This window comes from Gorilla gorilla, chromosome 6 (assembly GCF_029281585.2).
Source record: "Gorilla gorilla gorilla isolate KB3781 chromosome 6, NHGRI_mGorGor1-v2.1_pri, whole genome shotgun sequence".
Lineage (NCBI taxonomy): Eukaryota > Metazoa > Chordata > Mammalia > Primates > Hominidae > Gorilla > Gorilla gorilla.
This window is the reverse complement of record NC_073230.2, coordinates 143461601-143533299: the sequence shown is the minus strand read 5'-3', so window position 1 is coordinate 143533299 and position 71699 is coordinate 143461601. Positions and strand designations below refer to the sequence as shown.

General features: G+C 46.1%; 1 protein-coding gene and 1 long non-coding RNA gene across 3 annotated transcripts; both read left to right on the top strand.

Moving 5' to 3' along the window:
• The first annotated feature begins 4489 nt into the window (after positions 1-4489).
• On the top strand, positions 4490-21419 carry AKR1B1 (aldo-keto reductase family 1 member B). 2 transcript variants are annotated; one of them, XM_019030675.3, is made up of 10 exons: positions 4490-4617; positions 12019-12186; positions 12870-12986; positions 13978-14055; positions 14659-14781; positions 15281-15387; positions 15713-15794; positions 16391-16474; positions 18451-18533; positions 21005-21419. In XM_019030675.3, the coding sequence occupies exons 5-10, from the start codon at positions 14662-14664 to the stop codon at positions 21045-21047; spliced, it is 519 nt and encodes a 172-aa protein (XP_018886220.1). In that variant the 5' UTR covers positions 4490-4617; positions 12019-12186; positions 12870-12986; positions 13978-14055; positions 14659-14661; the 3' UTR covers positions 21048-21419. The 2 variants fall into 2 exon arrangements, with proteins under 2 accessions (XP_018886220.1, XP_004046303.1); XM_004046255.4 differs by having other exon boundaries at positions 4560-4742.
• A 9938-nt stretch (positions 21420-31357) lies between these two features.
• LOC129523707 (uncharacterized) lies at positions 31358-50105 on the top strand. Its single transcript, XR_008667285.1, has 3 exons — positions 31358-31471; positions 46545-47555; positions 49258-50105. It is a non-coding gene; the product is annotated as an uncharacterized lncRNA (long non-coding RNA).
• The last annotated feature ends 21594 nt before the right edge of the window (positions 50106-71699 follow it).

Sequence of the window (71699 nt, the reverse complement as noted above, 5' to 3'; positions counted from 1 at the left end):
GCCCTGGGCATGGGCACACAGCTGCTCTGTGGGCCCAGTGGCATGTCAGCTGTTAGGTGGATCAAAGACCTCTCTCACTTGGGAGAGGGTGTGCAGCAGTTTAGCTGGCTTAAGGGTAGGCTCTCCTCAGACAAGACTTCCAGAGTCTTCCTCCAACTGTAAAACCAGACAGTGTAGGTTGGTTTCACTGCTGTGCAGGACCAGAGTCACAGGCAATTCTGGGCCCAGAATCCGTGCAGCTGGAGTTGTGGGATTCAGCCACCTATGTGGGCTTCACACAGCTACTCAGTCAGCTTCTCAAGTTTCTCCAAGCCCTGGTTGTGAATGCGAGGCAATCCAAGGGTATGTTCATGGAGGGAGTAGGTGCTACAGGCCTGTTTTTCAGGCCCTGTACATCTGCATATGGCCACTCTGCTGGCCTGGGGGCAGGCATGTCAGCTGTCTGATGGGCTAGGGACCTCTCCTGCTTGAGGGAGGACACACAGCCATTTGGCTGGCTTAAAGGAAGGTTCACCCTGGGTGAGACTGTCAGACTGTTCCTCCAGCTGTATTGCAGATGACAGGGGTTGGTTTCACTGTGGTGCAGGACCAGAGTCATAGCCAATCCTGGGCCCAGTCTTTGTGCAGTTGGCCCACATGTGGGCTTGGTGGAATGAAGATGGAGCCCCAGTGCTGGAGAAGTGCAATGGCTATGGCCCCCAGAGCAAGGCACAGTCCAGAAATGGCTCTAATCTCAAGATGGCGCCATGCTGCAGCAGCTTGGCTCACTAAGGGAAGGGTGTGTACACACCCTGTGCTCCTAATCCGGAGTGATACAGCTATATGGATTCCCAGAAGCTCTTCAAACTGGGCACAGGGCTTGCAAGGACTGTGGGATTATTTTGTAATGAGGACTGGAGTCATTTACAGTGGCAATGGAGACTGGTAAGGTTCTTTTACCTTCTCCCTAAAAGGGGACTTCCCTCCTGTCTCTGGGATGATGCAATTGTGGCAGGCAAGATGGGGCTACAGAGGCCATGTGCCTCCATGGTACTCTCTTGGGCTTCCAATCACTACAAGTTCCCCTTTACTCCCCCATTGCACTTTAATGCTCTTTTTTCATAATTCCAGTTAAATATTAGCGGTTTATTCATTCCCTTGGTCCTTTCTTATGGTGGGGACAAGAACTAGGCATTTCTAGTCAGCCTTCTTCCTGACGTCACTCATTCCAAAATTCTTAGTGTGAGTCACAGTTTAAAAATTTGAAAGCTACTGGTAGTGGTTAAGAGTTTGAGTGCTATAGTCAAATTCCTAGGTTTAAATATTGACCCTAACATTTACTTAATGTGAGATCTTAGCAATTTTTCTCACTTCTCTGCATCTCAGTTTCTTCACGTGTAACATGGATTGATCATAGTATCCATGAAAGGGGTGGTTATGGAGATTAAATGATTTAATGTACATAACTCAATAGATATATAAGCAGCAGCAGCAGCACCTTCATATAACATATGCCAAATGCTGAACCATAATACAGTGTCCAAACCATAATAAAGACTCAGTAGTGGTTTGTCGTTGTGGAAGAGACTTCTGTTGCTCACCATACCCATTCACTTCTGTTTTCTGGCACACAGGAGGATGACACTTCCCCATCCCATTGAAGATAGGCCTGGCTGGGCTCTACCACCAGATCTGGTCAAAGGATTATAGGTAGAAGTGATGTGTGCCACTTCCAGGACTGAGCAATTGATTGCTCATTTGAGACTCCTAGGTTCTCTTTTGCCTTCCTAAGCCAAACCCTGAAACCTTGGGTTGGGACAGCAGGGAAACAATGTGGTGGGACCTCCATAGCTTGAGTCCCTGAGTGACAATGTGAACAGAGCCTACTGTCACCCTCAGCTCCACCAGCTTGTGTTGGACATGTAGCATATAACCTTTGTTTGTTTATAGAAGCTTTATTGATGTATAATTTACATACCATATGATTTACCTTTTTAAATATGCAATTGGGTGGTTTTTTTGTATATTCAAACTTGTACCAGATCTCGCAGGGCCTTGAATGCCAGGCTCAAGAGTTTAAGTTTTATCCTATGGGAATTGGACAGTTCATAAGAAGTTGTCTTTTAATTCAAAATGTGTTCATTAAGGAAATAATCTGACAAAGAGTATTCCCCATTTCCTTCTGGCTTCTTCCTAAATTTCCTAAATGTTATAGGTCGTATTTTCCTTCTTAGCATCATTCCATAGCTATATGACTTTGTTTTCTACTTTCACCTTAACATTACCTCATATACATTTTTCTCTGTGTCTTTATCATCTTTACTTTTGATGGCTACACCTTATCTCTTGCTATTGTTGGATATTTACAGTTTTATTTTATGTATACAGCATTTTAAAAATACATACGCATATGTGTATATCTGTGTGCAGGCCTGGGACTAAGGGGAGGCAAGTGCCAAGGACATAAATGTAAAAAAGCTCCTACCTTCTGGCATGAAAATTTGTACCTGTGTACCTCATTTGTCTTACCTTGGTCCCAGCCCAGCCCTATACCTAGTGTGTGTGTGTGTGTGTGTGTGTGTGTGTGTGTGTGTGTGTGTGTGTGTGTGTGTTTTCCTTTTAAATTATTTCCTTAGGAAAAATTCCCATGATGGGAGATTACTGGTTCAGAGCATGTTAAGATTCCAATTACTAGAGTGTTTCTCAGGAGGATTCCATTGAAGGTTTTTTTTCCCTTTTTCAAACAAAATTTTGATATGTATACTTATCAAAAGATGGGAGATCAAAAATCTTGAGATCAAAAATTTTGGTATGTGTACATTTTACAAAGATTACAGAGGCAATGGGGGATGTTAGGGGGCTATCACAATAGCATGTCCCAACTAGAGTGCTATTGTTGCTATAGAAATTCCACTGATACAACTTTTCATGTCTGCATGGCCCAGCCAAAATATTCTGGGTTTATTTATTTATTTTGCAGACAGGGTCTTGCTATGTTGTCCAGGCTGGTCTCTAACTCCTGGGCTCAAGCAGTCATCCCACCTCAGCCTCCTGAGAAGCTGAGACTACAGGTATCACTCCAGCTTTAGACACAGTTATAACTTCATGCAATCAAGCTGTATACTCAATTATTATCAAAACAACAACAAAGCCTCTGATATTGAGTCCATGTCCCTAACAGACGACCCTTCTGTGTGTACCAACCTGGCCACTCAAGGTGTATCATTTTCACAAGAGATTAGCTCTTTGGATTTGGACCCAGGAGGTTCAATTGGCAGAGCAACCTCCAAGTCAAGAGGACTCTCATGGAGGAAGGAACTTGCTGTTTTACACAAAGCAAGTTCCCAGCTTTAGGCTCAAGTTCAAATTCTATTACTTGGGGACAAATGAATTTGCCCAATAGCAACAATTTTTACAAAAGTTACATGGAAAAATATCTGGGCTAGTCTGTTTTGTATAAATTTTTCCAGGAGGGAGCACTTTTAAAGAAAGCACCAAATGGAAAATCACCGGCATGGAGTTTAGAGAGACCTGGTGCTTGAGTCACTACCAGGCAGATGGAGTTCCCAATCTTGCATAATTAGGGGAAAGATCGGAGGGTGATGGAGCAGAAAGAGCAGTTGGGGTGAGGTGGAGTATCATGAAGAGAGGTTGTTGGAAAGAAACCACAATTGTCTTCAAGGATCTTCTAGTAACTTTTCTTAGGCTATCTTGGAAAAATGTGTGTTTCTACCTGCCAATTAGGGTGATCAGTTTACTATTTTGTACCTTCTAATTTGAAATACTGGAAGCTACAATATTAGAGTCAACTTTTTCTTCTGTGGTTTTCTGTCTGTTCACTTTTCTTCCTCTAGAGAGTTTTGATAAGTTACTGTACTGGAACTTACTGCTTTGAGAGAGTCTCACTTTCCAAAGACTGATGAAATTTGTCTTACTGATTCTGAATGGACAGCCTTACTTTCCAAATTCTTCTGAGAGTTCTGGATCAAGCCCATCAAGGCTTTCTAACCTCAAGAACATCAAAGGATGCTGGCTTTTGGTGGAAGGCTTGCTGAACCACACCTAGTATGCACAGACACAGCTAACACCTAGAGTGGGGTGCAAAGAGAGATCTAGAAGGCTACAAAAAGTCTGGGCAAACCCATATTTTGTGAAGGTGCTTTGCAAAAGGATTGCAAGCCATTTTTCTGGCATGCACCTTTGTCTAAGAACAAAGTGCGGTAAACTATATGTGTAGTCAGTATGATTCACATAGATTAAGGACAAGGTATTCGTCAGATTCCCAAAGAGCATCAAACTGGGGTTGGACAACAGACAAAGGCATTCTTCTGGGCTCTTAATGAAACCAAAACTTATTTCTAGTCTATGTATTTATGGGATGCCTGTTATTTTCGCTAAAGCATTCGCTTTCCCACCAGATACAGCAGCTGAGGAACTCCTTTCTGCCACGCGGGGCGCGGGCGAGCGTTGGGGGCGGAAAGAATCCGCTGCCACTAGGACCAGACGGAAGAAGCATCCCCGCCGACCCCTGGGGAAGGCCGCCGCGGCACCCCCGGCGCAACCAATCAGAAGGCTCCTTCGCGCAGCGGCGCGCCAACCGCAGGCGCCCTTTCTGCCGACCTCACGGGCTATTTAAAGGTACGCGCCGCGGCCAAGGACGCACCGTACTGGGTGGGGGTCTGGGGAGCGCAGCGGCCATGGCAAGCCGTCTCCTGCTCAACAACGGCGCCAAGATGCCCATCCTGGGGTTGGGTACCTGGAAGGTAGGTGCTTGTGGGGGCGCGGGCCCGGGGCTCGCCTCACACTCTCCGCGCGGCCTGTGTTGGCGAGGGACCCCGAGTGACCCTGAGCAGCTCGCCTCGCGGATGCCCGGCGTGCTGGGAGCCACGCGCGGGCTTGCAGGGTCCCCAGCGGGCTGGGGTCGGCCTTGCAGAGACCGGGGGCCTTGGCTCCCCGGGTTGGCCCCTGGGCGTCAGGGCAGCATCCTGCGAGTGGGGTTTGGGAGCAGCTCACGGGAGCCCCCGCCCCACCGCGGGCAACCCTTGATGGGCGGCCCACCAGTCCGCATTTGGGGTCCTAGCGGGGCGCCCCAAGCGGCACAACGCGAGAGGGAGGCGGGGAAAGTGGGCTTCACAGACCGGTGGACCTCGGGCGCAGACAGGGACGTGGAGCCGTCGGCAAGGTGTGGAAGCGCAGCCCCAGCCTCCTTTCACTCGAGGCACCTGTAGCCCGGTTGCCTTACTTGTAAAGAGTTGGTCTCAATCGTTTCGGTTCTTGCCCTCCCTGAGGAATAAGCATCTCAAGCCGGTAGAGGGCAGAGAATTAAATTAGGTGGCGCGAGTTTGCCCGGACCCAGCTGTTAACAAGGCGCAGTGCGGAGCTCCTCGGCCAGGCGCCGCCTCGGGGTGCCCTGGGTCTGGAACTCGGGAGAAAATCTGGGCACCCCGTAGCCAGTTGATAATTCAGGAGGCGCCAAGGTTAGCATTTTCCCTGTAAAACCTCAACGCCACACAGCGTCCCCGAGAAGTGTCTAGCCGGATGAGAATGACAATAGGACATGAAACATCATAGGATATGAAAAATGATAATATGATATGAAAAACCAAAAATAATAGCCTGAGCCTGATTATCTGAAAATTGAGCAACAAAGGTGGTGGTATGGGAGCTGAGGCAAAACCTAGAATTTTTAACCTTCTAAGTATTGCATATTATATTCCACAGCCATAACCTGGGTTTCTCTGTTTCTGTTTTTGTTGTTTGCTTGTTTGTTTGTGACAGGGTCTCGTTGCCCAAGCTGGGGTGCAGTGGCACAATCATGGTTCATTGCAGGCTGGAACTCCTGGGCTCAAGTGATCCTCCTGCCTCAGCACTGCGGGTAGCTGGGACTACAGGCGCTCACCACCACACCTGGCTAATCTTTTTCTTCCCCCCAGAGACAGTCTCCGCTTGTTGCTTAGGGTGATCTCCAATTCCTGGGCTCAAAGCCCTCCTCCCACCTCGCCTCCCAAAGCTACAGGTGTGAACCATCTGGCACGCCCACGTCCCAGGTTTTTCTCTTAAAATTTGAATATGGGCCTGGGCGTTGGGATATTTACACACAGACAAGGGAAGAAAACAACAGAAAGAACTGAGTGAACTGTGAGATGTTTGAAATAGGACAGAAGAGTTTACATGTACCCTAAAACCTGCTGTTGAAAATTAGTAAATATAAGGTAAGAAAAAGGTCATTTGCATCAGGGAGAGTGTTTCTTGGCCAGAATGATCAGGGTACGTGACTTGTTTCCTCCAAAAACTCCAGTGGTGTCTCTAAGGTTGTAATTGAATTACAACCATGACACCAAGCTAATTTCCATCTGTTGCATGTTATGCTCTTGGAATGGATGCAGAAGGATGCTTTCTTGGCAATAGCAAATACTTTCTAAGCATGATGCAACGCACAGATATATACATGTATCTGGAATAAAAATTACTTAACAGTACTTAACCTATGTGGGCTGCATTTCAATATTTTTTTCTATTCCATTTTTCCAAAAATTATTGTCATACCTCCAGAAGCTAGTTTTGTGACCCATCATTTGAAAATCACTACTGTAGGGTAAATAAGGAGTAAAAGTTTATTTTTTTTTTTGAGACGGGCTCAGCGTCACCCAGGCTGGAGTGCAGTGGCATGATCATGGTTCACTGTAGCCTTAACCTCTTGGGCTCAAGTGGTCCTTATACCTCAGCCTCCCAAGTAGCTGGGACCACAGGTGTGTGCCACCACACTCGGGTAGTTTGTATTTTAATTTTTTGTAGAGACAGGTTTCCCTATGTTGTCCAGGCTGAGGAGTATAAGTTTATGAAAGAGGGTTTCAGATTATTCACTTGAGCACTCAACGCCCCAAAAAGCTATGTATTTGTTTAAGATAACATCACATCATAACATCTGTACATTTAGGTTATGCATTCCAGTAGACAGAGTTCATTGAGAAATTGGATAATGTCTGCTTCATTCATTACTATTTCTAGCACTTCTCACAGTGCCTGGCAAATATAGGAGTAGGTATCCAAAAGTTATGTGTTGAATTCATATGAAGAAGTAAAACGACTTTAGAGATAGCTGTATGGTGAAAATGCCCACTTGTATTTCTGTGGATGAGGAGATCAGGTTGGTGTAGAATTGTACGGTGGGGGCAGCGGCGAATGGTGGGTCAAAGTAATGGTATAAGGATGGACTTGGAATCAACTTCCTTTTTTTTTTTTTTAATGACTTAAAACCTTTCCCTGGGGCCGGGCGCGGTGGCTCACACCTGTAACCCCAGCACTTTGGGAGGCAGAGGCGGGCAGATCATGAGGTCAGAAGATAGAGACCGTCCTGGCTAACATGGTGAAACCCCGTCTCTACTAAAAATACAAAAAGTTAGTCCGGCATCGTGGCACGCACCTGTAGTCCCAGCTACTCGGGAGGCTGAGGCAGGAAAATCGCTTGAACCCCAGATGTGGAGGTTGAACTGAGCCGAGGTCCCGCCACTGCACTCCAGCCTGGGCGATGGAGCTCGCTCCATCTAAAAAACAACAAAACAAAAAAACCTTTCGCTTGTATGTGTGTATGTATTCTTTCACAGATGCTCGACAAAAGATGTGATCCTTTGCCTGTCTTTGTGACAGCTGGAGGAGGCCCTGCAGGCAGGTGCAGTTCCTTATTCTCCTGGGTCTTCCCCATGCCGTAACGGCTGTGTTGTACCTTTCAGACCCTCAGCAGGGCTCTGGTAGTCTCTACTCTTGAAGGTCCTCAAACTCCGTTCTCTTCTCAGGTGAGGGTTTCAGGCAGGTGGGGAGACCATCTCTGCCCCAGACCCATGTGGCTTGGACAGGGTTTCTTTCTGGCAGTCTTGCCTTCTACATTGGATAGTAAACAAGGCCACTGGCCAGGCACGGTGGCTTACACCTGTAATCCCAGCACTTTGGAAGGCCAAGGCGGGTGGATCACCTGAGGTCAGGAGTTTGAGACCAGCTGGCCAACATGGTGAAACCCCCTCTCTACTAAAAATACAAAAATTGGCCCGGCATGGTGGTGGGTGCCTGTAATCCCAGCTGCTTGGGAGGCTGAGGCAGGAGAATCACTTGAATCCAGAAGGTAGGGGTTGCCATGATCTGAGATTGTGCCACTGCACTCCAGCCTAGGCGACAAGAGCAAAAAAAACTCCGTCTTAGAAACAACAACAACAACAACAAAAACCCATCATAGCGTTGTAAAGCCAGGAAGCTTTTAAAACAGAGATGATGTCTGGTGCCCACCAGTGTCTTGTTACTGATAGTGTTTTTAATCTAGTTGGAAAATTGTTGGAGGTAAAAGTCATTGTAAGTCTCCTATGTATGCTCACAGAATACTCCTAGGGCTGAAGGCACAACTGTGTTTCTCCATCTTTTGCCATGATCACTACCTCCCTCCCACCTAGGAGGCTTGTGAGACTTTTTTTTCCCCTAATTTGCCCCAAAATAAAACTGTAATATCACAGATAATATTGTACTTCTGCTTATGGCCAGTAGCCTTCTAGAGGGTCACAAGCTGTTCTATAAGCTGAGGGGTTTTTTTTGCCCCAAAGAACTAATTTTTGTCTCTTTGGGGACAATAGCACCCACTTTAAGAATGCGTGAGGTAAAAGAAAATGTGCCAGGAAAAGACTTGCTCCACCTTCCCCAAGTGGGGTAAGCTTGTGATGGCCCAGGATCCTTGGATGGGGTGAGGGTTGAGGCGCTGTGGGCATGGAGGTAACACAGGAGCCAGATTTACTGTTCACTTCCCTGGTGTCTCTGAAGCCCCCATCTCCTCCTCTTCAAGACCGAAGACATTTAAATAAGCCCTGCCCCTACAGGGTCAGTCCTGGTCGATGCACATCTCAACTAGTTGGAAACAGTAGTGTCTTAGAATTTGGGACAAATTGATTAAAACAGAACAGGAGAAAGTTAATTTCTGCTGCCAAACCTGATTCTGAGTGATCGTTTCCTGTTCCTTGCTGCAGGATTATCAGCACACTATTCTCATGCTTCCTACTCAGGACCGTTTCTTTACCCAAAGTGAAGTTTCCTTTGCCCCTCCTCTTATCCTTTCATTTCAGTAGTAACACCTGCTAACTAGAGAACATTTCAAAAATGAAGAGTTCCCTGTTCCCAGAGATCCCCGTGGTTAACATTGCAAAATATCCGATCTCTGAGATACTTTGGTTTTACCATAAACACTGTCCTGTGACCGTCTTCCTGTTTAGCACTGTGGCTTGCTTTTTGACTTGCAGAGGGAAGAGAGGGAGGGGTATCTTGAAGTAACTAGCAAGACCTGTAAGCAAAAGGGAAGAAGACTAGGTTTAAAAAGGAGTGTTGTATCTGTGTAGGAGGGAGACACTGATTTTAGTTATCAGTGTCTCAGAGTTGGTATTAGCCGGTGTTATCAAAGGAGGAAGTAGGACCGCTGTCTTGAAGGAGGTGGTGGAGGACTCAAGGGCAGAGGCTTCTGACTGCCATCACTTGGTGCCGTCAGCCCAGAGCATTTCAAGTCACTGCCCAACATAGAGCTTTGCAGAGCCAGAAGTTCCAGGAGGAATGGGCATGCATGGCTTTGCCCATCAAGGGCACACAGGTTAGTGGCAGGATCGGGTTAGAAACATGTAGGATTTGTATGATTGAGCTGTAATTGGAGTGTTTCATATACTGCATTCCTACAGCTCTCATCAGTAATGGCTGTGCCTGGATGCCACCCAGCATGTTTTCATAGTTTACCTTCTTTCTAGAAGTCAATCTGGACCCCTCCTTCTGTTTGCATTTTCTCTTTGTTGACATGGAATGGGGAGATGTTGTCATCCTGTGTTGGCATTCCCAAGTTTAGTGAATGGTTTCTCACCATAGCTTAAGTTGGCTGCTTCATTTTTCATAAGGCAAATTAGTTTCTCTCAGGGAAGGGCTGTACATTGAGATCATTAACATAGAATGTGGTTGTGGATCCTCGTACATTTTCATTGCAGAGGTGACTTTTTCCCTCCAGCACCTTTGATCAGCCTCCCAGCACACATGTCTCCAGCGAATGGCACATATCCAAGGAATGATCAGCAGCTTCTTCGTGACCTCTTGCAGTCATTGCTGTCTTTTACTTTTCTAGAAAAACCTCTCACAACTTTTTTTTCATTTCGTGCCAACGCAAGCTTGATTATCCTAGTCTGTGCTCTTTTGGTTCCAAAGAACTGAAAAACCACTTTAATCTTAAGCAGGAAAAAAAAAAAAAGTGTGTTTGGGGTGGGGATTGATTGACTTCCCGAACAACAGCCGCTGACATTAGGTGTCTGAGATTCAGGGTTGTAAATGTTGTCACCAGGATTTGGCCTCCCTCCGCTTTCCCCCAGCAGCTCCAGGCTGACATTCTCCCAGCTCAGTGACCCCAGCAGAACCGGGGCTGGACTCAGGGGTTCCAATTCAAGTGCAAAGATTGAGTCTCATGGCCTGGATTGAGTCATGTTCCTGTCCCCGCACCAGTTGCATGGCAGGCAGTGCGTGGCTAGGCTGAGCCTGCGGAGTGTGCCCTCAGCAGCTCCTCAGAGAAAAATCAATCAAGGCGCCATCAAGCCTGGAGAAAGTTCAGTGTGTCCTGGGCAGTTTCCTGCCTGGGCCTCAGTTGTTCTTTCTGGGGTAGGGATGTCCTCTGCTCTCCCTGCTGTCATCAGTGGTGGTTGTGCCCGGACACCACTCAGAGCCTATGGTAAGGCATTCTTTCTGGAAATTGAGATTCTCTGTTCCTTCAACCGTGCAGAGTGGGGAAGGCTGCAAGAGCAGCTTCTGAGGTCCTCCAGTCAAATAAGAGGTCGCCAGGTCCTCTGAAGGTCGTCCCCTCTTAACCCACACCTTCGATGAGCATCCCCACCCTGCCTCGCTGCTCCCTCTGAGGTGGAGAGTGAGCTCCAAGCTAACAGGCTCTGGTAACGGGCTTGTTCAACTGGGCCCCTTTCTTCCCCAAAGCCTGTTGAAAATAGCTGATGTCAAAACACAGATGTCTGCAGCTGCTATGGCCCTGGGGGGTTTTTCTTTTCATTTGTTTCTACCCCAGCTCTCCAAAGGAATGTGCTCTGTTCATTCAACAGCCTGCTGTACATGTTTATTGCTCAGCTCTGTGATCATAGCAGGATAGTGAAAGTTGGGGGATACGTGTCCGTGCAGCCTACCTGGGAGCCAGTGAAGTGCGATGCCATGTAGGCACTTCCTCCTCCTCCTCAGTAGCCAGGCTCCCCACAGCTGTTCTGGTTACTCAGATGGTCAGGTGGCTTGGCCATGGACACCCATTCAGTCATTTTGCCAGGTCAGCCACTAACCATTTGGTGATCTTCCATGATCCACATTCCCCCTCGTTTCCCTTTAACTCATTTCTCTCTGCTGATATCTCTGATGGGCCATCTCCCGTGTCTCCACCCCTTGAAGCAGATCCTCATACAGTGAGAATTGACACATGGGCCTTTGAATAAACATCAGTGATGTGCTTAACTTCATGATAATCTCCCAGAACCGCTTGAAAACAAGCGATTGCCAGTATCAGAAGCCATGCATGAAAAGAGAGCGTAAGGGGCAGGCATTCGCTGGCTGAACTGGGGAGCCAAATGGGAATTGGGGTCCATAGGACATCTATTTTTGGAATATTTTGAGATATTTGAAGGAAACGGTTTCCCTTACTATCTCAGCATTCAGAGTGTGGGGAAATGCTTTTAATACAGTGGTTTGCAAATCAGTGGATGTGAAGAAGCAAGAAAATGAGATGGCTTCAGCATATCTTTTAAAAGTGATCTCACCTGCGCTTAAGTGGCTGTCAGATTCTCCTACAGGGCAATGCTGTGTGGCCTTTCACTTCCATCCCCCGCGTCTGAGGCTGGTAGTCCAGAATGCTGCTGAGGAAGTGCACCTGGTCTGTCTTTGCTGAACAAAGTGTCAGGCTGGTCAGCAGGGATCGGCGGCTGCCACTGCCCCTGCCCCTCCTCCTTGCTGTGCAGACTCTGCATTCTGTGGGGCTCACGTTCTTTCTCCTTTCAGTCCCCTCCAGGGCAGGTGACTGAGGCCGTGAAGGTGGCCATTGACGTCGGGTACCGCCACATCGACTGTGCCCATGTGTACCAGAATGAGAATGAGGTGGGGGTGGCCATTCAGGAGAAGCTCAGGGAGCAGGTGGTGAAGCGTGAGGAGCTCTTCATCGTCAGCAAGGTATCGTTCCGCGGTGGGGCTGGAAGGGGCTCTCGGTCCCATCATCTGTTGGTGCATCAGCCCAAAGCCAAGTCCACACTCAATACAGCTACACTTTTCACTGATGGGCGATTCTTCCAGGGGAAACATATCACCCACGGCCATACAGGGCTCCAGAGCTTGCCCATCCTTGGCTCTCTGTTGAATGGTCATTCCATCTGGGCCCATTGCTTAGAGTCCCGTGCTGATGAGGCTGAGGTTGTGGATTGGCCCTCCCTTTCCAGGGAGTCGCTTTCAAGGATGGAACTTGGTTCCCATCTGCAAACTGAATCTCCAGTGCTGGCCACTGTCTTTGACCTGAGATACTGATGCACAAAGGACATGAGGTACGAGGATGGGGCTGGCTCTACAAACACCAGCCCGGGGGGAAAGTTTCGAGAGTTCTTGCTTAGGCCTAGGGCAGGCTAGCCAATCTGTCCATTCCATTTTGTGTCCTCTGGTCCTTGTAAGAGGTCTCTGTGACCTGGTCATCCTGCCTGCCTTTGGAAAGTTAGGATCCAGTACGCAGTAGAAATGCCCTCACAACCATTCACAGCATCATGGTAAAACAAATGGGTTTTGGGGAGAGGAGACTGCTCTGTCTTTCCAGCCAGGAAGCTGCCTTGTGGCTGGCAATGATGACATGTGCCCTCTTGCTGGCTTAGCTGTGGTGCACGTACCATGAGAAGGGCCTGGTGAAAGGAGCCTGCCAGAAGACACTCAGCGACCTGAAGCTGGACTACCTGGACCTCTACCTTATTCACTGGCCGACTGGCTTTAAGGTATGGGATGCCTGGTGCAGACCAGGTCCCTTGGGGCTCAGGTGCAACCTGTGGTGTGTTTTGAGCTCCCTTAGCAGGTTACGTGTGGGTGACTTTCTGTTCTTGCTGCTCAAGGTATAGCCAGTGGACCATCAGCACTGGCATCACCTGGGAGCGTCTTAGAAATCACAGTCTCGGGCCCCACGCAGGCCATTTGAATCCGCACCAGCGATGACTCATACGCACACTTCTTCAAAGTTTGAGGAGCACTGCTCTTTGCCAGTTGGTAGTTGTGCAGTTTAAAACTGTCAGCAAACACAGCTGCTGTCTGTAGTGCACACAGCCATGAGGCACGGTCAGCCCTGGCCCTCCCCTCCAGGCACGTGCACACACACAACCCCTACATACATATGAGTCCCTACACACGTTCTACATGCATACCCTGTCCTGTGGAGGCCCGGTAAATATTTGCAGTCTAGTTGTTTGCACAAGAAGAACTTGAGAGTTATTTTGTCTTTTGCCTTTTCTCTAGCCACTGCCTCAGTTTTCTGCTGTGAGCCAGGTTCAAAGTGTGGGTTTAGCTTTATCCCGTAGCCCTGTTTTATTGCACCACAGCATGTCAGGGCTGAAGGGACTTGACTTTTATCTTTTGATTTTAGGGGTAAGCTGGGGAGGCTGGGCCAGGTGGTAGTTTTATAGGCCAGTGACCCGCCAGGCCTTGGGCCCTGTGAGTCCTGGTCTTGAGTCCTTCCTGTATCCACACATTGCAGTCAGTGGCGGGGCTAGTCTCTGTGACCAAGTAGTGTCCATGTCTCCATCTGACAGTCTCAGCGCCAGCCTGTTTGATAGAGAAGTGTTGGCTATCTGCCTATTTCCTTTTCATAGTGGCACACAGATTGTCCCTAGCCAGCTGTGGTGGTTTAGAATTGTTTTAGATGCCAGCTTCCCCCAGCAGGTCTGTGAAGGACTATTACTGATTGTTTTGTTTGTTTGTTTTTTATTGTAATGACAGCCTGGGAAGGAATTTTTCCCATTGGATGAGTCGGGCAGTGTGGTTCCCAGTGACACCAACATTCTGGACACGTGGGCGGTAAGACAGCCCTTGGTTGGACCTTGTTTTCATGACTGGTTCCCTCTTCTTCTTAGAAGCAATCTGCCTGCCATTTCTCACATTGCATTTTGTTATTCTGTCCCTGTTGTTTGCTCTCTTTTTTTTTTTTTTTTTTGAGACGGGGTCTCCCTCTGTCGCCCAGGCTGGAGTGCAGTGGCACAATCTCGGCTCACTGCAAGCTCCACCTCCTGGGTTCACGCCATTCTCCTGCCACAGCCTCCTGAGTAGCTGGGACTACAGGCGCCCGCCACCACGCCTGGCTAATTTTTTTGTATTTTTAATAGAGACGGGGTTTCACCATGTTAGCCAGGATGGTCTTGATCTCCTGACCTCATGATTCGCCCGCCTCAGCCTCCCAAAGTGCTGGGATTACAGGCGTGAGCCACCGCGCCCGGCCTGTTTGCTCTTCTTATCTCATTAAAGCCAGCCTGGCTTTCGTCTCGCTGTCTCTTAGCTTCTGAAAGGTCTAATTCACTGGCACTGAAGAGTGAGGGCAGGACCCGTTAAACTGGTGCAAATGACACTTCTGATCCTGTCCTTTCTGGGCTCGTTTCTGCACCACACAGACACTTTTCTTTGTAGGCCATGGAAGAGCTGGTGGATGAAGGGCTGGTGAAAGCTATTGGCATCTCCAACTTCAACCATCTCCAGGTGGAGACGATCTTAAACAAACCTGGCTTAAAGTATAAGCCTGCAGTTAACCAGGTAAACATCCCCCAACGACACTGGCATTGCAACGTTGCTGTTTTACTGTCTGATGCTGGTAGGGATTTCTCGTCCACCTCACCCAGCAAGTGGCCAGGAGGCAGCTCCTGGGCGTTGGCAGAGTCCTGAGTTATGATTCAGCATGACACAGCACATCTGGGAGAGGAAACTTACAGGAAAGAAAGGGTTTGAGCCTGGCTTGTGACGATTTGGGGTCTGACAAAGAGGCAGCCATGAGATCCTCAGAGCTGTGATAGTTGATAAGTGGCTAAAGCCAAGAAAAGCCTCTAGGGCCCATGAGAACATCTATAATAAGATGATAATAACACCAAGGATACTACCTGGGAACTGTAGGAAGTTACAGCTTATCTGGGAAATAGGGTGTTATACATAGTTTTCTGTATGGGGTAGGGAGGGACTTTAGCATAGGAAGCTTCATCTGTGTCCCATCAGCGTGTAGCCACGGTGCTCCCATCAGCTCTTGTTTTTGCATTTGCAGATTGAGTGCCACCCATATCTCACTCAGGAGAAGTTAATCCAGTACTGCCAGTCCAAAGGCATCGTGGTGACCGCCTACAGCCCCCTCGGCTCTCCTGACAGGCCCTGGTGAGCTTCCCACAGGCTCATGTTCCCGTGTCACTTGGTAAAGATTAGAAAAGACTAAAAAGAACAATTCAGCCTCAAGGAAGATGTTTCTGGGGCTGATCTGCAAAACTTCCCCTGAGCCTCTTGCTGGTTTTCCTGGAAGGGTTGGAGTTTCTAGTAGCAAGACACCTACTCTTTTTCCAAAGGGTTGGGGGTTCTTAACCCAGCTCTGAGGAGGAGACTGGTGGCTGCCCTCTGAGGTCGATGGGAGGATTAGGGTTGGGGTTTCTGGCTGCCGTGAGTGGTGGCCATGATGGTGTGACCTGGACCGTCTTTCTATCCTCAGGGCCAAGCCCGAGGACCCTTCTCTCCTGGAGGATCCCAGGATCAAGGCGATCGCAGCCAAGCACAATAAAACTACAGCCCAGGTACAGCCACTTGAGGTGTTCCTGACCGTCTACAACTGCCTGCATTCCTGATAGTCCTGTTAGCCAAGAGGAGGAAGTGACTGAGCCTGTTACACCCTCACAGAAGTATGGTTAGGGGTCCTCAAGTACAGAGTGGAAAGGGCACAGATCGGGGTTTTAGAAGACTCTGGCATGGGCTCTTAGATTAATAGTGCCTGCCCCCACTACTGCAAGGGTGACTGCCACGAGGGCCAGCGCTTGTTCATTGATGTGGAAGCTCATCTGTACAAATGTAAGAGCTCTTAGCCGTGCAGGGAATGTTCTTTCTCCTGAGTGGTAGTGTGCATTTCTAGCCAGTGGAGGGCCTCATGTGGTCTCATGATATGCCTGAGACACTGAAGCATGTGGCACATGGCTAGCGCAGGACTCTGGAGTCAGATCTGGACCTGAATGCGTCACCTACCTGTTGCTAGCTGTGACCTGACATCTTGGAGCCCCTCTCTGATCACCTGTGGAGTTCTAGCACGTCCTTCTGCAGGTTGTGTGTGTGAGAGACTGAGATGATGGGTGCGAGTGCCTGGCATGTATACACGCTCACTGTCTCCCTGGGCTCACAGGTCCTGATCCGGTTCCCCATGCAGAGGAACTTGGTGGTGATCCCCAAGTCTGTGACACCAGAACGCATTGCTGAGAACTTTAAGGTAAGATCTTGGCTGGTCAGGCCTGGCCCTCCTCCATGGAGTGGGGAATGGGGGAGGCCTCTCATCCTGTCTCTGGAGTGTCATCTGTGGGATCCCCACCATCCTCTCTTCTGAGGCCAGGGAGCTGTGGCGAGCAAGCCATAGATTGAGACAGACACCTCACCAGTGGAGCTGTGTGCAGGGGCAGGCCTTGGGCCTCCAGGGCCCCGTGCTGTGCACGCACACACCTACACCTTTGCTCAGGCCCTTCAACCACACCGAGAGGTTACCCGGGGAGAATCTCGCTCTTGAGCTTCACTGCCTGGACCTGCCCTGCACTGGAGCTCTGTCAGCTACCAGCTGCATAACCTTGGGCAAGTCACTTAACTGCTCGATGCCTCAGCTTCCCTATCTATAAAATAATATCCATTTTGAGGGTTGTTACGAAGATTAAGTGATGCATCAAAGCACTTCACATGGTGCTTAATACCTTAGCAAGTGATTGAGAAATGTTGCTGTGCTGATAAGTCCAGGGACTGCAAAGGACCCTCTGGGCCATTTAGTCCACTCACCAGCTCTGCAAGGAGTTCGTGTGATGATGGGCAGAGCCTAGACGTGTGTCAGGACTCTGGCGAAGCGCTCGGTGTGGCAGCTGGAGCAGCTCAGGCTACTTGGCGCCACCTCCCTCCCTGCCTGCCCTTGCAGCATTGGTGGCGGGGGTGTGGGGGAGGGGGAGCACGCCCAAAGGAGAGCAGCTCAGGGGAGTCCTGATGGCCCAAGAGCCTCTGTTCTCACTGAGCAAAGTGGCTCTGCCAGGGATGCTCTATCTTTATCCAAGATCTGTGCCGAGCGCAGCACAGCCATGAGCCTGGGGCTCTTGGGCAGGCCCCAGCTCAGGTGAGCAGCTGATTTTGCCCAATTCCACTGCCCAAAGACTGTGGCCATAGTGCCTGCCACCTGTCACATATGAGACAGGGATGAGAGTGATCCCTGAAGAGGGAAGTGGAGCTCATTGTTTAGGAGAGGAGACGTTTTTCTTGTTACGTGCAGGTAGATGTTCTAAGTACACAAGATAAAATGGCAAAACAGTGGCCACTGAAGGAAAGGCATATCCCACCAGAGATGCATCGTTTGTTTCGTATTTCATTTTTTAAGGAATTAGGAAAGAAAAAATAAATGACTAATCTCAAAATGCTAACCTAATTATTTTATTTTTGCATCTTACTGTATAGCTTTTGTACATTTTTCTGTGATCATAATCACAGAGCCTGTAGCAGACTCTCTTTCTGCACATTCTGTGATCATCTGAAGCTAAGAGCCCTTCGGCTCTGGGAGTGTGTGTCAGCCTTTTGTGGGTCTCACCCAGTGGTGCCTGCCTGCCTCCCTCCCTCCCAGCCTCCATGCCAGCTGAGTTCTGTACTGTCTTCTGCCTTCATGCAGGTGGTTCTCTTCTCCCAGTATACCTTTCTTGCCCTCTCTGTCAAAACCTTATACTTCTTAGGCCATGTCAAATACCATCTCCTCTTTGGCTGTGGTTGTTCAGTTTCCCAGCTGGAATCCATTTGGAATACCTCTGCCCTTCCTGTGGTGTTGAGTGTCTTATACAGTGTGTGATTAGTTATTTGTATTACAGTTGTAGAAATACCTCTGCCCTTTGTTTGCTTCATAAAATAGAGGCAAAGACACATCTTACCCGTAATTATATTCCTCACTGCAACTTATCCCAATAGAAGTGCTCAGTAGTGTTTTTTGAAATGAAATAAAATGTATCATTTCCCTGGGAGGTTCTGGAAAGGAAGGACTGTTTCCATCGTTCCATATATTATCTAGCCCAACGTGCACATTTCCTGAATACTAATATATCAGCTTTTCCTAAGTTCAGTTTATCTTATCGCTCCTCTCTGCTCAAAGCCATGGAAGACATCTGGGTCCTGCACAGTATTTTGTCTTTTATTTTTATTTGCAGAGCTTACTGGATTTTTTTGTTTGTTTTTTAGGTCTTTGACTTTGAACTGAGCAGCCAGGATATGACCACCTTACTCAGCTACAACAGGAACTGGAGGGTCTGTGCCTTGTTGAGGTGAGTGAGCCCCCCAGTGTGAGGAGCAGTTCCCAGGAGATATTCAGATGCTGCACAGTGAGAGAGCGATCCCTGCAGGCCTCAGCGCCAATGTGCTCTCGTCACAGCTGTTCTTGCTTTGCACATTACCTTGCTTTCTCAGCCACGTGACCTGTATCAGCTGAACTGCATGGAGCCAAGATGCCAAGAGATCCGCTCTTGATAGCTTCTTCCAGCCCTGGGGCATTGTTGGCCTGGCCTGAAGTAACTACATATTTTGGCTTTCCATTTAATTTTTAAATCCTAGTGGTTCATCTGAAACTAGGTGATCCCAGGTGACCCTGGATCAAACTCTGGAAGAATTTGCCTGTGACTTTTTGTCTTAATGACCCTAATGAAAGAGGTTTGGTCGGGAGCCCCTGGGGCTGAGGTTTGAGACAGTCCCGGCTCTGACCCTGGTAAGCCACATGGCTCCGAAACAGGCCCTCCCTCTGAGCAGCAGGCACCTCAGTTCCTCCAGCCACACATCCTCTGGTTCTGTTTCCTCTGCATGGTAGTTTGGAAGGAGCTGCCTAGGAAGGTTTTCTGTGGGGTTTTCTCTTTTCCTACCATTACAATAACTAGGTGACGCATGTAACTCACTTTCTGCTTTCAAGAAGGAACTTCTCATTTTGCAGTGGAGACTGAGACCCTGTTTCTCTCTCACTACCCTTATTCTTGTCTGAGCTCTGTGTTTCCACACTCTCTCCTTTAGTACTTCCTCTTCTAAGCAAAATGTGAACATTCCCTAAGATGGGGTGGGCTACCAGCTTTCCCTTTCCAGCGTCTGTCCCATCTCCCTCCCCGGAGTTTGCACTGCTGGTGGCTTCAGCCACCGCCCCAGGCAGATGTTTTCCCAGTCTGCGTCCTGGACAATAACTCTGGCCCTGCTTCAGGCATGTGCGTGCCTGGCAAGCCTGCTGCTGCCACACTGTGGCCTCACACTCAAAATAGGCCGCAAACAGAGCATGTCACAGGCAGCCCCAGGCCAGTGCCCTTTCAGACATCTCTGTTAATGCTACTTAGCCCTAGACATTAAAATCATTTTTGGATCTAGTGGACAAGGAGGAGAGGAGTGAATCAGTCACCAAGCTACATTCGTTCTCCTTTCACAATCTCTTCCATTCATCCGTCTTCCTTTTCCCCTCCCACTTGAGACAGAGTGGATTGAAGCTTTCAGGGCTGAGGAACCACAGTGGTTTTCTCATTGCTCCTTTTACAGTTAGACTCCTCTGCCCTCCAGTATCGTGCTAGAAACTTCTGTTCGATTATCCTGTTGCATGGTGGTGAGTGGGAGGAAGAGGCTATCCCTGACATGCTCAGGTCTCCTAGGGAGTTTTCGCTAACTACACACACACCACCCCTCTGGCAGATAATGCTTTACTGAGCCTGACCTGCTGATGTTAGTGTCACTCTCTGTGGGTATGCAAAAAAGGAGACCATGGAGAACTTTTGAATAAGAGTTACAGACTGTAAGCACCCAGCTCAGATTACATAACTCTGGCCTTGCGTGAGCTGCCCAGCCATCTGTCCAGTGTTCCTGCCTTTATGTTCCTAGCACAGCCATTGGCCCTACTAGATGGACAGTGAGTGAGCCTTGACAAACACGTCTGCACCTGTGCTCCCTGCCCTGTGCCCCCTGCCGTGTGCTCCCTGCCCTGTTTCCAATATAAAATTGCCGACTGTTGATTGGGCTCACTTCAGCCACCACTGATACAAGGAGGCTCCCTCTGTCCTCAGAGCACTTGCCGTCGCTTCTCTTATCCTTTGAGATTCAGTCACATACAGACTTTTAACATCCCTGTTTTTTTGAAATGGGCTCTTACTCTGTCACCCAGGCTGGAATGTAATGGCATGATCACAGCTCACTGCAGCCTTGACCTCCTAGGTTCAAACGATCCTCCCACCTCAGCCTCCCAAATAGCTGGGGCTATAGGCATGCACCACCATGCCTGGTTAATTTAAAAAATTTTTTTATTAAGATGGAAATCTTGCTATGTTGCCCAGGCTAGTCACAAACCCCTAGCCTCCAGTGATCCTCTCGCTTCAGCCTGGGATTACAGGCGTGAGCCACTGTGTCTGGCCTATCTTCTCATATTATTACACAAGATGTTTAAGACCACAAGATGCTGTCTGGTCCTGCCAGCTAGACTGAGTTACTGGAAGGCAGAAATCGTGTTGCCGTCCTGCACGGCCCAGGCACAGTGCTGGGCACATGGGGAGGGTGGTGTCCCTCACACGTGTGCTGCTTGATGACAGTAGTGGTAGAGGGGTCTGGAGGGTGAATTGCTTCCCCCAGCTGCAGAACCATCATCTGCACACTCAGAACTAGCTTGTTGCCTCTGAGGTTCTATTTTATTTCTTCAATGAGACACATCATTTCTCTGTTGGGAGTTGGGTATAGTCAAAATCACCTCTTCAAAAAGCAACTGTTCTCTCCTTTCTCCTGACAGCTGTACCTCCCACAAGGATTACCCCTTCCATGAAGAGTTTTGAAGCTGTGGTTGCCTGCTCGTCCCCAAGTGACCTATACCTGTGTTTCCTGCCTCATTTTTTTCCTTGCAAATGTAGTATGGCCTGTGTCACTCAGCAGTGGGACAGCAACCTGTAGAGTGGCCAGCGAGGGCGTGTCTGGCTTGATGTTGGATCTCAAGAGCCCTGTCAGTAGAGTAGAAGTCTCTTCCAGTTTGCTTTGCCCTTCTTTCTACCCTGCTGGGGAAAGTACAACCTGAATACCCTTTTCTGACCAAAGAGAAGCAAAATCTACCAGGTCAAAATAGTGCCACTAACAGTTGAGTTTTGACTGCTTGGAACTGTAATCCTTTCAGAAAGACTTCTCTTTGCCTCAAATAAAAAGTGCTTTTGTGAGCTTGGTTTTGTGAGCTTTGCTTTTTTAAAACAATAGCAACCTTCTATCTCACTTCAACCATCACTCTCCAGATACCCATAAGGCAGGCCAGTCAGTGATGCAAAAGGAGTACGGACTTGACTTTTCTACAAGTCCTCAACTGCAAGTTGGGGGCCCCTCACCCCAGTACTTTACCCATTTAGCTTTAGGGTTGTGGGTCTCATCCTGGCTGCACACCAGGTCACCTTTGGGGGCTTTAAGGGTGGTGATGTCTGGACCTCGCCCTGGAGGCTGATCTGATAGGGCTGTGGTCAGGACAGCAGGAGTGTACAGGCTCTCCAGGTGATTCCAGGGTGCAGCCAAGGCTGAGCCACAGCTTTAGGGTAAACCCATGTTCGATTCCACAGATTCCTTGGTTGCTCCTTCTACGTATGAAGGCCAAGGTCGGTGTTTACTAAGCAGCACTACCTGAGAGAAATTGCTTTTCTGAAGGCTGTTGTCTAGACAAGAGGAAAGAAAAGCATAAATAAATGGCTTCCAATTGGATAAAGATGAAATAGGGCTACAAAATAGAGGTTTTGAGGCGGAATGCTGTTGCTTCTTTTTGTTACCATTTCTTTATCCAGAGTTAACAAAGGCCAAGAAAGGAATGGAATAGACAAGTGCCGACTTGAAAGTTCATCAAGTTAGGTTGTTTTGTGGCTGCCCTTGTTTATTGGATAATTAGGACCCCCACGATCAAGTCACATTAACTGCTTTGCAGGTGATCTGTTTAAGATGCACCTCTAAAGGTGTAGTTAATTGGGCAGTGGTGGTTCCTGGCCCTCACCCAGGGCCGGAGGGGCACACCAAGCCCCTCTGCAGCTGGGGTTGAGCCCGGTGGAGAACCCAGAGCCCCACTGCACAGGCTGCCCTTACTACCTGGCAGCCTCGGGCCTGGGTCCCTCGTGGCATCTGCTGATCACAGTGGTCCAGGTTCCCCTGCAGGAGTAGGCAGGTCACACCTGTTAAACTGCAGACCTTATGTTGCCCTCTGATGATTAAGAGTAGATTTTAGTTTTGTTACAAAAGTTACGTCAAATCATCCGACCTGATCCCCACTCTGTTTCTCCAGTTGGCTTCAACACTCTTTGGAAAAACTTTAAGGTAGTCACTGGTAAGAGTTTTTAAATCGGTTACCTGCCTTTTAGATCTCCGCTTAGGATAGACCATTATAGCATGACAATTTGAGACCCAGCCCAGGAGCATAAACAAGATAAAAGGCAAGCTGTGCAACCTCCCCTCCCTACTTTCCAGCAGAGCCCTCCGATTTTTTCTAAGGACTGCCCTTTAGGAGCCTTGCCGGCAGTGGAAGAGGAGGAAGAGAATTAAGGCATGCCACAAATGACAGAACAGCTGGTTCTGCATTTTGAAGCTCCAGTCGTATTTTCAGCAGTCAGCGGCTTGGGCTCAGGTAAGGCCCGTTGCTTGTATGCTGAAAAGTGTGGCTTAGGGAGCAGAAGCTGAGGCTGTGGAGCTCAGTGGAACCAGCTTCATTCCACTAACAATTCATCCAAGGAGTGGATGGATGAGAGAAGGTCTGTGGATCAAGACAGGTGCTGCTTCATTCACCAATGGAGAGCTCCATTCTTCCTTCCCCTTGTGGAATCAAAACCGCTACACCTTCCTGGGCAGACTCCAGCCCAGCCTCAGGACTCTGGTGGACTCATCACGATGAATGAAGTCACCCTTCAGAGGGCAAAGTCAGTGGCAGTTATAGAACAATGGTGCTGGCCCCATCTCGGGACATTTGCCCCTGTGAAGTTGGGGGCACAACATACATTCATGAAACAGTGGGGTTTTACCAAAATAATGTTCCAGCCAAGGAGCAGAATTGTTAAGATATTGAGACCAATGGAAATACAGAACAAAATATTAAATCACACGGGCAAGTAAGATCTGCATTGGAAAATCTCTGAACAATGCCTCCGGAGACTTGATTTCAAACAGCATCATTTTTCAGGATCTGATTTTAAAGAACAAGGTTTCTCAACACTATGTCCTTTATGTTGATAAAATTGCACAAACTGCTGTAGTGCAATGTCCTTGCTGCTCTCTGTCACGGCTTATCACGGGGCTCATTGGCAGGACCCTGGGAGGGTGCCCAGCCGGGATAAGCACAGTCAGTATTGGATTCAACCCAGGAAGATTTCCCTGGAGGGGCGTTCTGGGAATTCATGGCTCTCTAGGATCCAGCCCCTTAGGTTATACCAAGTCTTTCTGTCCCTTGAAGGCAGTGGAAGCAGCTGATGGCTCCTCAGGTCCTCTTACAGCCCCAAATCCCAGTGTACCCTGAGGTGCCAGCTTCTGTTTTCCACACCCTTCTATCCAGTTTCTAGAACTCCACCTGGGCACAGAGTAAACTCTCAGTAATGTCAGTTGCATGAATGAGTGAGTGAGTGAACGAAGAGTTTTTCTTATAATGCCTGTTAGAACTCCCAAGTTTTGAAATCAGTATATATTAAACCCAAATGCTAGCTGTTCAGTTCTGATCCTGGCCCATAATTCACTGAATGGTGGCCAAGAGTTCTAGGACTATAGACTCTTAATTGCAGTTCTAATTAATTTAATCTATCAGCCTTCATTTCCTCAACCTACAAAATGCCTACCTCATTGTGGTGATGAAGACTGTATGAGATAATGAATGTAAAATCCCCTGTCCCAAGGCCTTGCACACAGTACTCAAAACATGCTAGCCATTATTGTTGTTATTGTTAATATCATTATAATCAAATGTTGACAACAGAAGCAAACCTATCCAGCCCCTCAAGGCTAGCAGGTGATGCCCCAGGGGGCAGAGCTATGCCCTGAAAGGGGCTTTTTCTCTGCAGGAACATCACTCCATTCTCACACAAAGGAAGGGATTCTCTGACACACTTATCAGTGAGCAGCACAGTTTTTGTTTCCTACCCCTAGGATTGTATTTCATGGCAAGAAGAAAATACTGCCCATGGGCTTATAAGAGTTATCTGTTTCATACTGATAGGTGGGATCAGAATGCGAGAGACAGAAAAGACTATAGGGGTCATCTAATCCATTGTTTTTCTAAGCCAGAGTTTTCAAATTTATTTTTGGCAGCAGACTCCATTCTTCAAAAGAAAATCTACATGGGTCCTCAGTATGTAACACAGATACAGGCAGAGCTGCTGTGGTTTCCATGGGGGAGGAATCTGGGAGCCAAGCCAGCAGCACCCCTTCCCACATTCCCCTCCACCCATGAGGATGCTGGAACAGTTTCAAAGTCTTGGAATCTGATGCTTTGCTTTTTGTTTGTTTTTAATACCTACAAAGATTTATTTCACACAGTTGCTGGTGTTCAGCAATTTTGGAGAAGCTTAGCTGGGTGGTTCAATATGAAGGCTTGACTGGGGCCGGAGGCTCTGATTCCAAGATGGCTCACTCAACCACTGGCAAGTCAGTACTGGGTATTGGCAGGCGCGCTCATCTCCTTCTTATGTGTACCTTTCCCTAGAGCTGCCAGAGTGTACATGACATAGTGACTGACTCTCCAAATGAGAGAATGAAGAGAGCACAAAGTGGAAGCCACAATGTCTTTCATTATCTAACCTCAGAGGTCACACAGCATCATCTCCACAATAGCCTATTGGTAACAATGGTCAGCCCTAGCCACTGGGGACACCTTGGAGGGTGACTACCAAAATTTGCAACCTGAAAACTGCACATTGTTTAGAAGGCATTCCAGAAGTAACTGTAAACATGAAAATGGTACTTCAAAAGAATATATGTTCAGATTAACAACAACAAAAACTCTGAGGATCAGAAAGGTGAAGTGACCAACCAAAGCTCACACTGCAATTTAGTGGCCGAAAGGGGCCTAGAATCTTGGTCTGTGGAAACTAATCTGTGGCATTGCATCATAATATTATTACAATGACGTTCCATTACAATAAAAATTATAGTAGCTTACACATGTATAAAACTTTATTGCCAGGCCAGGCATGGTGGCTCACGCCTGTAATCCCAACACTTCGGGAGGCCAAGGCAGGTGGATCACCTGAGGTCAGGAGTTCAAGACCAGCCTGGCCAACATGGTGAAACCCCTTCTCTACTAAAAATAAAAAAATTAGCTGGGTGTGGTGGTGCGCACCTGTAGTCCCAGCTATTCAGGAGGCTGAGGCAAGAGAACCACTTGAACCCGGGAGGCGGAGGTTGCAGTGAGCTGAGATCACGCCACTGTACTCCAATCATAGTGACAGAGTGAGATGCCATCTCAAAAAAAAAAAAACTTTATTACCAAGTAATCAAGGTTAACATCAACAGTGATAGCTTATGTTGATAGTATATAGTCGTGATATGATGTTACGAGAATGACATTTGACCTCTATGATCTTCCTTCCAAAAACCAAAACCCTAGTCCAATCATGAGAGAAACATCAAATTGCAGTTGAGGGATATTCTACAGTATTCCTCAAAACCATCAAGGTAATCAAAAATAAGGAAAGTTTCAGAAACGGTCACATCCAAGAATAGTGGAAGCAGGGTGCCTCAATGTAATGGGGATGGGATCTTGGGATGGAAAAAGGACATTGGGTAAAAACTCAGGCAGTCTGCATAAAGCAAGGACTTGAATTAATAACATCAGTATTGGTTCATTATACTAAATGTACCATAGCAATATAAGATGTTAATTATTGGAAAGTAGATGTGGGACATATGGGCAATCTCTCTTCACAATTTTTCTGTAAATCTAAAACTATTCTAAAATAAAATGCCTTAAAAGAAAACTTTATAAGAGTGGTCTTTCTAAACAATAGCCAATATGTCTACCTAGATTACTTACCTGCTTTTAAAAATGCCTGCACCTTTTTTTAGATCAAGCAGATAAAATTATTAGCAAGGGTACAGATTTAAATGGCAGAATTACTAATTTTTTTCTTGGAGAACACATGTTTCTAAGCACATGTGTAACATTTATGTTAATCAGTGATATGCTAGGCCAAAGTGCTGGCCTCAACAAATTTCAATGAACTGATATACAGATATTATTCCTCTGGCCACAATTACATAAAATTATTTTAAAAAATAACAAAAAGTAATGAAACTGCCCTCCACATGAATTTGGAAATTTTGAAATAGATTTACAATCAATTCAAAGGTTAAAGAAGAAAAAATAACAGCAAACACTGTATATGGCATTTATTAATTACCTACGGCAATTTAATAGGTATTAATTACCTATTAAAGACCCAAACACAGTTTTAAGAGTTTTACACATTCTTCCAACCTCACAACTCTATGAGGTTGATTCTATTGCTATCCCATTTGCAGATGAAGAAACTGGGACCCACAGAGGATAAAGAACCTTCCCAAGATCATATAACTAGAAAATGGTGGAGCTGGGATTTCCACTTGGGCAGTCTGGCTCTGGAGTTCATCCACCAGTTCTGCTGGGCTGCCTCCTACTGTAGAAAACACATGTGGAATCATAACAACTTTTGGGATGCAGCCAAAGCAGTACTCAGAGGGCAACTTACAGTGTTATGTCCATTAAAGAAGTTGAAAAACTAGTTAAAATTTTTCCTCAAAGAAAATACCAGACCAAGATGGTTTTATAGAAGTGTTGTATGTCACATTCTAGGTACAGACAATACCAATCCTATTCAAGTTCTCCCAGAAAACAGGAAAAGAGGGAATACTTTCAAACTCATTTTATGCAGCCAACACAACTCTGACACTAAAATTAGACAAGGACAGTTCAAGAAAACTACAGACCCATCTCATCAAAGAATATAGTTGCAAAAGTCCTAAACAAAATAAAGTTAGCCACATCCAATGACGTATAAGAGAGGGATTCCTGTGATTTTATCATAGGAATGCAATGTTGATTTAATATTAGAAAATTATGAATGTAATCCATCACATGAATGAATTAAAGGTACATGTATGTATTCAAGTAGAACAACATTTGGTAAAATTCAAAATGGTGTTATGAGAAAATCTCTTGGCAAAGAAGGAATAGGAGAGAACGTCTTTACCTGGTAGAAGGCATCTGCACGAGTGGATCACAGTGTGTTCTTACAGTGTACAGGCTACAGCTCTATGCTTCTACATAAATGAATCTCAAAAGTACTAAGGAGAATACTAAGGCAGAAGAAAAAGCTAGTCACACAAAAAAGGCATATAGTAAGAATCCATTTATATGAAATTTACAAGCAGGTAAAACTAAACAACATTTTTTTAAGGATACAATCACAGGTCATACAACTACTAAGAAGATAAAGAGAAGGATTTATTCCAAATTCATGGGTGGGAGTTGGAGTGAATCTTGATATTGAAGAGAGATATACAAGGAGTTCTAAAGTACTATTTATTTCTTAACCTGGGTTATGAGAACATGTATGTTTATTTTAATTCTTTAAATGATACACAGAGATGTTGTACACTCTTCTGCATATATGATTTATTTCTACGTTTTTTTTTTTTTTAATTAAGACAAGGTCTCACTGTCACCCAGGTTGGAGTACAGTGGCATGATCTCAGCTCACTGCAACCTCCGCCTCTGGGAGCTCAAGCGATCCTCCCATCTCAGCCTCCCAAGTAGCTGGCACTATAGGCACGTGCCACCATGCCCAGCTAATTTTTTAATTTTTTGTAGCGATAGGGTCTCCCCATGTTACCCAGGCTGGTCTCAAACTCCTGAGCTCAAGCGATCTGCCTGCCTTGGCCTCCCAAAGTGCTGGAATTATAGGCGTGAGCCACCACACCTGGCCTACATGTGATCTATTTCATAATAAAAAATAAATGTTTGCTGAATAAACTGTCTCATCTGATCCTTACAACAGTCCTGTGAGACTCGTGTGTCATGACTCTTCGTTTATAGATGATAAACTAAATCAAGAAAACTCATTTGGTATGCCAAATGTCTCACAGCTAGTCAACGGTTTCACCTCCAAACTCTGTGACCTTTCTACTGAATCACATTGAAGCTATTTTTATGACTACCTCTGCTGCTATCTTAACTCTAGATACAGAAAAATTTGATTGCCCAACTGCCTGTCATTGAGCAAAAGAAGTGAAGTCCTTTCAACAGAGTTATCTTTTCATCTTGTCTCCAATTCTTGGCTTCGAGTGATAAACGGTGTTTGCCAGAGTTGCAAGCCAGGAATAATTTCAGTGGTATTAGAGAGTCAGAGATAAAACAACAGGTTTTGGATGAGAATTATGAGTATCCCAAACTGTTAGAGAGCTGGGACCCAGGGAAAAGGAGAGCCAGCCTTAGGGCCCATGGCAAAAGTCAGGTAAGTTATGGTGGAAATACAGCACAGAGTCAAAGGAGACCAGAGAATGGGGTACTGACCACAGGGCACAGTACAGCATGGAGAAAGGACAGGAACAGGCAGTGGGAGGAAAGCAGCGGGAGGCCATTAATACACTCCCACTACACAGATCCACTCAGGCCTGCAGCAGATGCTTCTGGGCCTAAACCTGGGCATTGAGAATTGCGTGGCCTTCTCTCCCAGTTACCGCAAATCAGCAGGTTGTGACTGCCAGGGCTCTCAGAGGCTATATGGTCCCAGCCTTCGTTGTACAGGAGGGATCAGGTGATTTTGTCAAGATTAGCCAGGACTAGAACTCTGCAGATCTTTATCCAATATTCTTTTTCTGTAGGTCACCTACCTCTTAGTCTGAACACATGATTTTGAAAACCCCAGGCCATCCACTCGTGGCCTAATCTGGACTAGAGACCAAATTGGTTTGTTATCCAGTGGGAGGCCGTATGATTCAAACTGTGTTTCTGAAAAGGCCTGGATTTCCTCCCTGGGCTGAGGAGGCAAGGAAGGGGTGGTGTAGGTGTCCTCTCTCCCTCTCCTCACTGCCTCGACCAGAGCAAATTCCTTTTTATCTTCTTTGTTGAAATTGTATGTACAATTTCATTTGTGAAAAGGGTTCTGATTCTTTAAAAAACTTTAAGAAAACTTAAAATCCATTCCGTGGAAAACCAAGTTGGATCTCTTGAACTCTCTCTGTCAATTTCCCAGATTTTAGTACCATTCAATAAGTATTCTTGGAGTCCTAGTTAAATGCCTAGCACTGTGGCACATGCTAAGGGACATATACAAAGAGATTATTTGGCTGGGCGCGATGGCTCATGCCTGTAATCTCAGCATTTTGGGAGGACAAGGAGGGCAGATCACCTGAGGTCAGGAGTGTGAAACCGGCCTGGCCAACATGGTGAAGCCTCGTCTCTATTAAAAACACAAAATTAGCCAGGAGTGGTGGTGGGCACCCGTAATCCCAGCCACTCGGGAGGCTGAGGCAGGAGAATTGCTTGAACTCGGAAGGCGGAGGTTGCCGTGAGCCAAGATTGCACCATTGCACTCCAGCCTGGGAGACAAGACTTTGTCTCAAAAATAAATAAATAAATGAAGTTGTTCTATTCCCCAAGGTGCAGATTTGCAAATTAGTCATGGGGTAGCTTCTTGGAAAAGGGTAGCATTTTCCCTTAGAAACAGCTTTATATATGATGCTTCATGTACGATGTTCCTACCATGCTATTTAGTTGCATCTTATTTCTTGGATGTCCCTGCAGAAGGGTTGCAAAAGGATAATATGATAAGATCTCGGTCCTTACAACTTGTTAATTTTCTGCCACAAAAGTAGAGGAGATTTCTTTCTATGTGTGTATGGGTAGCTCTAGGTGAAAAACTTTGCATAATTTTCTGTACAGGGAGAAATACGGCAATAATTTCTTCTTCTTCTTCCTCTTTTTTTTTTTTTTTTTTTGAGACAGGGTCTTGCTCTGTCACCCAGACTTGAGTGCAGTGATGCAATCATGGCTCACTGCAGCCTCAACTTCCCCAGCTCAAGCAATCCTCCCAGTAAGCTTCCCAAGTAGCTGGGACTACAGGTGTGCACAACCATACCTGGCTTTTTTTTTTTTTTTTTTTTTTTTTTTTTAATGTAGAGTCTCACTATGTGGCCCAGGCTGCGCAATAATTTCTTCATGGTGGGGTGAGGGAGGACAGAACAGGCCATTCTAGGTTGGATGTTTCTAAGTTGGGCACAGCATGTGTAAAGCCTGTTGGTTCCTGGGACTGTGTGGAGGGCAGATGATATTCCTACCAAAAAGAAAGCAGGTGAAAAGTTAGATAACATGAAGAGTTGAAGGAAGTAGGTAGCTCCAACTACCGTGTGGTAGAATTCTTCCCTGACCCCAGCACCTGCCCTCTCGATGTATGTGATTCAAATGCTGCTTGGCTAGAATGGGATATACACCAGCTGGTCTCTGCCGGGTCCCTGGCCTGCCTGCCTCACCAGAACATCCCTGACAGTGCCTAGGCAGTCTGGGTGCGCTTGATCCTACAGCAAGGACCGGTCGGCTTCCGAGCACCACGGCCAAGCAAAGGGGGCGAAGGAAGCCTCGGTCATCGAGTTCAGCCTGTGTGAGCAAAATGAAGTCCCCATCCACACTCGCCACTCCCCGTCCTTAGCCTCCTGAGCTTATAGTGTGGTGTATGCTTCCCCCTTCTGGCCACAAATGGTCAACAATGATTTTTGGTAATCCCTGGTGTGAGGCCCTGCTTACTGCTGGGAAGTGGACCTTCCTAGTAACGGCGACGACAATGATACTGTTGCCAGAGCTATTGGTGGAAGTGGTACAATACAATAGGTGCAGTAAAAAGCCCTTTACATACACTGTCTCATTTAATCCTCAAAGCCAGGGGTCCCCAATCCCCGGGGCCACAGACCGGTACCAGTCCATGGCCTGTTAGGAACGGGGCCGCACAGCAGAAGGCGTGCGATGGGCGAGCGAGCAGAGCTTCATCTGTTTTTACAGCCACTCCCCTCTCGCATTACCGCCTGAGCTCCGCTTCCTGTCGGGTCAGCAGCGGCATTAGCGTCTCATAGGAGCATGAACCCTACTGTGAACTGCGCATGCGAGGGATCAAGGCTGCGCGCTCCTTATGAGAATCTAATGCCTGATGACCTATCACTGTCTCCCATCACTCCCAGATGGGACCGTCTAGTTGCAGGAAAACAAGTTCAGGGCTCCCACTGATTCTACATTATGGTGAGTTGTATAATTATCTCATTATGTATTAAAATGTAATAATAATATCCCGAAACCACCTCCCCACCCCCAGGTCTGTGGAAAAATTGTTTTCCACAAAACCAGTTCCCGGTGCCAAAAAGGTTGGGGACTGCTGCTCAAAGCAATTTTGTAAGGGATGTATTATTATCCCCACTAAACAGAAGACAAACTAAGACACAGCAGTTAAATGACTTGTGCAAAATACGTGCTGATAAACGCAGCAGGGCGGGGGTTCACGCCTAGGTGTGTCAGGCTTCAAAGTCCGCGGTCTGGGCCACTGTGAACATTCCCGTTTCTGACGGGCTGTATTCTGGGTGGGGTATCCTCTGTCAACAGAGACATCTGTCAGACCATTCCTGCCCTTTTACTTCCATCAGTCCACATCCTGGCATCTTCCGTGTCATTTTTCCTCTTCACTTCTTGTGCTCCTCGGCAGATCTATGACCATCCCAGCCTCTTTCTTTTCTTCCTGATCTTTGGGCAATTTGCCTCCGTCCTGCTTGCTTCAAACATTCACTCTTGTGCAGCAGTTCTTTTCTTATTTATTTATTTTTTGAGATAGAGTCTCACTCTGTCGCCCAGCCTGGAGTGCAGTGGCGCTATATCGGCTCACTGCCACCTCCGCTTCCCAGGTTCAAGCGATTCTCTTGCCTCAGCCTTCTGAGTAGCTGGGATTATAGGCACCTGCCACCACGCCCGGCTAATTTTTGTATTTTTAGTAGAGATGGGGTTTCGCCATGTTGGCCAGGCTGGTCTTGAACTCCTGACCTCAAGCCATCTGCCCGCCTTGGCCTCCCAAAGTGCTGGGATTACAGGTGTGAGCCACCGTGCATGGCCCATGCAGCAGTTCTTAAACTGGCACCCACAAGAGGTCTGGATTGAATCCGAGAGGTCTGTGAACATGGACATGGACAATATTACATTCTATTGTGAATATAGAGAACAGAAGTGGGGCCTGTAACTTTGTCACAAATAGAAAGTCACAGCTTTTGCTATATCCCATTACTGTTACTAGGAATATCTCACGATGTCATCTATGTGCATCACTACTTTGAAATTACCAGAGTTATTAAACCTGTCACTAGACCTGTTATTTAGTCATTAATAAAAAGCCTATATATTATCATATTACAAATTTGGTTTTTAAAAATATTGTGATAGCAGTCTTTCAAAACTAAAGAATTCCTTGGTAATCTTGTGCGTTTAATTTTATGTACTTAAAGACATTTTTCTTAGAAGGGCTCCAAAAGCTTCCGCAGCTTGCCAAGGGGATCCTGGCATGAAAAATGATTAAAAGAAAACACACTATCCTTGATTTTATGCCAGCTTTGCACCTCCTGACCTAGCCCATATAATGTAACAGTGACCCCCTGTAAGAGGGTTGCACTTCTCCAAATAGGAGGACCACAGGATTTCTCTTCCAAACAGGGACATTTGAGTATAGATATAGTGATACTAGCATAACAAGAGTAAACTGGAACATATGGCCACCCCACTCAAATATCAGGTATTCTGGAAACTGAAGAATTAGATAAGAAAATGCCAACGTAATTTACAAGAATCAACATAGAAACACCCTATCTGTAAATATGCTACTGATAAAACTAGATTATCTCCTAAAATCCAACCAGAAAAAAATAACTAATATGAAATATATCAGCTTCAAATGAAATAATTATAGCGTATAATAAAATAACGAATACTAGTGTATCACTTGCTATGGACAGACATTGTCTCACAACAGCCCTCTGAGGTTGGTTCTATTATTGTCCTCACTTTAAAAATGAGGAAAACGTGTCCCAATCACACAGCTAGAAAGAGGCTGAGCTGGTAGCAAATCCAAGCACACTGGCTGCTAACTGTGTGCTCTGACCCACTGTCTCTTGTGTGTCTTTGTTAGGAATTTTCATAATCTGAATGGAATCCGGGAAAATCACAGCTGAAATACAAAACATCAGCCCTTATCTCCAGCACTGTACATGGCAGAAACTGCTTTTATTCTAGATGTCTAGATCCAGTTATTTGAAATAAATTCTCCAGAATGGGGGGAGAAATCTGGAAAGTTTCCATAGAACAGTCAAAATATCCCTTTATAACTCTTGAGTTGTAAGTGATGCTATCTCCAGATATTAGCCTTTTTCTTTTAGCTGCAACCCCTAGCTCCCACGTCAGAGGCAGCATGGGCCAGTGATTAAGAATCGGGTTTGCAGTTCCAATTCCAGGCACCTATTTAAGCTGGATGACCTTGACTAAGTCACACAGCTTTTTGCACTGCAGTTTTCACATCTGTAAAATGGAAATAATGGTAATGGAATGCAAAATGCAAAATGGAAATAACGGTGGTAAGGAGTAAATGAGCTGGGCAAATACACAATAATCAGGAACAATTATTACTATCCTTTTACTCATCTCTATTCTGACAGTTTTGTCTCCAAACTCATCTCTCTTGTCTTATTCTGAGTTCTTCCATGCGTTCTGGCATTTTCAACTTGACTTCTTCTTCAATATTTTTCATCATTTGGCAGCTATCTTTGGGTAATAATTATAACATTTGCTTATACAGCATTTGCCCCAGAACTCGTTTTGCTGAGGCAGCATAAACTGACAACTGGAAGTGAGAATGGGGACATGTGATCTCGTGATTATCACACATTCTCAATTTACCCACTCCATAATAGCATTTGCACCAGAGCTCTTCATTTGCATTTTGCTGAGCCAATGTGAATTTTTAGAAGTTCCGAGTGTCCAGAGAATGCTTCAGTTAGAATTGAGTTGACAAAAAATAGGATAGATCATTTATCACCTCTGTAGAAACAAGATGAATTTCTGTTTACAACTGAAATAAGAAATTACAAAAGATTGTTGGGCCTGACCACATGAAAAATTAAAATAGTGCAAAAGAAAAATAATTCAATACAAAAAGGGAAGCTACAGCCTGGGAGATGTTTACATCAATATAAAAAGGGGTTAATAAATATGCTTTATAAGACCCATCTTTTAAGAACATCTTTGTTGCATCTCCGCTAAGAAGGAGGGTATCACAACCCAATACAAACTTACATTGAAATAAAAGTTTCATACAAAAAGAACTTAGTATACTCTGTCATTGGGAATGTAAATTAGTACAACCCCTATGGAAAACAGTACAGAGATTTCGCAACTAAAAATAGAGTAACGTTCAATCTAGCAATCCCACGACTGGGTATAAGGAAAAGAAATCATTACATCAAAAAGATACCTACACCGTATGTTTATTGCAGCACTATTCACAATAGCAACGATATGAAATCAACCTAAGTGCCTATCAATGGATGATTGGATAAAGAAAATGTGGCACGTATAGACAAGGGAATACTATTTAGACATAAAAAAAGAATGAAATAATGTCTTTGCAGTAACATAGATGGAACTAGAGGTCATTGTCTTAAGTAAAATAACTCAGAAACAGTCAAATACCACATGCCCTCACTTATAAGTGCAAGCTAAGTAATGTGTACATGTGGACACAGAATGGAGTGATAGACATTGGAAACTGGGAAGGATGGCAGGGTGGGAGGATGGGAGGGGGTAAGGGATAATAAGTTACTTAATGGGTACAATATACACTACTCAGGTGATAGCTACATGAAAAGCCTAGACTTCACCACTATACCATATATCCATTTTAAAAAGATGAACTTTTACCCCTGAAATATATACAAATTTTTTTAAAACACAAAAAATCTTACTATATGCAGAATGCTCTGATATTTCCATTTTATTCTATTCTGTTTTTTTCTTTAATACCAGTCATGAGCCACAATATATTTTATAGTCCACTAATGAAATTATGACATACTTTAAATAAACAGTGTCAAGAGCTCTTATAAATACATTATTGGATAAAGAATATATATAGATGCTTCAGATAGGAGTAAAAACAATTTCTGAAATATGAAAAAACCTCTACTTCAGTACTCACTCAAGATACACAAATGAATAACAATGATAAAAATACAATTTCCATTGACTAAACTAGCAAAAAATTAAAAGTGATGGTGATGTCTGATGCTGATGCAAAGACAGTAAAGGGTTTTCTTTACTACAGTTTTTTACTTGTGCCCTCTTTAATTCAAAACACATTTGAGGTGGTTTTATGTACCAACATAGCCAAACAACTAATGGCAGAATCAATGCAATTTTGTTTGAGAAGTAATTTGGTGGTACGTTTGAGAAGCCACAAAAACGTTCATACCCAAAAGTAATTCTACTTCTGGGAATGTGTCCCACTGAAGCAATTCAAAGAAAGAGAAAAATCTCTATGCATAACTTTTTATATCATTACTTAAATAGTGAAAAACGAGAAACAGTCTAAATAGCCAAGAATAGCACAATATTTAAATAAGCTATACTACATCAACCCAAATATTTTGTAGCCAGTAAAATAATTATGATGACTATAAAGCAACATGAGAAAATCCTCATGCTAACAAATGCAAAAGTTATAAAACAAAACTCTCCATGTATTTCAGTGACTATAGCTGCATAAAGATTATCCAAAAACTTAGTGGGATGAAACAACCATTTTTTATGGATCAGAAATTCAGACGGCTTACAGCAGTATGGCTTATCTGGGCCCACAATGTCAGGGGCTGGATTCACATGAGGCTCATTCATTTACGTGTCTGGCAGTTGATGTTGGTCATCTGGTGAGGCCTTAGCTGGCTCTGTTGGCCAGGACACCTCTGTTTGGCTTGGGCTTCCTCAGAACATGGTGGCTGGGTTCCAAGGACAAAAGACCCCAGCGAGAAAGCCAGGTAGAAGTCAGTTAATCATATATGACCTAGTCTTAGAAATTTTGCAGTGTCATTTCCATTTCCATTCATTGAGTCACAAAATCTTGTCAGTTTCAAAGGGAAAGAAAAGAGATGCCACCTTATGATGGGAGAGCAACAAGTTTCTGGAAAAGCATACAGGACTGGAAATACTGCTATGGCCAGTTTTAGAAAATATAATCTGCCACAATTTTTGATTGGGTTACAACCACATAAAAATAATGAAAGTATTAGGATTAGAACTGGGAAGAAACATGGAAAAATAAATGATTGATTTTAAAAAATTTTCCGTTATTTTGATTATGTTCTTTGGCCAATAAGTACATAATTATTAATACAATTATATCGACAAAAAATTAAGCTGACAATACTTCAGAAATTATCCCTGGGGGTAACCCCAGCTTTTTGCTTTTACTCCTTTTTTTATAGAATCCTGCTGTTCTCACTGTTTTGTTTTTTTGTTTTTTGGGTGTTTTTGTTTTTGTTTTTGTTTTTTTTGAGACAGGATCTCATTCCATCACTCAGGCTGGAGTGCAGTCGTGTGATCTTGGGTCACTTCGGTCTCAACCTCCCAGGCTCAAGCAGTAATCCTCCCACCTCAGCCTCCCAAGTGGCTGGGACTACAGGTGTGTGCCACCACACCTGGCTATTTTTGCTTGTTTTTTGTAGAGACGGGGTCTCACTATGTTGCCCAAGCTGGTCTCGAACTCCTGGGCTCAAGCAATCCTCCTGCTTCGACATCCCAAAGTGTTGGGATTACAGGCATGAGCCATCACACTCGGCCTGTTCTCACCCTTAATTCACTGCATCAGCAACATCCCTCCCATTATCGCGAGATGGGCCTGCAGCCGAGGCCCCAGCGCACTGTGGGCATGAGCCTCATCCATATACACCGCCCTCCCCAGGCCTTCATAGCACAGCCTCCCCTCCACAGGGGCAGCCTCATTTGCAGACAACCTCATCTTTCAGTTACTGAAGAATAAAGGGGAAAGGGCACATCTCTGGTCTCACCTATTAATAAACCCTCATCTCCACCTGAGAATTCCTGAGTTCTCACTTGCGGTTGGGTTACAACCACATAAAAATAATAAAGGTATCAGTATTAGAACTGGGAAGAAACACGGAAAAATAAATGATTGATTTTTTAAATTTTTCTGTTATTTTGATTATGTTCTTTGGCTAGTAAGTACATAATTATTAAAATTATATTGACAAATATAATTTCCTTCTTGGAGAGAGAGGTCCTTTTCTGCACAAGGCCAGTCCTACCACCTGTCCTCTTAATCATCCCTCTTCAACTTCTTCCCAAGCTGCCCCACTCAACCATCACACTCAAAAGCCTCCTCTTTTTCCTAGCATCTTTCATCTTTGCTCATTGGCTGGATCTTTTCTCTCTACCTACAGACATATCCAGGTCCTCCATAATCCTGATCATGGAACCCACTCAAAGTGTCATCTGATTTATTATTCTTCACCTACTCCAGTAACAAACTCATCAAAGGAAACACTCATTCTAGCTGTTTCCATTTCATCTCCCACTCACGCCTCAACACCAGTGGTTTACCTGACAGATTTCCTTCCAACCACTATGGTCATCTGGCTTCTTAAATGTCATTTTGATATCCTACTTGTCAAATTGAATGGCCCTTTTTTCATCTTCATCCTCCCTTCCTCTTGCAACTTTAGATTGTGTTGTTCACCATTGTCTTCCTAAACTTCTCTTTCCAAGCTTCCCAGGACCATCTCCCCAGCTCTCCCCTCACCTCCGAGCCCCCTTTCTGCATTTCGCTCTTCCCATCACTGGCTCCTGCAGCCCAGTGTTCTCATAATACTCACATTCTTTAGCTAAGTTCAATGACTCTTATGCTTCTATTACCACTGAATGACTCCTTCACGAAACTGGAAATGTAACGCATACTACATCTTGGATGTGCAAGATTATAAGTGCAACTGTTAAATAAGGCCTATCGCTAGTAAAGTTTAATCAGGCTGGATAATTATAAAAGCCCTGGAAGGTGCCTCAGTCTCTCTTGAATCACAGCACACAGGCTTGCAGCTGGCATGGCCTAGCTCTGCAAGAAGAGGCCCCTGGCCTTGCGGGTACTGGTCTAGTCTTCTGGGAGGGTCCCTTGCTCTCCAGGGTGATATTCTTGGCTGACTCCTTCCCTGTGCGCTTTATGGCCTCTGATCTTGAACCCCCAGCTGTCTAGCTTGGTCCTGGGGAGGTCCTTGGATGATGGAGCCACATCTTAACTGTCCCTGGCAGCACAATTCTTACCCCCAGACCCCACCCCATACCCCCTAACTTCACCTTCTTTTTCCCTTGGAGGGAGCAGTGTTTCTTCTAACGCCATAGCTACCTTTGTTTACATTTTCACTACCAGAGCCTTAAGACAGGGTGGGGAGCCTTCCTGTTGATGAGCTAATCGAGGAAGAGGGAACTGAAGGAATTCAGTGACTCCTCTCTCAGGATAATATCCTGGCTTGAAGACCATTGTCCTGCCACATAATCATATTTTGAATGTCAAAAGTTGAATATCAACCTGGCCTTTTTCTAGGCAATCCTTCTCTAACAGGTTCTAATCTCTTCCCAGACACATGGCTGCCTAGGGCAGACTTTGTGTAAAGGTCACAGACTCACAAAGACAAAAGTGACAAATCGCATGCAATTTCAAATTATTTCTCCAGTTACAATCTTGAATCTCTATCCACCCTAACCCAGTGGTTTTTCCAAGCTCTAGCTTTTAATAGCCAACTGCCCATGAGACATCTGCAACTCTAAAGCCAAACTCACTGTCTTCCTGCTCTTCTTCCAGTCTAAAACCTGCTTTTCTTCCAATGTCCCCAACATCCAAGTTTAAGACCAGGTGTTTTTCAAATCCCAGGGCTCCAGCCTTTTATTCACAGAGATTCTGAATGGGGCTTAGGAATCTGCATCTTTAACAAGTAGGCCAGGTTGTTCTGAGTCTGACGGAAGTGGCATGGGAACCACGTTTGGAAAATGCACTCCAAGCCCTGCAAGGCAGGAACCAGATCTGGAGGAGAGAGCGAACCCCACTTGTGAACTCCCCTGTCCCGCCCATCATCTTGCTTCATGATGTCACCATTTGCCCATTTGCCTAGTTGAGAAGCCTGGGAGTCCTTCTCTCTGACTGCCCTGCCCTTGACCATCGACTGACCTGTCTTCCAAGTGCTCTTGCATCTGTCCTCCCCTGGATTCTGCCTCCCATCACCTGATCCAGACCTGCGTCAGTTTTCACTGGAAGGCTACGCTGTCCTATTGATGGCTGTCACAGCCAGGGCAGCCCTGATCTAATCTGCCCACTGCATCAGCTCCTTTAATCACTTCCACGTCAAGGCTCACAGTGGCTGCCATGTTCTTCAGCCCAAATCCTTCACAGCTGAGGCCAAGCCTCCAGCTGAGCCTCACCACCTGCCCTCTTCCCTCACAGAGTCAAACTGTGGACTTGCCATTCCTCCACCATGCCAGGGCCTCTACATCCCCTGTGCCTTGGCTCAGGCTGTGTCCCCCACTTGAGCAACCCAAGCCTGGCACTCCACAAGTACTTCCTCAATGGGGCTCTGGTGAGTAGAGTTTGGGGGACATACACGATGGCACTACTTTCCCTCTCCTCCCACCAGCCCCATGCCACACTCTGAGGTTCACCTGCTCAGCGGGGCCGGGTCCCTAGAAGCCACAGAAGAGCCTAGACTGGCCTCCAAGGTGCCCTATGCCAGGTGGCCAGCTCTGTGTCCTTCCAGCCCTGACACCCTGGGTGATCTTGAGCAAAGATACTTCACCTCGTGGGCCTCAGTGTCTTCATCTGAGAATGGAATGTGGATGGAGGGATGAGTTGGAACAGGCAATGCATATGATTTCCACCAGCTCCATTCCCCTGTAATTTTCAGAGTAATTTGCTATTGTTGTTGTTGTTGTTTTTTGTGAGATGGAGTCTCACTCTGTCACCCAGCTGGAGTGCAGTGGTACAATCTCGGCTCGCTGCAATCTCCACCTCCCGGGTTCAAGTGATTCTCCTTCCTCAGTCTCCTGAGTAGCTGGAATTACAGGTGCCCACCACCACACCCAGCTAATTTTTGTATTTTTAGTAGAGACACGGTTTCACCATGTTGGCCAGGCTGGTCTTGAACTCCTGACCTCGTGATCTGCCTGTCTCAGCCTCCCAAAGTGCTGGGATTACAGGCAAGAGCCACTGCACCCAGCCTTCTCAGAGTAATTTGGATAGCAGCACCAAAAAAGGCTGTGTTTAAGCCCTCAGGGAGGTGGCCATTCAGACCTCCATCTCCAATGCCCCACCCTTAGACTTGATTTCATGGAAGGTCTGGGGCTGGATTTCATCCGCATCCCAGGAGGGGCAAGAGGACCACGGAGGAAGGGTCTCTGGGGGTGGGGACGCTACTCAGATCTGAGATAAGAGAAAGGGTCCCACCAATTCTTCCCCCCAACTTCGGTCTCTGCTGTCATCACCATGGAAATGTACACTCTGGTGGAATGGATTTTTTTTTTCCTAAGACCTTTGTACTTAGATTCCAACCCTGCCCCAGGGTTTCTAAGGAAAAGTTCCTTTTGGAAAATTCCCACCCAGCCCCAGCTGACTAAAAGGGAGGAAGGATTTTTCCACAGGGTGCTCTGGGTTGGTGTGGGATTTAGAGCCCCCGGCGGCCACTTGTCTGAAGGAACAAGGAGCTGGGCTAGACAGAAAGGGAGTCCCAGGCAGGCTGGAGCTGAAGTCAGCTGGGAGGGCTGGAGCTGAGGTCACCCGGGAGGGCTGGAGCTGAGGTCAGCCGGGTGGTGCTTCCCCTCGGACCCCACTGCCCCTCCTCGGCATGGATACGGGTGGAGTTTTCACTCTCTGACTTGCTCTTCTAGAACTCAACACTTCGGTTTCATCTGAATCCTAATTATCCAATATATTAAATCCAGTGATAAGATAAACATTTTTCCACCTCTTTCTATCCCTAAGCCTCTGGTGACTTCTTTTTTTCCCTTTTGATAAGTATTTAAATGTTTTTAAAAATTAAAATATAATTCACCCAATTCACTAAATATGAAATTCATCATTTTAAAGTGCACAATTCAGTGATATTTAGTGTAGTCACTATTTCCTGTGACTTCCTGTCCTGGTGGCATTTCCCATGAGACAGAGAGAAAGGGGGCTGGGGCTGGAAGTTTCCCTGACATGTTCCCTGGGTATGCCAAGGCTTCGGTCCTAAAGGTCTGTTCCAGCTCATTGGCACCACCACACCCCTCTCTGGAATTTCTGGGAAAATCCTGTCCATGAAACTGGAAACCAACCATTCATGGGGCAGCTGGGTTCTTAAGTAAAGTTTTCCATGTGACGGAGCCTCTCTCATCAGTGGCACCAGGCTCAAAGTTTCCCTCATAGGCCTGTGGGGGGTTAGAGACCCCTGACCCCACACTGAAGCCAAACCCTCAGGGTGATCAAACCAGGTGAGCTCCAGGTCAGGGCCCCAGAGGAGAGAGAAGAGTCCTGGGATGCTGCTAGAGCCATCACATCCTTTAGCTCAATTCCCTCCTCCTGAAGATGAGGGAATAGAGACCCAGAGACTCCAAAGATGCCCACTCCGGTGACGGCAGAACCAAGACCAGCACCCCGCCCTTCAAATCCTGGGCATGCATTCTCTACCAGGTGACTCAGTCAACAGCAGCCAGTGATTAGACACCCTCTACCCTTCCTTGGGCCAGATGGGGGGCACCTGGACATCGACACACAGCCCAGAGAGGGTGTATTGAGGCAGCCCTGCCCAGTGGAGCCTAACATAACCGGGAGAAGGAAGAGAGCTCCAGAGAGAAACCCCTCAGTGAGGCTGGCTGCCTGGCTGGCAGCTGCCCAGATAGTCCTGTGTGTATCCCAGTCTCATATGAAGGATTCTCTTTCCCTTCACATTTCTATCTTTTTATTTACTTATTTATTTTTGAGATGAAGTCTTACTCTGTCACCCAGGCTGGAGTGCAGTGGCACAATCTAGGCTCACTGCAACCTCTGCCTCCCGGGTTCAAGCGATTCTGCTCCCTCACCCTCCTGTGTAGCTGGGATTACAGGTGCAAGCCACCATGCCCGACTATTTTTTGTATTTTTTTGTAGAGACAGGGTTTCACTATGTTGGCCAGGCTGGTCTTAAACTCCTGACCTCAGGTGATCCACCCGCCTCGACCTCTCAAAGTGCTGGAATTACAGGTGTGAGCCACCACGCCCGGCCCAACATTTCTATCTCTTTTAAACACGACTTTTCTTCCTCCTGTCCATTGCCTCCACTCTCTTTTTTACAAAGTGGGTAGATGAGACTTCATGCACCTCACTTACTGGCTTCCCACTTAGAACTCACCTAAGGCACCTGTTAAAAGTACAAACTCCCAGTCACCAGCCCCAGAGATTCTGATTAGGGCTGAGGTTGGCCCAGGAATCTGCACCTTTGACAAGCTCTCCAGCTGGTTCTGATGCAGGCAGTATAAGAATGGCATTTTCAAAACATTTCCTTGTGTCACCGACTAAATAATTCCATATTTATTGTTTTCCCTCTAGAGAGGATTCATAGCTGCTGCTCCATCCTCATTCTCTGGCTTGCCACCCTTCCTAGCACAGCTGTTTGATGTTTCCTTCTGGTTTAGCCGGCCCCATTAACCCTACGCTCTAATGATCCTACATCAGGTTGAGGCTCCATAACTCTAAGGATAATAATGTTAACGAAAAACCAGCAGCCAAGCTCTCACTCACAGACACACCACTTGGGGGAGTCATTGCTCCACTTTTCTTCTCTGGTCCCGTTGACTGGAGTTCTGTAGCTCCTACTTTTGTGTTGATGGTTTCGGGGGAATTTTGTTTTGATCTGCTTTTCATCCTCTGTTAGAATCTTCAGTTCAGATAGACAGTGACACAATGGGCAGCAGGTAGCCTGGGAAAGGGGGTGGGTTTCTTTCACCCTCACCACAGGCCTGAGGAACGTGAGACCCAGCGCGATCTCTCCATATCCCACATTCTTTTGGCTACAATTGCATCTCTGTACATTCACTGATCAAACACCAATAACAAAGCAGATTTGTGAGCGATTCTATCTTGGACAACTCAAGGGCACTTAGGCCTCTTCCTACAGTCAGGAAGGAAAATACTCAGCCCCGATTGCTAAGCCATGGACAGAGTGGTTCACTTCTACAGCCAAGGGCAGGGCAGATTAAAAAATAAATGAGAAGAAGGAAAATGAAGTACTTTCTAATGAATGGACAAACATAGTCCCATTCACAGTTGAAATCAATGGGGCAAAACTAGATGACATTTGAGCAAGCCAGATTGAAGGTCCCAGAAGCCCTCATCTCCTTCAGTTTCCTGAGGACACCTCCCACCCCCTCACAGCTGCAGATCTCTGCAGTTGTTCCAGAAGCCACTGGAGGGTGTGGCTGAAGCCACGTGGGATGTACAATGTAGATGATGCCCTCCCTGTCTTCGTCCTCTCTGTGTTTAATGAGGGTGTGGGCAGGATGGGGTTCCAGGTTGGTTAAGGTGAAAATAGAACTTAAAGGGCTAAATTTTGGAATTACATCAAGTCATTTGGGAACAATTAAAAGCAGGTAGGACATGGCAAGGCAGGAAGAAGCCATGTCTCAGTAAAACAATGGGAAGTGAGATGGAAAATTGTTGAATGAGAGGCCGACTCTGGCAGGGGCGGAGAAAGCCCAGATACTGGTCATCTATTTGGGTGGGCATCTATTTTCTTATTTCAGTGCCCATAGGGGTCTTTTGCCTTACTGTTCTTCCACAAGCCTCCCATACACTCAACTCAACTGGCCATTGGACCCTGCTATGGGCAGCATCTGAGACCACTGAGATCACTTCCTTTCCTGAGATCCACCCACTTTATTTGCATCTCTTTCCTCTGCTTTATGATAACCCTACTCTCAGGACACCAGATCTGCCTAAACAAGACAAAAGGGGAAAAATCCAACTAACCAACAACCCATAGGGGTGACGTGTGGCTAAGCGACTAGTTTATCTGATTTGCTTGATGCTCAACTGTGGATGTCAAAGTCATTTAACTGCAGTTCGAAAGGGGTTGTGCTGTGTGGCCTCTCCATGGCCACTCATGAGCCAGGTGTTTGCCTCCACTGTTAGCTGTTGCCCCAGTCTAGATGTGCTGGCTTCCTGTGGCCCCAGCCCCTGTGTGTGGACATGAGGTTCACATCCCTTCATTTACACACCCACTTAGCAAATATTTACTCCATGCCTGCTCTGTGCTCAGCCACCCTCTAGGCACTGGAAGTCACAGTTGTGGGTGTGACAAGGAGGTCTTTGCTCTCATGGAGTTGATGTTCTAGTGAAGAGAGACAAGTGATAAACAAATAAACAAATACCCTCTCCCTCTCCCTCTGCCTCTCCCTCTGCCTCTCCCTCTCTCTCTCCCTCTCCCTCTCCCTCTCCCCACGGTCTCCCTCTCCCTCTCTTTCCACGGTCTCCCTCTGATGCCGAGCCGAAGCTGGACTGTACTGCTGCCATCTCGGCTCACTGCAACCTCCCTGCCTGATTCTCCTGCCTCAGCCTGCCGAGTGCCTGCGATTGCAGGCGTGCGTCACCACGCCTGACTGGTTTTCGTATTTTTTTGGTGGAGACGGGGTTTCGCTGTGTTGGCCCGGCTGGTCTCCAGCTCCTAACCGCGAGTGATCCGCCAGCCTCGGCCTCCCGAGGTGCCGGGATTGCAGACGGAGTCTCGCTCACTCAGTGCTCAATGGTGCCCAGGCTGGAGTGCAGTGGCGTGATCTCGGCTCGCTACAACCTCCACCTCCCAGCCACCTGCCTTGGCCTCCCAAAGTGCCGAGATTGCAGCCTCTGCCCGGCCGCCACCCCGTCTGCGAAGTAAGGAGCGTCTCTGCCTGGCCGCCCATCATCTGGGATGTGAGGAGCCCCTCTGCCTGGCTGCCCAGTCTGGAAAGTGAGGAGCGTCTCTACCCGGCCGCCATCCCATCTAGGAAGTGAGGAGCGCCTCTTCCCGGCCGCCATCCCATCTAGGAAGTGAGGAGCGTCTCTGCCCGGCCGCCCATCGTCTGAGATGTGGGGAGCGCCTCTGCCCCGCCGCCCCGTCTGGGATGTGAGGAGCGCCTCTGCCCGGCCACGACCCCGTCTGGGAGGTGAGGAGCGTCTCTGCCCGGCCGCCCCGTCTGAGAAGTGAGGAGACCCTCCGCCCGGCAGCCGCCCCGTCTGAGAAGTGAGAAGCCCCTCTGCCCAGCAGCCGCCCCGTCTGGGAAGTGAGGAGCGTCTCCACCCGGCAGCCACCCCGTCTGGGAAGTGAGGAGGGTCTCCGCCCAGCAGCCGCCCTGTCCGGGAGGGAGGTGGGGGTCAGCCCCCGCCAGGCCAGCCGCCCCGTCCGGGAGGGAGGTGGGGGTCAGCCCCCGCCAGGCCAGCCGCCCCGTCCGGGAGGGAGGTGGGGGGTCAGCCCCCAACCGGCCAGCCGCCCCGTCCGGGAGGTGGGGGGCGCCTCTGCCCGGCCACCCCTTCTGGGAAGTGAGGAGCCCCTCTGCCCGGCCACCACCCGGTCTGGGAGGTGTACCCAACAGCTCATTGAGAACAGGCCATGATGACAATGGCGGTTTTGTGGAATAGAAAAGGGGGAAAGGTGGGGAAAAGATTGAGAAATCGGATGGTTGCTGTGTCTGTGTAGAAAGAAGTAGACATGGGAGACTTTTCATTTTGTTCTGTACTAAGAAAAATTCTTCTGCCTTGGGATCCTGCTGATCTATGACCTTACCCCCAACCCTGTGCTCTCTGAAACATGTGTTGTGTCCACTCAGGGTTAAATGGATTAAGGGCGGTGCAAGATGTGCTTTGTTAAACGGATGCTTGAAGGCAGCATGCTCGTTAAGAGTCATCACCACTCCCTAATCTCAAGTACCCAGGGACACAAACACTGCGGAAGGCCGCAGGGTCCTCTGCCTAGGAAAACCAGAGACCTTTGTTCACTTGTTTATCTGCTGACCTTCCCTCCACTATTGTCCTATGACCCTGCCAAATCCCCCTCTGCGAGAAACACCCAAGAATGATCAATTAAAAAAAAGAAAAGAAAAAAAAACAAATAAACAAATAAATCAGATGGCGATGAAAGTTGGGGTGGAAATAAAGAAATGCAAAGTGACCCAGTGTATCCGGGGGCTTAGTTTAGAGTGGGAGGGATCTTCAAGAACCATGCAAGTCTTCCCTAATTGCATCCTTTTCCAGATCAACTGCATGGGGTCCTACAGGAGAAGACCAAGAGACAGAGACAGGGACCAGGGAAAATGACCGATACCATTCCTTCTCAGGGATGCTACACACCCATGGGGCAGAGGACAAGAGGTTCCTGAAGGCATCACCCCTCTGGCCATGGCTAGTGTGCAGACAAAGCTGGAGATTTGGAGTAGCCTGTTGTCCCACTGACTCTTAGACTGCCCCAGCTAAGAAGAACCAACTCCTCCTATTACAGATGAAATAAACAAAGCTACTCAAGCTCTCTGGCATCGCCCTGACGGTCATCATGTGCTTCACATTTCCCTCCTGCCCCCCCCCCCCCCCCGATTTTCTGGAAAAGGGAGAAAGTGTGTGAAAAAAAATGGACAATAACTTCTGTTAACTTTATAGATGGCTGGTTCCTCCATATGAGGCTGTGCTTGAATCAATTTTGGAGAGAGGGTTTCTAAAGTCTCTCTAGATTCTATTAATTTTGATAGAGACAATAAAAGGCAGCAGGACCAACGCTGTGTGGTGGGAGATCTAGCAACCATTATAGTCACAATAGCCACCACTTACTGAACACCCACCATGTGACAAAGAACAAATGTGCATGAATTATGTCACATTTTTCACAAGCACCCCTTGAGTTGGGAGTTCACTCATGAGGCAACTGAGGTTCAGGGAGATGAAGTAACTCACCCTGTAGGTAGAAGGGCTGAGATCTGGACGTAGATCTTTCCTCCAAAGCTTTGTCTTTTTTTTTCTACTATAGCACACCAAAGAGAGTTCTAGAAAAAATGAGAATAAGAAATTTACCTGTAATCCTTGTTCAAGAAACTGAAGCTCTGAGGCCACATTGTTCCAGCCTTTTGCAGCTCCTGCATGTGGATACCAGCACCAGCAGCTCCCCGACCAGGGGCCCCAGCTAAGCCCTCCCAGAGGATGATCTTGGCTTTGTACATGGGGTGCCAATATCCTGTGAGTCCAACAGAGGGAAGACATAAGAATATGGTCACCCAGGTAAGTGGTGGATAGCTGAGTGACTATATTCTTGCTCACCACCACCCCCATCAGAGAGGGTGTCTTTGGTTCTAGTTGGGGGAAGCTTTGGTAGACTGTCAGTAATTCCTCCCTGTGTCCCCCATCCTGTGTCAGGTAACAGACATTTGTCTTAATGTATTCACTGTGTCATCAGAAGCCACTTCTTATCCATCCTTGTGAATACTTGATGAATGAGGAGTCAATGATTAAATGAAGGAAAGAAAAGAGACTGAAAAGGAGGTATGAGAATGGGAAAGATGAGTGGAAAGACGAGATAGATATTGCCCTAAAGACACAGTAAGCCATCAAATATCTGTTTTCTAGTCCCCTTCTGGGCCCTCTTGGATTTTGAAAAAGGGAGGAAGAAAGTGGAAAAATTGCCAATAACTTCTATTGACTTTCTAGATTCCTAGTTTCCCCACATGTGGCTATGCTTGAATCAACTTGTAAAAGTCTCTTTATAGTCTGTTGATGTTCATGCAGGCACTAAAAGGCCACGGTCGGCCTACTTAGATGTTCCACTCCACCCTGGGCTCCGGAAGATGTTCCAGGGCATTTGCCTTTACTTGACCCTATGCTGAGAAGCTACCAATATTTTTCTTTCCCCAAATTGGTTGTATTTGTACCCTTTATATATTAAATATTAGAGTATTGGCCAAGTTGAAGGAGTCTTCTTCTATGGCTGGTTTCAATAAACATGTTGGAATAAATATATATATTATATATATATATTATATATATAGTATATGTATATATATTATATATAGTATATGTATATATATTATATATAGTATATGTATATATATTATATATAGTATATGTATATGTATTATATATATAGTATATGTATATGTATTATATATATAGTATATGTATATGTATTATATATATAGTATATGTATATGTATTATATATATAGTATATGTATATGTATTATATATATAGTATATGTATATGTATTATATATATAGTATATGTATATGTATTATATATATAGTATATGTATATATATTATATATATAGTATATGTATATATATTATATATATAGTATATGTATATATATTATATATATAGTATATGTATATATATATACACACATGTATGTATATATATGTATATATTTCTTAGTAATTTAAAGTTGCAAGGGACTTTGGGATCATGAATCATTTTACAGTTGTGAAACTGAGAGCCAGCAAAATTAAATGACTTGCCCAAGAATACCAGCAAGTTAGTAGCAGAACCAGGACCCATCTTGTCTTAAAAGGCTTAAGAGGTAGTCAGTCAATTAATTAATCAAATATTTAGTGATAACCACAATCCATCCCCATCCCTCATGAAGAGCAGAGACTAAATTGCCAACTTGCTTTCGCCAGGAGGGCTATGATACAATGTAGAAAGTACTGGCATTATTGTGTTGCTCATATTAAGGCTTGTGGCAACTCTCAATTCATGAATTATAGTGACTTTAATAGACAACATAAAATAGTGAACTGAAGGATGACTTTTATCTGTAGGTCAAGCAAAGGGATATAGACCGTATGGAAATACGGCACCTCAGGGGTGCCTGGTGTAATAAGAAACAACTTTTAAAAAAAAGGAGGGGATGTGGCTCTAAAAGTTATCAACTGTCAATCAGCCTTGACCATGAAAAATTAGCCAAAGAAAGATTTGGGCCCACAGGTTTTGTACAGAGGAAATCCAGCCTCCTAACGATGGTGAAAGATGGGAATAAAAGGATCAGAACACTGAGCTGGATCTTCAGTTCATTTCAGGTATGGAGAAGGGTAAATGGTCTTTAAAGAAGGCCGACCTCAATGAAGGTGTCTTCCAAGGCCTTGTCCACTCAAGGACATGTTGCATGCCTGAAACTGAGTATACAGGAAAAGGATAGAAATGGAATAAAATGGAAACCCATAAATCACACTACCCTGCTATGCAGTTTCAAACCACTGACTTGATGAAACGTTGATCCACTTTGCCATGGATGCCCCACTTTTTAACTCCTTCTTCAGAGTCCCAGGAGGTGAGGCTCTTCTGTTTAACTGATTTGCAGAATTTTTGCTTCTGCTGTTACAATGGCTTCCATAGTTGAGTACCAAAGACACTTTACTATGGTGCCACAGAGATCATTTTGCAGATTAGGAAACAGACTGTTCTACTACCAAGGCTTTGGTTTTTTCTACTCAATCTTGCACAATCTCTCACTCTCAGCCCAGAACATTGCTGCATTTTTGTGAGCCATCAGCATCCAAAGTGAACACAGGGTCTAAATAACTGAAGATGGCATGAGGGAACACACAATCAGGTCTTTAAAAAAAGAAGAAAGTGAATAGGCAAACTGAACAGGACATCTAGGACTGAAAAGCCTCTGTGAACAACTGGACTCAATATGAAATTGACGTGAGCTCACAGAAGACCAGTTGAGTTCCAGATGTGGTTGGGTAGCTTGGGTTATGGGCCCGTATAAAGAAAATGGTCTCTTCTTGTAAAAGGAATTCAAAAAAAAGACTAAAAGTCACCCCAAAGAGTCACTGTCTTTGTCTTTTGGCCATTAGTAAGTCAGATGAGACCTCTAGAGGAGACTGTATTTTGTGGCTGATTATCAATTAATTGATCATCACTGGGTATCTTTGGGAGTGTTGCCTTCTCAGGGAGAAGCTGAAAATCATTCTGTGAAAGGTACGTCCACTGACAATCATTTAAGCTCTTTGGAGGCAAGAAATCAGGTATCTGGGAGAACTCAGAGATAACATAGGAGCGACAGGCTGAAACCATGAGCGAGATGGGCAGATGGCTTGAGAATGACCATGGGCAGAGGAGAGCAGTGGCAGGGAGAACCCACAGGCCTCTACTTGGAGTCAGCCTGTCAGCAGGATAAGCTACAAGATCACCCTCGAGGGAAACTGCAGGCCAGGTCAGGGGCACTGCAAGCTGCAGGTGTGCACAGGCAGGAGGGCAGGTGGCCTGTGATGAGGGGCCATGACTGTGTGGTGGGCTCTCCCACACCAGGAGCAACTAGACTGAAAGTTCTTTTAAGTGAGGGAGCCATCATCTGTCTGGGGAAAAGTGGTTCGGGATACAGGAGGAGCCCTGCACCACAGAATCGGTCTAGTCTCAGGCTGTCTGTTCCACAGGAGCCCCCAGCCCAGTGATGTAGGCAGCTATTCACCACCACATCATGGCACAAAGTGAGGCCTCCCAATCCACAGCCATCCCTGATTACAGACACTTCACTGGATGTCTGAACATAGCTGTGTGTGCCTGGAAAGCCTAGAAATAGAAACGCTCCTTTTTTCCCCAAGACGATCATCTCTACATCCTGACCTGGATCAACAATGATCCATTCTGGACAATCCTGGACACTCCTGCTCCTGGAGAGAAGGGATAGATAACTTTTCCACCTGCCTGCCTGTCCTGTCCACCTGGAGGTGGTCTTGTGGCATCTTGGGCCTCACATGTCCCATAGTCTCTTCTCATCCCTCCAATTTGCTCCTTCTCCAGACTTCTGTCTTGGTTGAGTGGTTCCACCATTTTCCCAAGTTGCTTGGACCCAACACTTGAGTTACAGCCAACTCCTCTCTTTCTCTCACAACCCAGATCTAATTCATCAGTAAGTCCTGGTGGCTCCACATTCGGAATGTTCCTGGGATGCCACCACTTTTTGTCATCTCTGTTACTGCTAGCCTGCCCCTTGCTACTGTCAGCTCCAGCCTGGAGGACTGAAATAACCTCCTCACTGTCTCCAGCTGTTCTTCCCGCCCATGGTCTATTCCCCAGACACCACCAGAGGGATGCTTTGAAGTCCAGATGGCATCATGTCATTTAGAATGAAACCTGAGGTCCTGAGTGTGGCCCGAGGGATGGTCAGGTTGCCCCCAGGGCTCCATTTCCTGCCACTCTTCCTCTCTCTCACTCTGCTGGAGCCACATGGTTACTATTCCTGAACACAGGAGGCTCCCTCCTGCTTCAGGTCTCGTGCAGATTTGTTCCCACAGCCTGGGGACAGATTTTATCCCAGAAGTTCCCAGGGCTTGATTCCTCCCTTTATTTAGTTCTCAGCTGAAATGTCGCCTCTTCTGAGCAGCCTTCTCTCACCACCTGATGGAAGCAGCCGTCCCTGCATGCTCTATCACTTCACTCGGCTCTATTTTTCTTCCTAACGCATTCACAACTTGACATTCTTTTATAAATTTTCACTTATTTATTGAGTGCTGTCTCTTCCACTAGAACCCCTGAAAGCAGGGATTTTTATAATCTTTTGGCCACCACTAGATTCATAAGGACGCACAGAGCCTGGTAGGCTGCAGGCTGTCCATAACTGCTTGTTGAATTAATCGATGGATGAATGAGCAGCAGAAGCTCGTTTCTCTCCATGAAATACAGCAGGTTCCAAAGAAATCGAAGCCTTTCTGAAAGGCCTAGCCATGCTTCACCCATACAGCTGCAGTGGCAGATCCATGCTCATGACCTCATTTCTCTCCTCAGAACCACCTTAAAAGTAGACCTTTCAGAGCTACCGGAGAATCCTGGTCCCTGCAGCTGATCTTCCCACCTCCACCCAGCTCTCGTCCTCCTCTTCCTCCCCATCCACCATCCTGACCAGGTGAGCTGGCTTCCCCTGCTCAACAGCTCTACGAGTTTGCACTTCTGGATTTGGTCAGGTCAAGACCAGCTCCCCCAAATATGCCTCTGTCCTAGACAGACTTGTTCTAAACAGAAACTGATGATAACGTGGAGGAAGAGGCTTGAACGGAAAGGTGGAGGAGGGAAGGAAGGAACAGGGAGAAGTCATCTCTAGGTTGGCAGTCCCTGTCAGCCTCTTAGGACTTCTCACCTCTGCAGCAGTGATGGTAGAGTCACGTCTTACTCCCTGGGGGGAGGTGGGTGGTTCCTGACACCATCCCCTGCTTCTCCAAGTTCTCCTCTTTAGAAAAGGATGAAGGTCTATGATGCAGGCAAGGTCATCACAGATTCTATTCCCTCCTTCTAGTGATCTCAAATGTGACATTAAATAAATGTAGCAAAGAGGTTCTTTATGAAGCTTTTGATTCTGAAATAGAATCATTCATAAACTATGAAGTAACTCTAGAGACCAGATCACCTATCTTCTCATTTAATCGATGAGGAAACAGAGAGATGCTAAGTAACTTGCCCAGGGTCACAGAACTGGTAAGGCACTAAACTAGGACTTGAAGCCTCCTGAGCTGCTCTGCTGGACCACCAAGATGCTGCAGAGACCAGTTCTTTCCAGCAGGAAGTCCAGTTCCCAAAACGCGCATGGGCTGCTCCAACCTTGCCAATAAATCCCCCAAATTGTGGAACCTGCAAACATACCCCATTGGCCTAAAATATTTGCTTAAGGTCCACCTCATTTACCCCAAATTATCATCCTCTTCCTCTCTCCTTCCTGCCTCTGCCCTACTCTTCCAATCTCAAATCCCTCAAGCTATCCAATAACTATTGAGAGTTTAGGCATCCAGGTCCTCAGCTGTACCAATCCAAGGCTGGGGAAAGATCGCCTTTCCTTTTTCTATCTTCATTGGAAGATATTTCATGAAAAAAATCAGCAGTGAGTTCTTCAATAGGGGAGCAAACATTGCTTCAAAACTCAGCTCTAAACTGCAGAGAAGGCTAGGCACAGTAGCTCATGCCTATAATCCAGCACTTTGGGAGGCTGAGGCAGGCAGATCACAGCATTTTGGGAGGCTGAGGTGGGTGGACCACTTGAGGTAAGGAGTTCGAGACCAGCCTGGACAACATGGCAAAACCCTGTCTCTACTAAAAATACAAAAATTAGCCAGGCGTGGTGGCAAACACCTGTAATTCCAGCTACTCAGGAGACTGAGGCATGAGAATCACTTGAACCCGAGAGGCAGAGGTAGCAGTGAGCCGAGATCACACCACTGCACTCCAGCCTGGGCAACAGAGGGAGATTCTGTCTCCAAAAAAATAAAAAATAAAATAAACTGCAGAGAAAATAGCATGGGCCAGGCCAGCCAGAGGGTCCTGTGCCACGTGCCATCAGTGCTATGGTGGGAGCTTATTTCCACTCCCAGGTCAGCACCTCCTCCCTCATCTGTGCCCCCTAGGTCGGCAACCCCTGGGACCCAGTGAATGGCTAACCAGGCCTGCAGCTGAAAGCTCTGGCTCGTAATTTGTGAAATCCTGTCCTCCTGGCAGCATGTGAAGTGGCCATTTAACAGATGGCCAGTAATATATTGCATTCCTGGAAAATCTATATTTCAGTAGTCACATTATTTACATTTTTCATTTATTAATCCTATTAGGAATATTCCCTCCAGGAGACAAATAAAGGTGGAACAAAAAAGCAAGACAAATAGGCAACTGTGAAAAAAACCCACCTTATTCAAAGGCCTGCTGTATCCCCTGGGCACAGCTTATATATCACCTGTGTGCAAATAGGACATCTGACTTGGTGCAGATAGGAGAACATCTGCTGCTCAAATGTCTTCTGAGTGTTTCCAGAGACCCCATGAGATACCAGCCAGAGGAGTCTCTTGCTGCAAGGAAAGCTGTAGCCAAGTATATAATTTTTAATCCAGTAATATCAAATTCAACAAAAAGTGTCAAGAGCACAAAACATGGTTAGAAAATAGATCAATGGAAGAGCCAGCAGGCATGGGCTGTTTGGCTGGCTGACTGGTGGTAATGAGTGTACAACGGGCTAAACATTGACCTGGATGCATCAGCAACATGGTGAATGCAATCGCCTTCATTTCAGCCCAATGCCTGGCACGTACAAAGTTTGGGATTAATGCTAGGCCATGAGGTCGTCATTGCTGTTTCACCATCTGCTAGAGGAAATGCTCCTCATCCTTCAGGGACCAGCTGTCATGCTGCCTCTTCTGTTGATGCGTCCTTGCATTCGTGCCTTCTCTAAACTCCTGCAAAATCGACCTTACTTTTCTTCCTCCATGTTTTTCAGTCCTTTGCCCATCTGATGTCCCTCACTGGATTGTTAGCTCCATAAAAGCTATAATTTCTATTTACCTTTGGTTCTATCCCCACAGCATGGCCCCTGCAGTGACCTGCATCTAGTAAGGGTTACTATAAATAAGTGATACGATCCCAGAAGTTGACAGTTTCCATATGTTTTTGGTTTGGGTGGTGTATTAGTCCATTTTCACACTGCTATAAAGAACTATCTGAGACTGGGTAATTTTAAAAGAAAAGAGGTTTAATTGACTCACAGTTCCTCATGACTAGGGGGCACTCAGAAAACTTACGATCATAGCATAAGGGGAAGCAAGCATGTCTTTACCATGGTGGAGCAGGAGAAGTGGCGGGGCGGTGGCATGGGGGCAGGCGGGGGGAGGCGGGGCGTGCCACACACTTTTAAACCATCAGATCTCATAAGAACTCACTCACTATCACAAGAACACCATGGGGGAGATCCACCCCCATGATCCAATCACCTCCCACCAGGCCCCACCTTCAACACGTGCAGATTACAATTTATTTATATATATATATATATATATATATATATATATATATATATATATATATATATATATATATATATACGGAGTCTCGCTCTGTCTCCCAGGCTGGAGTGCAGTGATGTGATCTCCGCTCACTGCAACCTCTGCCTCCTGGGTTCAAGCGATTCTCCTGTCTCAGCCTCCCAAGTAGCTGGGATTACAGGTGCCTGCCACCATGCCAGGCTAATTTTTGTATTTTTTAGTAGAGACGGGTTTTCACAATGTTGATCAGGCTGGTCTCAAACTCCTGACCTTAGGTGATCTACCCGACTTGGCCTCCCAAGGAGATTACAACTTCACATGAGATTTGGATGGGGACATAGAGCCAAACCATATCAGGTGATTTCATTCCTGTGTCCTAACTCTTGTACTGTAATTTCAGAGATGGGAGAAGAATGTCATAAACCAGACAGGCATCAGGGAAGGGGGATTCTTTTCCTCACTTGCCTTCATGCTTTAGTTTTCTTGAATTCCAAGACAACGGAAAGAATCTTGACCAATTTTAAAGAATCGAGAAATGAAAAAAGGTGGAGGCATCAGTTTCCAAAGTTATAATTTGTTCATACCTAAGATGAATACTAATTCCTATTCTAACTACCTCACAGGACTCTCCTGAGGCTCAAATAAGATAATGTGTGGACGGAAACTCTTTGCTGGTAGGAAAGATGATATGGGTGTAAAGTATTATTAGCCCTTTAATCTTTCTCGTCTCATAATGGAGAAAATTTTCTAAAGACAAATTGGGAGCTCATTTCAGTCTCTCAGCAGCCTCTTGCTACATGATGTCCATGACAATTACATGCTGCAGAAGAGTGTGGCTGAATCCAAATAAACAGTAGCATGAAATACATTTGTCAGTGCTCTGGCCCTGCTAAAGACAGGTGGAATTCTCCTCCAGGCCCCGGGATTCATCCACTGGCTGAGATGCAGCGGATGAACGGCATAAGAACACGGTAAATGCCACTCTGGGTCGGACTTTTCTTTCATGGATCCAAGTTTTCTGCTCTTACTGTTCCACCAAGGGCCATTCTGTACGAGGATGTGGCTGTTCCCCGTGATGGTGGAACACAAAGCCTGCAGTAGCCCCTTTGGGACTGAGGGACTCATTGCTCCTGCTCCTGGGAATGATGGCAGCTGATGGTTCTCCTAATCAGGGCAGTAACCTCAGCCTCAGAGTCCCTTACTCAAAGCCACACCCCGTCCCATATCCAATGACTATGGTGTGTCAGTGGTGGGAAAGGAGGCAACAAGACCTGGCTCCCTTGTCTAGGGTGGGACAAGTCTGCAGGGCTGATTTCCCATAGGGTCAGCTGAGTTATCTGATGCCATTTTATTGCTGCTCAACTTCTCCATTTGCCCAGTCCCACGTCCCTTGCCCTTCACAAATATTGTCCCTGCAAACACTGTTTAATAAAACTGAATACTGATCTCTGAGGAACTTCACCTATGACACTTCCCAAACAGTGCATCTGTGGATGGGTTACTGGTCTGTAGGTATATTGATCCGCTAAGCCTTTGGAGAAACTAGGTGGATCCTGCATCAATCCATGTCCCCAAGCCAGTTACCTGAGTTGTAAGCATCATTCGCCCTCTACCCCAGCATGCTACACAAGCATTATTTTCTATGTGCCATGATGAGAACAGGGACCTGTGTAATGTCAGTAATGTGTGGCACACTCAGAAATAAATCCGTTTTAACACAGTGTAGTCATCTTTCCAATATCCATTCCCTCTTCTTTCTTACTAATGGATCCCTGATTTTTTTTTGCTTCCAGGCAGTAATTTTCCCAGCAAAACAAACAAACAAACAAAACCATTTCGCAGCCTTCTCTGCAGCCGGGGAGAGCCATGTATATAGTTCTTGCTCAGTGGACAGAAGCAGAAATGTGCTGCTCTTCTAAGAAAGGCATCTCCACGTTTTCATGTTGTTCCCTTCTGTATCTTCCTGCCTGGAACAGGGATGGGAGGCTAATGACCAAGAAGATACCCATGTGCTGAGTGGATGCATCTTCTATTGCAGCATTTAAAAATACGCCAAACTTTGGAGGCTTTAAACAAACACTTGTTATCTCAGTTTCTGTGGGTCAGGAATAATCATGGGGATTCTGTGCGGTCCCTTGGTTATACAGCACATAACTGGTACAACATGAGAGGAAACTACACCAGGGTATACATCCCAGGAGGCGAGGCTCTTTCGAGGCCTTCTCAGAGGCTGCCTCCCCCAACCCAGCCTCTGGCCCCGAGGAGTCACATCCATCCCACATACAAAATACCGTCATTCTCTCCCAAGGTCTCCAAAGGTCTCATCCCATTACAGCATGAGTGCGCAATTAAGAACCTAATCATCTAAGGCAGGTCCGAGTGTGGGGAAGGCATCTCAGGCATGGCTCCTGAAGCACAGCCCTCAGGTACAGTTCTCCGGCAAACCATGCTTCTCCAAAGCCCTATATTTTGGTTTCGTGACTTACCCATGGATGTATCAAAAAGAAGGGAAAAGAACAATTTGACCATCTGCTATTTCAATTATCTCCCTACCCACCTCCTTATCCACTTGGCCCTAAAACTAGAGAGTGCATGTATGAGGCTGTGCAAACACACACACATGCACACACACATTCACACATTGTGTGAAGTGGCACTCTTGCCAAATAAGCGAGACAAAGAGGATGACAACCAAGCAGGAATGCCAAAACTGATATTTTCCTAATGAGAACAACAATGCAATGAGAAACAGAGCTCACGAGTGGCTGACCCAGCAGATGCCCCCTGGAGATACGAACTCTTCTTTAATTCTCCCTTAAGACCCCAAAAGAAGCAGCAATGGAGCAGAGTGGGGTGGGGAGGGGGAAGGTTGGCCAGTTAGGGACTGGGACAGCAAGGGCTCGAACCAGGAAAGGAACCGTGGAGAGTCCTACAGGGCAGCAGTGTGCCTGTCTTGCTTTAACATTCTAAGCAGGCATCTCTCTGATTTCTTGCAATACTGTTTGAAACACTCTCTATGTTCTGCAAAACGAGGGGTATAGAAACACTCCTCAGTGAGCATGTCTTCAGCTGCTGAATTGCCCAAGTGTGATCTGAGGCCCTCCATTCCTATTTAGTTGATGGCACGTCTTTGGCATTTTCATTAATTTCTGATAACTCTCTCAGGAATGGCCAGCTAAGCACTTTCTTCATTGTGCTATCTGTGTGAAAAGTCACACTTAAGGGTTCTCAGAGGACGATTTCAGATACAGATATAAAAGCCATCCCTGAATGCCACTCTGCTGGCTTTGCTGTCGTGCAGATGCTCTCAGAGATTCTATCATTCTTTCCGTATTTTTGAAGTTCATTCTACAAAATTAACCTTAATAACCAAGAGAAACCTTCACGTTTTTTTTTCCCTGCTGAAGGTACTCGACCAGAATTTTAAATCCAACCCTTTCCATCCTGTACTCAGCAGACAGGAGAAATTTAAGAGCCTATAGTCAATAGCTAATATCAATTCCCTTTGGCTAAGAGACACTGTCTGATCTTGGCTCCTTGGTTCCAATCATTTTGCCCTCCCTTATTCCATTTGGCCAAGTCCTTGCCATGAGCCCCAGTCCAGCTGGATCCTAGCCTTGGTTCCAAGGACTTCAGCACATCCAAGAACTGGAGAACATTCTATCCTGCCTGCTCCGAGGATGGATGTCACATTTTTTTAACTCAAATTTCTGAAGATGGATGGTGGCTCCGCCTGGTGAGATATTCCCCTGATGCCTACTTGTTTCTGACTTGGCCCTTCTCCTTGCCACGGATCTTCTGGAATCCTAACTGCTCCCAGGTCAAGATAGGTGGGCTTTTGGCCACATTCCTCACTTGTCAGACCACCTATGAGAAACATGGGATTCATGGCTGGAAGGGACTTCAAACACTGTCTAGTCCAACCATTCAAGCATGCCTTGCCTGACAATAAATGCAAATCAGTCAAACAACACCTCCGATTCAGAGCCCTCCTTTTCTCATGTTAAATAAGAACAGCTTAAAGTTAAACATTTAAAAGAATTCTTCCTAAAGCTAAGGGCCAGGGCTGCATTACAGGTCTCAGGAATGCTATTTTTGAAGTGGTTTTAATAAGTCTGAAGCCTGACTATTATTGTCAGACACACAGAGCCCCGTTTCAGACAGCAAAGAGGTGGCAGAGGATGAGGGGGGACCTCACATACCTCTGATCTTCACAGCAATGGCCTCCCTGAGGCTGGGCATGGAGTCCAGCTGCCTCCTGCCTCCTGATTCAGTCCTTTGGTGAGGCCATCCCTCAGATACTATACATAAGGCTCGTGGTTAAGCAAAGAGGACTACCTTTATGGGATTCAGTGTTTCAAATTCTGGAGTGATCTGATAGTCTGTGGATTTGAACCATTCTAGCTAAACCTTTAAGACAAAGTATGTCCTTCCTGGACTCATGGTGTATTAGTCCATTCTCATGCTGCTGATAAAGACATACCTGAGTCTGGGTAATTTATAAAGAAAAAGAGGTTTGATGGACTCATAGTGCCACATGGCTGGGGAGGCCTCACAATCATGGCAGAAGGCTAAAGGCACATCTTACATGGTGGCTGGCAAGAGAGAATTGACAGCCAAGCAAAAGGGGAAACCCCTTATAGAACCATCAGCTCTCATGAGACTTATTCACTACCATGAGAACAGTATGGGGGAAACTGCCCCCATGATTCAATTATCTCCCACTGGGTCCCTCCCACAACACATGGGAATTATGGGAGCTACAATTGAAGATGAGATTTGGGTGGGGACACAGCAAAACCATATCACATTATCAGCTAAGGAGCTCTGGACAAGCCATAGAAACAGGCTCCCACCTTCAACCAAAGCTGTGGATTTTCTTTGCAAAGCATCCCCTTTCCTAGAGCACTTCTTGTGGGTCCACCCTAGTCAGTTACACTGCTGACCATGGGTCCTTGCCCTGGCCTGGTCGGTATTTTTCTGAAAGTGCACCCTTTCATATAAGCTAGCCCATAGGACACCCTGCCAGGCTGGGTGCCCAAACACATTAGGGAAAGCTGAGGACATGAACTTACTGCTTTGTGTAGATGTAGAGAAGGCCTGACCAAGAAATTCTGGGAGGCCCATGAAGTGTGGCAGATTTGGGGCAAAATGGATTCATCAGGGACACAACTAATTCAAGAGGTGCCCTGCTAGGGGTTCCAAAGCCTTGATGGGATGTTCTTTGCACCAAAGCACCTGCAAGTTCATGGCATACACAGTAACAGTGACAGCCATGCCCAGGCAGAGGAAGAAAGGAAGCAGAATGTGGTTGAGCCACTTGTGGAATATTTATCGAAGCAGGTAGTTTGAGGATAGCTAGCCAAATAGCATCAAACTTCATGTGCTCTACCTAGCCATTAAGCTAAATGTAACTAAATCCCTGGGAAGGGATAAGGCTCACCCAAGACTTCTCAGAGGGCTTGCAGAGGAGGAGGGTGAAATTGTACCACTCTCAGCTAACGCATCAACTGTCAACACAAAGAGCCCCAATATCTGGGGACCAGAAAATACCAGTGGGACCCCAAGTACAGGGAAGGCTCTGAAGGGAGTCCTGGGAACCACAAGTGAAGCACATCCCTTCCCGCACTGGTGCAGGCAGGCACATGAAATCGATAGGAGGCATTCAGACTCACAGAACTTACCAGCGAAAAGGCAATTTCAGAGGGAGAAAGCAGCCCTGATTAATGCACTGCAGGCTTTGAGAAGATTAATGCGTGGACAAGGAGGAACCAATGAGTGTAATTTATTTAGACTTTCAAAAAGGCTCCATACCAAAGGCTATTTTTAAAAGTCACCGTGGCATCTGGGTTTTAAAGGACTAGTTTTTGAGGTTAATGCCAATGAAGACGCCTACATTTTCTTGGTGCCAGAGCCACATGCTGTGGAGGACTGTTGACTTGTGCCCTGCATGGCCATTTCTAAGCAGATTCTCACCTCCTCCTGCCCCTCAAGAAGTGACCTCTCTCTTCCTTCTTAATTTCCAACTTGTTCTGCTTTCTACAAAATATGTAATTGTCTATGCGTGTCTTATCTCTGGAGTAGCCTGGAACCTACCTCAGGACAAGGGCAATGTCATATCCACTTTTGTACCCTACACAATACCTATGACTAGGATTCTATGGCTCTAAATTGGAGAAGACTCAGTGATTTTTTTTTTTTTTTTTTTTGAGACAAGGTCTCATTCTTTCACACAGGCTGGAACGCAGTGGCACAATCATAGCCCACTGCAGCCTCGACCTCCTGGGCACAAGTGATCCTCCCTCCTCAGCCTCATGAGTAGCTGGCACTACAGGTATGTGCCACCATGCCTGGATAATTTATTTATTACTTGTAGAGATGGGGAGAATTTTTCTTTCTTTCTTTCTTTTTTTGTTTGAGACAGAATCTCACTCTGTCACCTAGGCTGGAGTGCAGTGGCATGATCTTGGCTCACTGCAGCCTCTGCTTCCTGAGTTCAAGTGATTCTCCTGCCTCAGCCTCCCAAGTTGCTGGGACTACAGGCACACGCCACCATGCCCAGCTAATTTCTGTACTTTTAGTAGAGACAGGATCTCACCATGTTGGCCAGGCTGGTCTTGAACTCCTGACCTCAGGTGATCTACCTGCGCTGAGGCCATTGTCCCCACCCTTGTCACACACAGCTGCCGTTTCTCCGACCCCCTCTTACTGAGCGGTCCCACCATGCACTCGCCTGGCAGTGGGCTTGGCTGCCTCCTGCTGGCTCATTGCTCATGGTCAATCCAGTTGGTCAAGTTCTGTGCATTCCTCACCCCAGATGTTCCCACGTTTCTTCATCCCCACAGCAGCTGCCTTACCCCGAGCCTCACTGCTGCACCTTTATGACATCTTCAGATCCTGATCAAATCCTTCAAAGATCATGGCCAGTGTGTGTAGGGTTTCCCATGTCCCTGCATCTTTCTAAAAAATATTTTTTTTGAGGCAGGGTCTTGTTCTGTTGCCCAGGCTGGAGGGCAGTGGTGCAATCATGGCTCACTGCAGCCTCAGCCTCTGGGCTCAAGTGACCCTCTCACCTTAACCTCCCTACCCCTCCCCACCCCCCAGTAGCTGGAACTATAGGTGCACACCACCATGCCCAGCTAATTTTATTTTTTATTTTTTTTAGTAGAGATGAGGTCTCGCTCTGTTGCCCAGGGTGGTCTCTAACTCCTGAGCTCAAGTGGTCTTCCTGCCTCTGCTCCCCAAGTACTGAAATTACATGCATGAGCCACCACACCTAGCCACACCCTGGCATCTGGATAGCTGTTGTTATCACTCCTATTGCCTTCCACACCTTCTTTCTCTCCCTTCTTCCAGCTTCATCCTGTAGTGAAATCCTACTTGTTAAAATAAATGCCCCCTTCCACCACAGGGCCTTTGCATCTGCTGCATCCTTCCTTCTGAAACTCTTTCTTTTTCCTGGTACTCCTTCACATTTAAACTCAGTTAGTTCCCCAGGCTAGATCAAATCCCCCTCCTTTATACTTTTGTCACAATTTGTACTTCTCCATCAAAGCATTTAACACAGTTATAATTTTATATTTATTTGTGTCATTATTTGGTTAATGACTTCTAACTCCTCTAGATTGGCCATGTCCAGTTTGGCTCATCTGGATAGGGCTGGCATAATAGAAACTCCACAGGTATTTTCTATATGAAACAGTAGTAGAGAAGTGAACAGCAGCAAGTCCCCAACCTGGTCTAGGGGGGTTAGAGAGAGCTGCCCAGAGGAAGTGGTAAATCAGGGACCCTGAAACAAAAGTGGGGAGCAAAAGTGTTCCAGGCAGCAGGTACAGTGTTGGGAAAACTCTGGAGCTAGAATGCCCAGAGTTTTCAAGCAGAGGCCTCGAAAATAGGACATGTTTCCCAGTGGGTGTACAAGATGGTCCATTAGGAAGCAGGAAGAAAAAAATAGATATGTTTATGCTAAATGTTCAGCTTAACTGAATACGAAAGCAAGTAAGCTCTGCTACTATATAAGAAACAGGCTAAAACCAGAGGCTTCCTTAGTGCAGGTGTCCCAGAGCCATGTGCCATGCAAGGTACATGATGTCTCCTGAAAGAAAAGTGTCCATGCCCCAGTGTGCAGCCAGGGTGTGTCTGTCACCTGAACTCACGGATGATATTACCTACTCTGAACCAGCCCTCACTAAATGCCACACAGCTTAAAGAGTCTCCTGCAAAGAATTCACAGATTGGTGGTAATACTACTAATGGAAGTATAAGTGAACACACATTTTTTTCTGAACTCATACTGCTCCTGCCTTAGACAAGCTCTTTGTCAGCCCATGATGAGATTAAAAATGATTTAATCAGAACTGACAAGAAGTTTGCCAAAAGAATACAAAATTATCACCAATTCCTTTGAAGTATGGCTTTGTATCCTCTGTTGTTAATGTTGAACCTTGCCTTAACCATAGCTTTCCTCATCTGAATATGTTAGTTAACGGTGATAATACATGTAGACAGCTTTTTTATTATCTATGTATTTATTTTGAGATAGGGTCTTTCTCTGTCGCCCAGGCTGGAGTCTGGTGGCACCATCATAGCTCACTGTAGCCTCAACCTCCCAGGCTCAAGCCATCCTCAAGTCATCCATCCTCCATCTTACTCAAGCCATCCTCCTGAGTAACTGGGACTTACAGGTGCATGCCGCTACACCTGACTAATTTTAAACAATATTTTTTGTAGAAACTGGGTCTCACCATGTTGCCAGGGCTGGTCTTGAACTCCTGGGGTCAAGCAGTCCTCCTGCCTGGGCTTCCCAAAGTGTTGGGATTACAGGTGTGAGCAACTGCACCTGGCAGACAGCTTTTAAGTAAATATATACACCTTGGAGTTTGTATGTTAGCATACATACATGGGAGCCTACACGTTTTCAGCTTGTTTATTTGCTGCTGTTTTCTCATTGAGGTGTGCAATCAAACTATGGAAACCATTGTATCAGGAACTGAAAGGAGATGAACATGGCAGAACTGGGGAGTGGGAGAAGGCAATGTTGAGAAATTGGACTGGAGAGAGAAGCAGGGTGCATATCTCTATTATAGTATTTATCAGACTACTTATCATTATTCATTTTAAAAGTTCTTACTTGATATCTAGGGTTGACTTATACCCAATAATTTACATATCTGAATATTTTGTGGAGATAATTAATAACCTTCGTACAATTCTCTAAAGTTCTATGTCTTAGTAAACATGATTAATCTAATTAGTGGTCTGGCTCTCCCAACTATGCTGCATTCCTTGCTGTCAAAGAATCTAATTTTTATGATTATCATCATACAAAGTGTGAAATAGGTATGAATTATTGAATGAATTAATGAATGAATGATTTACCTATTGCTTTCTCTTTTGGGCATTGGAAGACAAAAGGACCTCAAAAACTCACATACAGCCAAAAGCTGATTTCTCTTTTTTGTAATAAGAGTTTCATGGGCTTCATTTAATGTACACTCACATAGTACCTTCTATATCCCAGACACTAGTCATCCTGTCCTCATAAAAAACCTAGGAGTAGGCACTATCATAGTCCTATTTCCAGATGGCAAAGCTGAGGTGTGGCTTGATGAGGCCATATAGCTGAAAGTGGCCAAGGCAAGAGTCAAATGCAGGCAGCCTAGCTGCAGAGTGTGCTTGTAACCAGCACATCATGGCAAGACCTGCATGTCAGCTCACACAGTTACAGGGTTGGTGTCATCAGAAGGTGCTCAGTGTAACCCGACAGCAAAATGCCCGCCATAACCTTCCTTACCCCTCAGCAAAGACTACCCTTCAAAAGCAAATAGTGAAAAGCCAACTGAGATTCAAAGGCCTTGGTTTCACATGGCTGCAAACGATAGGGCTCAAGTGAAGAGCTCAACTTGACAAAATAGCAAACTGCTCACAGAGCCATGACACTATATTTAATATTTTATTATGGAAATTATCACATTCCAGAGTGTAGAGAAAATATAATGAACCTCCAACAATTATTAACACATGGCAAATCATTTTCATCCACATGCTTACTCCTCCGTTTTGTCTTTGTTTGTTTTTTGTTGTTGTTTTGTTTTGGCTTCTTTGAGACAGAGTCTTACTCTGTCACCGAGGCCAGAGTGCAGTGGCACAGTCTCAGCTCACTGCAACCTCTGCCTCTCAGGTTCAAGTGATTCTTATGCTTCAGCCTCCCAAGTGGCTGGGATTACAGGCACGCACCACCATGCTGGGCTAATTTTTGTATTTTTAGTAGAGATGGGGGTTTCACCACATTGGCCAGGCTGGTCTCAAACTCCTGACCTCAAGTGATCCTCCCACCTCGGCCTCCCAAAGTGCTCGGATTACAGGCATGAGCCACCGCGCCCAGCCCCATTGTTATTTTTAAGTAACCTCCTGATCCCACATGATTTCCTAATGGGACTTAAAAATATTGTATTGCCCACTTAGAAACTATCTAGGCTTGACGTCAGAAGACTTGAATTTGAGTCTTGCCTCTACAATTTTCCAGCTTTCTGTCCTTAAGCAAGTATTTCTCTGAGCCTCAGTTGCAACATCTATAAATTATGGATGGTAATACTTGTTTCACCATATGGTTTTGAGGATTAGATAAGTCAACATGAGTGAGAGTGACGTTTAAACTTTAAGGTCCTCATTGAACCTCAGCACAACCCTGCTTCTATTTTGCCCCACCACAAGGACTGTCATGGTTCATTTTATGTGCCAGCTTGGCTAGACTATGGTGACCACTTGTTTGGTCAAAGACCAGTCTAGATGTTCCTGTAAAGTTATTTTCTAGATTATATTAATATTTACAATTAGTTTAAGTAAAGCAGATTGCCCTCCATAATATAAGTGGGCTTCATCCAATCAGTTGAAGGTCTTCAGAACGAATACAGATTTCCCAAAGAAGAAAGAATTCTGCCTCCAGGCTGTAACATAGAAATTCTGCCTGGGTTTCCAGCCTGAGGACTCAAGGCTGCAACATCTACTCTTCCCTGCATCTTTCATACCTGCCATTTGCCCTACAGATTTTGGACTTACTAGCCCCCACTATTGTTTGACTTCAGGTTGAGATAGGTCAGCAGGAGTCAGCAGGTGATTGCAGGGTGGAGGTAGAGAGAGGTTAGGGTATTTCTTCCCATGGCTTTTTCCTGGTAGGTTGGCTCAGGCTTCTCGGCCCGTCTACCAAGGTGGTCCTCTCACTCCCCAGGTCTCGTACTGCTTCCTCCCCTCCCCTCCAGGTGATGGGGTCATGATGCTCTCCCTGTGTTATTTGCCAGCCCTCTGCACATCCCTTGTGTTTTCCTTACATTACACGGTACCTACACCTTTGCAAATAGTCTGTTTATTGAACGCTTCTCAATTACCCAGCTCGAGAGTGCCATCTGTTTCCTATTGGGACCCCAAGTGATACAGATGCTAGATAAAACAATTTAACAGAGAATCCCTACTAGGTGGATGAAACAGAGTCACTAAGAATTCCATTTGGAATACTTTAGGTGCTCATCAGTATCAGTTTTCCTGAGTCCCCAAACTGTCATGTTCCCAGTTCTCCAGCTCTCTGGGAAACAGCTAATGCCTCCCCAAAGCCCTCCACTTCCCCTTCCAAGGCATCCCCAGCTGGGTGCTGAAATCACTCAGAGCCCTCAAGTTTGCCCTTGACCATGACCCTGAGTTTATAACCGTCTTGGTGGCTGGGGGGTGGGGGGACCCCTTCCCCTTACCCATAGCATCACTCATTTCCTTCTTTCTGTGCCAACCCCCAGCAGCCCTTCCCAGTCCACAGAGCCTCGTTGTTTCTGGGGACTGGCCAGCCCACCGCCTTGGAAGCCAGCTCAGACCCAGTCTTCAGTTCCCAGATCGCGCCTCCCCTGCCCGTACGCCCTCACATACACATGGAAAAATACTTTGGTTATTTAGGTTGCTATGATCACTTTTATTTTAAATGTAGTGATTCACAGTTATGGCCTTTTCTGCAGCACTACACAGTTAATTTCCACCCAGAGCTAATTGGATATCCTTTCATTTTCCCCACTACTTCCCCACGGTGGTTCCCACCAACACTTGCTCCCATAAATATGTATAACTCCACTCCAGATATTAGCAGTGTGTTTTGAAAAACACATCCAATTTTACCAGGAATCTGATATCATATTCAAAGCTAGTCCCAGCTTTTCCTTCTTCAGCAGCTTACTTTGGAAGCTGCAAAAAAAATCCCTTCTTGTTTATAAAAAGTTAAAATAAAAAAAAAAAAACTTGACCTTGATTTACTAACACAACAGTGTGTGGAAAGTTTGCTTTAAATAATTAAAAATACTAATAAGCCACAAAGCAGCCCTTCTACTCTGCTATGGCGAGATATGTTCATTTTAACGAGACAGTGATACAGTATAGTGATTTTGATGTTCCCCTGATTTCATTAAAATGGGATTATGCGTGGGGGGGCGTGTGTAGCCATAAGTACAAACTCAAAGACCAAAAAGTACAAAAGCTGTTTGAAAGTTAATTAAAATGACCTTCAGGATTTGGGGACAGCAAGAGAGTAAACACCATCTCCCAGCTGGCCACCCTCTCCCTGCCACGGGCATGCAGTTTGGAGTCAACCTATTGCTGCTTTTGGAGTTTATAACTCAGCTGGTTAATGATCTGGTCTGTGGACATGAATACTACCAGCCCCAGAGTCATCAGCCAGCTGGAGCCCCTTTGACATCTTCCCCCATCTCCCTGAGGCCATGGCACCTTAAAATAGGGGCCCCTCCCTGAGTAAATCCATTCACCTTATGTGACCAAAGGACTTTCTACTCAGTCATGGTGAGAAGCAGCCTGGGACAAGGCTGAGAGTCGCTGGGGACAAGGACTGCTAGGGACCGCAACTGCTGGGGACCACAGCAGGGACCTGAGCATCCAGGCCAGCCTGACCTCCTCCCATGATGAGTTCTGAAGCCCCACACCACTCCTGACACCTCCAACAGGCCTGGCCTCCACCTGGACTGACCTCCACTTGGACTGACCTCCACCTAGACTGACCTCTACCTGGTCTAATACCCACCTGGCTTCACTCCTTCCCTGGCTTCACCTCCCACCTAAAAGAAAGGTCCACTCCATCCCCAAAGCTTTTAAGAGAAATGTAACTTCTCTTTTTCCTCATTAGCCATCAGCACCCCCACTTGGGAACCACTTAGAAAGAATAGGTGAAAAGTAAAGAAGTTTACCTCGGCTGGGCTCAGTGGCTCATGCCTGTAATCCCAGCATTTTGGGAGGCTGAGGCAGGTGGATCACTTAAGGTCAGGAGTTCAAGACCATCCTGGCCAAAATGGTGAAACCCCATCTCTACTAAAAATACAAAAAAATTCACTGGGCGTAGTGGCACACGCCTGTAGTTTCAGCCACTCGGGAGGCTGAGGCCGGAGAATCACTTGAACCCAAGAGGCACAGGTTGCAGTGAGTCAAGATCGTGCCATTGCACTCCAGCCTGGGCAACAAGAATGAAACTCCATCTCAAAACAAAACAAAACAAAAAAAAGAAGTTCTCCTCTGCTGGGCACCTCTCACAGTCTGGCTCCCTAAACCCTCCCGGCTAATCATCCTCCTCTCTTCTCTTACCCCACCATTCCCTTCAAACCTACTTACAGAGAGGGTATCACAAGGCCAAAGGAAATAAAGTCGTTTGCCATTGACCTCTTTGCCTCCCACATTTTCTGTCTGCAATTGAGCAGCATGGCTGTATGGTGAGGGGGTCCGTGGGAAGATTCAGGTCTCTCTTGCTAGTCTGTCTTCAGCACGCCTCGGGAAGAGCCTAGGCTTCAGGGGCAAGCAGCCCTGGACACCTTCATTACCCGGTGACCCTGAGACATTATGTAACCTTGCTGGGTCTGTAGCTCCTCATTTGTCAAGTAGGGACAACAATAGGGCCTAAGAATGGGATAATTCTGAGGATTAAAAGTAATTGGGGTCTCTGTCTCCAATTCTAATAGCATGGAGTGGCAGGGAAGGGAGTGGCATGGAATGGCACAGAATGGAATGGAATGGAAGAGAACACTGGGACGGAAGTGGAGTTCCCGCTGGAAACTACACAGATTTGGTTACTGGCAGCTGGCTGCATGCTGAGGTTCTTCCAATCCTGGAGAGGCCCCTCTTTAAAGAGGGAAGGAATGATATTGCACAGGTCAGAGGAAGCGGGAGTTGAGGTCAGTTTTGCTTCCATTCCCAGGAGCTCCTGAATTAAAAATTCTGAGATAGGTCTTCAATAACACAACAACACAACGTTATCAACCTCAATCACGACAAGGGCACAGATTTGACATTTTCTTTGGAAGGTCATAGTTATGTGCCAATCGTGACTATAGAAGTCACAAGACTGGGCAAGTGGGAAACCCTTGCCTGGAAACGAAGAAGTAGTCAAAGTGGCTTCACTGAAATACTCCCTGACTCCCAGCACCTCTCTCAAGTGCAGTGTGCTCCCTAGAGTTTCAGTTCCCCCAGCTGCACGGGGAGCCAATCTCTTCTTTTAAATAGTTGAGAATGTTAAATGAGACATGATCTTGATTCTGTGCTCGGCTGTGAAGGTTTTCCCCACCAAGTCCAGAGGACTTGGATCAGGTCTCCTAGTTCCACTCTTAATCCCACTGCAGCCTATTCTTCTCACAATGGTGAGATGAATCTTTTAAACAATAAATCAGATGGTGTAACTCCTCTCCTATGATCTCCCAGGGGCTCCCTATCTCACTCGGGGTAAAATTTCAAGTCTTCCCAGTGACCTACAAGGTGTTCCATGACTTATCCTCCCGCTCCCCCATCCCTCACTGTCTCTTTAAACACATACCAACCACAGGGCCCTTGCACTTCCCTTTCTTGGCCTGGGAGTTTTTGTCACCACATGTTCATGGGACTTGCTCTGTCACTTTTAAAACTCTTCTCAAATATCAACTCATCAGTAAGAGCTCCCTAATCTCCTAAAGAGTAAAATAGTTCATGCACGTGCATGCCCACACACACACACACCACACCATTACTTTCCATAGTGTTATACTGCTTTATTTTTCTTCATAGCACACATTACTACCTGACATAATACACATTTTTTAAAGCAATAGACTTTATTTTTTAGAACAACTTTAGGTTTACAGAAAAATTGGCAGAAAGTACAGAGTTCCCATATAGCCCATTGTCCAACATATGTACAGTTTCCCTATTATTAACATCTTGCATTTATGTGGTACGTTGTTAGAACTGATGAACCAATATTTGATACATTTTTATTTTTTTTAGACTGAGTCTGGCTCTGTTGCCCAGGCTGGAGTGCAGTAGCATGATGTTGGCTCACTACAACCTCCGCCTCCTGGGTTCAAGCAATTCTCCTGTCTCAGCCTCCCAAGTAGCTGGGATTACAGGCACCCACCACCATGCCCAGCTAATTTTTGTATTTTTAGTAGAGATGGGGTTTCACCATATTGGTCAGTCTGGTCTCGAACTCCTGACCTCAGGTGATCCACCCACCTCGGCTTCCCAAAGTGCTGGGATTACAGGTGTGAGCCACCACGCCCAGCCTGTTACATTATTATTAACTAAAATCATAGTTTACATTCCAGTTCACTCATTGTGTTGTATAGTTCTATGGGTTTTGACAAATGCATAATGTCATGTATCTGCCATTACAATATTATTCACTGCCCTAATAATCCTTGGGCTCTCTGCCCTTCCATCCTTCCTTCCTCCTTCTCAATCCTTTGCAACCACTGACCTTTTTATTAATGCTATAGTTTTGCCTTTTCCAGAGTGTCACATAGTTGGAATCATACATGTAGCCTTTTCAAATTGGCATTTTTCATTTAGCAGTAGGCATTTAAGGTACCTCCGTGTCTTTCTGTGGCTTCATAGCTCAATTCTTTCATTGCTAAATAACATTCCATTGTATAGATGCACCACAGTTTCTTTATCCATTCATTTATTGAAGGATACCGTGGTTTCTTCTAATTTTTGGTAGTTATAAACATTCATTTATAAGTTTTTGTGTGGACATGAGTTTTAAACTCATTTAGTTAAATACCAAGGAGCATGTTTGGTAGATTATATGGTAAGAATATGGACAGTTTTGTAAGAAACTGTCAAACTGCCTTCCAAAGTGGCTGTACCATTTTGCATTCCCACCAGCAGTGCATGAGAGTTCCTATTGCCTCATGTATTTGCCAGCATTTGGTGGTGTCAATGTTCTGGATTTTACCCTTTCTAACAGGTGTGTGGTGGTATCTCACTGTTGTTTTAATTTACAGTTCCCTTGGAACTCAGCCTACCAGCGGCCCAGAGAAATTAACATTCCTTTGCCATTAACTGTGCATTGTTGATCTCTGCATGCTTGGGACCAGGCAAAGTATTTTAGGGACGGAGTAGGTGCACAGTGATTGCATGTGGAATGAGTTGCAGTGGTGTGGAATGTGATAGAATGCAGTGGCAGGGAAGGGAGTGGCATGGAATGGCACAGAATAGAATGAAATGGAAGAGAACACTGGGACAGAAGTGGAGTTCCCACTGGAAACTACACAGATTTGGTTACTGGCAGCTGGCCACATGCCGAGGTTCTTCCAATCCTGGAGAGGCCCCTCTTTAAAGAGGAAGGGAATG

Coding starts and splice junctions, on each gene's coding strand:
- AKR1B1 (XM_004046255.4), top strand. CDS start 4,677: ATGGCAAGCCGTCTCCTGCTCAACAACGGCGCCAAGATGCCCATCCTG. Junction 12,987..13,977: donor ACTGGCCGACTGGCTTTAAG/GTATGGGATGCC, acceptor TTGTAATGACAG/CCTGGGAAGGAATTTTTCCC. Junction 15,388..15,712: donor GGCTCTCCTGACAGGCCCTG/GTGAGCTTCCCA, acceptor TTCTATCCTCAG/GGCCAAGCCCGAGGACCCTT.